Source organism: Balaenoptera physalus (genome assembly GCF_965194825.1).
Source record: "Balaenoptera physalus genome assembly, contig: HAP1_SCAFFOLD_2148, whole genome shotgun sequence".
In the NCBI taxonomy this organism is placed as follows: Eukaryota; Metazoa; Chordata; class Mammalia; order Artiodactyla; family Balaenopteridae; genus Balaenoptera; species Balaenoptera physalus.
The window spans coordinates 1637-73725 of record NW_028124658.1 but is presented as its reverse complement, the minus strand read 5'-3'; the positions used below and the strand labels follow the sequence as shown (position 1 = coordinate 73725).

Below are 72089 nucleotides of genomic sequence, written 5' to 3'. Positions count from 1 at the left end.
GTTTTCGATGATGAGTGCTTAATGAAAAGCCCGGCGGTCGCCAACCTTCTCAACCCTGCGGGAATACCCGGGGAGGAACGGAGACTTTGCCCAAGGAAACAGCATGCTGGCAATTGCTTGCAAGGTGTACATCCAGCAGAGGAGGTTATCTAGGGCGTACGTCAGCCGAGCGCCAGACTCAAGGTAAGGGGCAGTGTTTCTCTCCACCGGCACAGTCGCAGTCAGCAGTTTCAAAGAGGCCTTCCCGACTGAACTGCTGTAAATGCTCGTGTGCCTTTCAAGACTCTGAAAGGATGAGGATGCGAGCGTCTGCACCGTATTCCGAGGAAGGTCACTGTGGAGCAGAAGTGGCATCTGTGCCTGCTGAGCAACACCCAGCCACAAGGGTGTTTGGACTCTACTGTTTTGTGTGCAGGAGGCTGGGCAACAACGTTTTTCCTCCATTGGAGAGCTCGATTTGGAGGGCTTAGAGGATGCCTGAAGAACACGTTTATAACGGGGCTTCTGGCCAATGCAAGGGGGCCTCCTTTGGTAACCCTGAGCTGCTTTTGGAAAAACACCGTGCTTACACGAGTACTCGGAATTCATACTTGACCTCTTGCTCCCTGAAGCAGCACCTGGACTTCACCTCTCGAGGGAGAAATAGGCAGTCGTCCTCCGAAGACTGCTAGGCCTTTGCAAGATGTACCATGACCTAGGCGAAACGAAGGCATTCACTGGCTCGCGCAATTCACTTCAGGAGGAACACTGGCTTTCCAAAGTGCTTTCAGCGAAGGGGTACAGTATGTGACATGGGTCTCCTTTGGCTGCCCGGGAACGTCAGCTACGTGAGCTGTGTGGCAACCGTGAAAAGGGGGCTGGACGAGAAAAGCGAAATCTGTCCCGTTGGCAAGCCGGAGAGCTGCGTGCTCAGAGCTGCCTGAAAAGAAGTCCCGCTGCCCGTCTTGTACTCACCGTAGGAGTTCCCTGGGAGGCAAAGTGAGGAAGAGTGAGTTTTCTCGAAAGAACAAGGGGGTGTGTGCAGTTCCTCACTAGGAGCTCATCCCAAAGCCTTCTTGGCTAGTGGTTAGGAAACCTGCCCCCATGCCGCCAAAGGAAGGACCGCGTGTGCCGTGAAAAGTGTGGCAGTGCAGCTCTTTCTGAGAAGCCTCAGTGAAGGTACTGCTTTAACCCTGGTAGGCCTCTCAGGACTGCAGGCTCTCTCACGCCTGGACCCAGGCCAAGGAAGAACACGTTGTAGCCAAAGTGTCAACCGCGGCTTCTGAGTAACCTGCAGCCACATGGGTGGTTGGCCTCCACTCTGTGCATGCAGAGGGCAGGGCCACACACGGCTTGCTCCGGCGGAGAGCCAGACCTCCAACTCTGGAAAGCAGTCTTGGTAACAGAGTGGGGGACGGTGTCTCGTGCAATGCCTGTCAGACTCCCGGCTTAGCTCTTAGCTGCACTGAATCATATCCGGCGAGTAACATGGATTCTACGAACTCAAAGCTGACGACCCTTGACCTCCAGTAGAAATGTGACTTTACAACCAGCCTGAAATGATAGGCACCTTTCCCGAAGCACTGCTGGGAGATGGAAAATTCCAAAGTCGACAACGCCTGACCGAAGCGCTGTCGTGGCTAGCCACGTCACCTTGCGCAGAACCTCTGCTTACAAAAGGCTCCTCACAGGAGCGCCTGGTGTGTCGCATGGCTCTCTTGTAGCTGAGCAGAAGGTGCTGCTCCACAGGCTGGGTTTGCACGTAGAAACTGGATCCTGAGGGCTCAAGCATTATTGGCCCCTGTGGAAGAGGAGGCTTGGGGCCAGAAAACCGAAAGAAAGCAAGGGGGCGGCGGTGGGCGGACGCCTATCTTGGGCACCCTGCAGGAATTCCTCGGGAGGAAGAGTGAGTTTTCTCGAAAGAAACAGTGTGCCTGCCACTCCTTGCCAGGAGGTCATGCAGCAGACTACTTCAGCTAAGGCGAATGTCGGCTGAGCGGCATACTCAACGTAAGGGGCAGTGTTTCCATCAGCAAGCTTGGTGGTCACAAGTAGACCCGAGGCTTTCACCACTGAAGTGCTGTAATGCTGGTGTGCCTTTTACATAGCTGAGGACGCTCGCGACTGCACCATTTTCCGAGGAAAATCACTGTGTACCGAAAGTGTCATCTGTGCCTTCTGAGCAACCTCATGCCTCATGATGGTCTTTGGGCTCTACTGTTGGTATGCCGAAGGCCAGGCAGCAATGTGTTTCCTCCGTCGGAGAGCCAGATATCCACAGCTTAGAAGAATCCTCAGGAAGAGTTTTCTCCCTGGTCTGCTGTGCAATGCAAGGGGACCCCAGTTGGTAAAACCTGAGCTGCACTGGAACAAACACCGCCACGGCAAGGGTGCTCAGAATTCATAGCTGACGTCTTCCCCTCGCAAGCAGCACGTCGACTTCAGATCCAGCTGGAGACATGTGCTCTCAGCCTTTGGAGACTCTTAGGCCTTTGCAAGATCCACGGTGAGGTAGGCGACAAAAAGGCGTTCACTGGCTCACGCCATTCACCTCAGGAGGACTCCTGCTTGCCAAAGTGTTGTCATGGAAGGGCCCATGTGTGTGGCATGTGTCTATGCGGCCTGCTTGTGAACTTCAGGTACATGAGCTAGGTGTCAACCGTGAAAGTGGAGGGGGACGGGAATGGCACAATTTACCCCAGTGACAAACCGGACACCTGCGTCCTCAGAGCTGCCTGAGAAACAGTTCTGTTGCCCGTCTTCTAGTCACCCCTGGATTACCCTGAGAGGCAACCTGAGGCAGAGTGAATTTTCTTCAACGAACCGGAGTGGAGTGCGTGCAGTTCCTTGCTAGGTTCTCATCCCAAAGCCTTCTTGGCCAGTGGGAAGGAAACCTGCCCGCGTGGTGCAAGGAACGTCCGTGTTTTCGATGATGAGTGCTTAATGAAAAGCCCGGCGGTCGCCAACCTTCTCAACCCTGCGGGAATACCCGGGGAGGAACGGAGACTTTGCCCAAGGAAACAGCATGCTGGCAATTGCTTGCAAGGTGTACATCCAGCAGAGGAGGTTATCTAGGGCGTACGTCAGCCGAGCGCCAGACTCAAGGTAAGGGGCAGTGTTTCTCTCCACCGGCACAGTCGCAGTCAGCAGTTTCAAAGAGGCCTTCCCGACTGAACTGCTGTAAATGCTCGTGTGCCTTTCAAGACTCTGAAAGGATGAGGATGCGAGCGTCTGCACCGTATTCCGAGGAAGGTCACTGTGGAGCAGAAGTGGCATCTGTGCCTGCTGAGCAACACCCAGCCACAAGGGTGTTTGGACTCTACTGTTTTGTGTGCAGGAGGCTGGGCAACAACGTTTTTCCTCCATTGGAGAGCTCGATTTGGAGGGCTTAGAGGATGCCTGAAGAACACGTTTATAACGGGGCTTCTGGCCAATGCAAGGGGGCCTCCTTTGGTAACCCTGAGCTGCTTTTGGAAAAACACCGTGCTTACACGAGTACTCGGAATTCATACTTGACCTCTTGCTCCCTGAAGCAGCACCTGGACTTCACCTCTCGAGGGAGAAATAGGCAGTCGTCCTCCGAAGACTGCTAGGCCTTTGCAAGATGTACCATGACCTAGGCGAAACGAAGGCATTCACTGGCTCGCGCAATTCACTTCAGGAGGAACACTGGCTTTCCAAAGTGCTTTCAGCGAAGGGGTACAGTATGTGACATGGGTCTCCTTTGGCTGCCCGGGAACGTCAGCTACGTGAGCTGTGTGGCAACCGTGAAAAGGGGGCTGGACGAGAAAAGCGAAATCTGTCCCGTTGGCAAGCCGGAGAGCTGCGTGCTCAGAGCTGCCTGAAAAGAAGTCCCGCTGCCCGTCTTGTACTCACCGTAGGAGTTCCCTGGGAGGCAAAGTGAGGAAGAGTGAGTTTTCTCGAAAGAACAAGGGGGTGTGTGCAGTTCCTCACTAGGAGCTCATCCCAAAGCCTTCTTGGCTAGTGGTTAGGAAACCTGCCCCCATGCCGCCAAAGGAAGGACCGCGTGTGCCGTGAAAAGTGTGGCAGTGCAGCTCTTTCTGAGAAGCCTCAGTGAAGGTACTGCTTTAACCCTGGTAGGCCTCTCAGGACTGCAGGCTCTCTCACGCCTGGACCCAGGCCAAGGAAGAACACGTTGTAGCCAAAGTGTCAACCGCGGCTTCTGAGTAACCTGCAGCCACATGGGTGGTTGGCCTCCACTCTGTGCATGCAGAGGGCAGGGCCACACACGGCTTGCTCCGGCGGAGAGCCAGACCTCCAACTCTGGAAAGCAGTCTTGGTAACAGAGTGGGGGACGGTGTCTCGTGCAATGCCTGTCAGACTCCCGGCTTAGCTCTTAGCTGCACTGAATCATATCCGGCGAGTAACATGGATTCTACGAACTCAAAGCTGACGACCCTTGACCTCCAGTAGAAATGTGACTTTACAACCAGCCTGAAATGATAGGCACCTTTCCCGAAGCACTGCTGGGAGATGGAAAATTCCAAAGTCGACAACGCCTGACCGAAGCGCTGTCGTGGCTAGCCACGTCACCTTGCGCAGAACCTCTGCTTACAAAAGGCTCCTCACAGGAGCGCCTGGTGTGTCGCATGGCTCTCTTGTAGCTGAGCAGAAGGTGCTGCTCCACAGGCTGGGTTTGCACGTAGAAACTGGATCCTGAGGGCTCAAGCATTATTGGCCCCTGTGGAAGAGGAGGCTTGGGGCCAGAAAACCGAAAGAAAGCAAGGGGGCGGCGGTGGGCGGACGCCTATCTTGGGCACCCTGCAGGAATTCCTCGGGAGGAAGAGTGAGTTTTCTCGAAAGAAACAGTGTGCCTGCCACTCCTTGCCAGGAGGTCATGCAGCAGACTACTTCAGCTAAGGCGAATGTCGGCTGAGCGGCATACTCAACGTAAGGGGCAGTGTTTCCATCAGCAAGCTTGGTGGTCACAAGTAGACCCGAGGCTTTCACCACTGAAGTGCTGTAATGCTGGTGTGCCTTTTACATAGCTGAGGACGCTCGCGACTGCACCATTTTCCGAGGAAAATCACTGTGTACCGAAAGTGTCATCTGTGCCTTCTGAGCAACCTCATGCCTCATGATGGTCTTTGGGCTCTACTGTTGGTATGCCGAAGGCCAGGCAGCAATGTGTTTCCTCCGTCGGAGAGCCAGATATCCACAGCTTAGAAGAATCCTCAGGAAGAGTTTTCTCCCTGGTCTGCTGTGCAATGCAAGGGGACCCCAGTTGGTAAAACCTGAGCTGCACTGGAACAAACACCGCCACGGCAAGGGTGCTCAGAATTCATAGCTGACGTCTTCCCCTCGCAAGCAGCACGTCGACTTCAGATCCAGCTGGAGACATGTGCTCTCAGCCTTTGGAGACTCTTAGGCCTTTGCAAGATCCACGGTGAGGTAGGCGACAAAAAGGCGTTCACTGGCTCACGCCATTCACCTCAGGAGGACTCCTGCTTGCCAAAGTGTTGTCATGGAAGGGCCCATGTGTGTGGCATGTGTCTATGCGGCCTGCTTGTGAACTTCAGGTACATGAGCTAGGTGTCAACCGTGAAAGTGGAGGGGGACGGGAATGGCACAATTTACCCCAGTGACAAACCGGACACCTGCGTCCTCAGAGCTGCCTGAGAAACAGTTCTGTTGCCCGTCTTCTAGTCACCCCTGGATTACCCTGAGAGGCAACCTGAGGCAGAGTGAATTTTCTTCAACGAACCGGAGTGGAGTGCGTGCAGTTCCTTGCTAGGTTCTCATCCCAAAGCCTTCTTGGCCAGTGGGAAGGAAACCTGCCCGCGTGGTGCAAGGAACGTCCGTGTTTTCGATGATGAGTGCTTAATGAAAAGCCCGGCGGTCGCCAACCTTCTCAACCCTGCGGGAATACCCGGGGAGGAACGGAGACTTTGCCCAAGGAAACAGCATGCTGGCAATTGCTTGCAAGGTGTACATCCAGCAGAGGAGGTTATCTAGGGCGTACGTCAGCCGAGCGCCAGACTCAAGGTAAGGGGCAGTGTTTCTCTCCACCGGCACAGTCGCAGTCAGCAGTTTCAAAGAGGCCTTCCCGACTGAACTGCTGTAAATGCTCGTGTGCCTTTCAAGACTCTGAAAGGATGAGGATGCGAGCGTCTGCACCGTATTCCGAGGAAGGTCACTGTGGAGCAGAAGTGGCATCTGTGCCTGCTGAGCAACACCCAGCCACAAGGGTGTTTGGACTCTACTGTTTTGTGTGCAGGAGGCTGGGCAACAACGTTTTTCCTCCATTGGAGAGCTCGATTTGGAGGGCTTAGAGGATGCCTGAAGAACACGTTTATAACGGGGCTTCTGGCCAATGCAAGGGGGCCTCCTTTGGTAACCCTGAGCTGCTTTTGGAAAAACACCGTGCTTACACGAGTACTCGGAATTCATACTTGACCTCTTGCTCCCTGAAGCAGCACCTGGACTTCACCTCTCGAGGGAGAAATAGGCAGTCGTCCTCCGAAGACTGCTAGGCCTTTGCAAGATGTACCATGACCTAGGCGAAACGAAGGCATTCACTGGCTCGCGCAATTCACTTCAGGAGGAACACTGGCTTTCCAAAGTGCTTTCAGCGAAGGGGTACAGTATGTGACATGGGTCTCCTTTGGCTGCCCGGGAACGTCAGCTACGTGAGCTGTGTGGCAACCGTGAAAAGGGGGCTGGACGAGAAAAGCGAAATCTGTCCCGTTGGCAAGCCGGAGAGCTGCGTGCTCAGAGCTGCCTGAAAAGAAGTCCCGCTGCCCGTCTTGTACTCACCGTAGGAGTTCCCTGGGAGGCAAAGTGAGGAAGAGTGAGTTTTCTCGAAAGAACAAGGGGGTGTGTGCAGTTCCTCACTAGGAGCTCATCCCAAAGCCTTCTTGGCTAGTGGTTAGGAAACCTGCCCCCATGCCGCCAAAGGAAGGACCGCGTGTGCCGTGAAAAGTGTGGCAGTGCAGCTCTTTCTGAGAAGCCTCAGTGAAGGTACTGCTTTAACCCTGGTAGGCCTCTCAGGACTGCAGGCTCTCTCACGCCTGGACCCAGGCCAAGGAAGAACACGTTGTAGCCAAAGTGTCAACCGCGGCTTCTGAGTAACCTGCAGCCACATGGGTGGTTGGCCTCCACTCTGTGCATGCAGAGGGCAGGGCCACACACGGCTTGCTCCGGCGGAGAGCCAGACCTCCAACTCTGGAAAGCAGTCTTGGTAACAGAGTGGGGGACGGTGTCTCGTGCAATGCCTGTCAGACTCCCGGCTTAGCTCTTAGCTGCACTGAATCATATCCGGCGAGTAACATGGATTCTACGAACTCAAAGCTGACGACCCTTGACCTCCAGTAGAAATGTGACTTTACAACCAGCCTGAAATGATAGGCACCTTTCCCGAAGCACTGCTGGGAGATGGAAAATTCCAAAGTCGACAACGCCTGACCGAAGCGCTGTCGTGGCTAGCCACGTCACCTTGCGCAGAACCTCTGCTTACAAAAGGCTCCTCACAGGAGCGCCTGGTGTGTCGCATGGCTCTCTTGTAGCTGAGCAGAAGGTGCTGCTCCACAGGCTGGGTTTGCACGTAGAAACTGGATCCTGAGGGCTCAAGCATTATTGGCCCCTGTGGAAGAGGAGGCTTGGGGCCAGAAAACCGAAGGAAAGCAAGGGGGCGGCGGTGGGCGGACGCCTATCTTGGGCACCCTGCAGGAATTCCTCGGGAGGAAGAGTGAGTTTTCTCGAAAGAAACAGTGTGCCTGCCACTCCTTGCCAGGAGGTCATGCAGCAGACTACTTCAGCTAAGGCGAATGTCGGCTGAGCGGCATACTCAACGTAAGGGGCAGTGTTTCCATCAGCAAGCTTGGTGGTCACAAGTAGACCCGAGGCTTTCACCACTGAAGTGCTGTAATGCTGGTGTGCCTTTTACATAGCTGAGGACGCTCGCGACTGCACCATTTTCCGAGGAAAATCACTGTGTACCGAAAGTGTCATCTGTGCCTTCTGAGCAACCTCATGCCTCATGATGGTCTTTGGGCTCTACTGTTGGTATGCCGAAGGCCAGGCAGCAATGTGTTTCCTCCGTCGGAGAGCCAGATATCCACAGCTTAGAAGAATCCTCAGGAAGAGTTTTCTCCCTGGTCTGCTGTGCAATGCAAGGGGACCCCAGTTGGTAAAACCTGAGCTGCACTGGAACAAACACCGCCACGGCAAGGGTGCTCAGAATTCATAGCTGACGTCTTCCCCTCGCAAGCAGCACGTCGACTTCAGATCCAGCTGGAGACATGTGCTCTCAGCCTTTGGAGACTCTTAGGCCTTTGCAAGATCCACGGTGAGGTAGGCGACAAAAAGGCGTTCACTGGCTCACGCCATTCACCTCAGGAGGACTCCTGCTTGCCAAAGTGTTGTCATGGAAGGGCCCATGTGTGTGGCATGTGTCTATGCGGCCTGCTTGTGAACTTCAGGTACATGAGCTAGGTGTCAACCGTGAAAGTGGAGGGGGACGGGAATGGCACAATTTACCCCAGTGACAAACCGGACACCTGCGTCCTCAGAGCTGCCTGAGAAACAGTTCTGTTGCCCGTCTTCTAGTCACCCCTGGATTACCCTGAGAGGCAACCTGAGGCAGAGTGAATTTTCTTCAACGAACCGGAGTGGAGTGCGTGCAGTTCCTTGCTAGGTTCTCATCCCAAAGCCTTCTTGGCCAGTGGGAAGGAAACCTGCCCGCGTGGTGCAAGGAACGTCCGTGTTTTCGATGATGAGTGCTTAATGAAAAGCCCGGCGGTCGCCAACCTTCTCAACCCTGCGGGAATACCCGGGGAGGAACGGAGACTTTGCCCAAGGAAACAGCATGCTGGCAATTGCTTGCAAGGTGTACATCCAGCAGAGGAGGTTATCTAGGGCGTACGTCAGCCGAGCGCCAGACTCAAGGTAAGGGGCAGTGTTTCTCTCCACCGGCACAGTCGCAGTCAGCAGTTTCAAAGAGGCCTTCCCGACTGAACTGCTGTAAATGCTGGTGTGCCTTTCAAGACTCTGAAAGGATGAGGATGCGAGCGTCTGCACCGTATTCCGAGGAAGGTCACTGTGGAGCAGAAGTGGCATCTGTGCCTGCTGAGCAACACCCAGCCACAAGGGTGTTTGGACTCTACTGTTTTGTGTGCAGGAGGCTGGGCAACAACGTTTTTCCTCCATTGGAGAGCTCGATTTGGAGGGCTTAGAGGATGCCTGAAGAACACGTTTATAACGGGGCTTCTGGCCAATGCAAGGGGGCCTCCTTTGGTAACCCTGAGCTGCTTTTGGAAAAACACCGTGCTTACACGAGTTCTCGGAATTCATACTTGACCTCTTGCTCCCTGAAGCAGCACCTGGACTTCACCTCTCGAGGGAGAAATAGGCAGTCGTCCTCCGAAGACTGCTAGGCCTTTGCAAGATGTACCATGACCTAGGCGAAACGAAGGCATTCACTGGCTCGCGCAATTCACTTCAGGAGGAACACTGGCTTTCCAAAGTGCTTTCAGCGAAGGGGTACAGTATGTGACATGGGTCTCCTTTGGCTGCCCGGGAACGTCAGCTACGTGAGCTGTGTGGCAACCGTGAAAAGGGGGCTGGACGAGAAAAGCGAAATCTGTCCCGTTGGCAAGCCGGAGAGCTGCGTGCTCAGAGCTGCCTGAAAAGAAGTCCCGCTGCCCGTCTTGTACTCACCGTAGGAGTTCCCTGGGAGGCAAAGTGAGGAAGAGTGAGTTTTCTCGAAAGAACAAGGGGGTGTGTGCAGTTCCTCACTAGGAGCTCATCCCAAAGCCTTCTTGGCTAGTGGTTAGGAAACCTGCCCCCATGCCGCCAAAGGAAGGACCGCGTGTGCCGTGAAAAGTGTGGCAGTGCAGCTCTTTCTGAGAAGCCTCAGTGAAGGTACTGCTTTAACCCTGGTAGGCCTCTCAGGACTGCAGGCTCTCTCACGCCTGGACCCAGGCCAAGGAAGAACACGTTGTAGCCAAAGTGTCAACTGCGGCTTCTGAGTAACCTGCAGCCACATGGGTGGTTGGCCTCCACTCTGTGCATGCAGAGGGCAGGGCCACACACGGCTTGCTCCGGCGGAGAGCCAGACCTCCAACTCTGGAAAGCAGTCTTGGTAACAGAGTGGGGGACGGTGTCTCGTGCAATGCCTGTCAGACTCCCGGCTTAGCTCTTAGCTGCACTGAATCATATCCGGCGAGTAACATGGATTCTACGAACTCAAAGCTGACGACCCTTGACCTCCAGTAGAAATGTGACTTTACAACCAGCCTGAAATGATAGGCACCTTTCCCGAAGCACTGCTGGGAGATGGAAAATTCCAAAGTCGACAACGCCTGACCGAAGCGCTGTCGTGGCTAGCCACGTCACCTTGCGCAGAACCTCTGCTTACAAAAGGCTCCTCACAGGAGCGCCTGGTGTGTCGCATGGCTCTCTTGTAGCTGAGCAGAAGGTGCTGCTCCACAGGCTGGGTTTGCACGTAGAAACTGGATCCTGAGGGCTCAAGCATTATTGGCCCCTGTGGAAGAGGAGGCTTGGGGCCAGAAAACCGAAAGAAAGCAAGGGGGCGGCGGTGGGCGGACGCCTATCTTGGGCACCCTGCAGGAATTCCTCGGGAGGAAGAGTGAGTTTTCTCGAAAGAAACAGTGTGCCTGCCACTCCTTGCCAGGAGGTCATGCAGCAGACTACTTCAGCTAAGGCGAATGTCGGCTGAGCGGCATACTCAACGTAAGGGGCAGTGTTTCCATCAGCAAGCTTGGTGGTCACAAGTAGACCCGAGGCTTTCACCACTGAAGTGCTGTAATGCTGGTGTGCCTTTTACATAGCTGAGGACGCTCGCGACTGCACCATTTTCCGAGGAAAATCACTGTGTACCGAAAGTGTCATCTGTGCCTTCTGAGCAACCTCATGCCTCATGATGGTCTTTGGGCTCTACTGTTGGTATGCCGAAGGCCAGGCAGCAATGTGTTTCCTCCGTCGGAGAGCCAGATATCCACAGCTTAGAAGAATCCTCAGGAAGAGTTTTCTCCCTGGTCTGCTGTGCAATGCAAGGGGACCCCAGTTGGTAAAACCTGAGCTGCACTGGAACAAACACCGCCACGGCAAGGGTGCTCAGAATTCATAGCTGACGTCTTCCCCTCGCAAGCAGCACGTCGACTTCAGATCCAGCTGGAGACATGTGCTCTCAGCCTTTGGAGACTCTTAGGCCTTTGCAAGATCCACGGTGAGGTAGGCGACAAAAAGGCGTTCACTGGCTCACGCCATTCACCTCAGGAGGACTCCTGCTTGCCAAAGTGTTGTCATGGAAGGGCCCATGTGTGTGGCATGTGTCTATGCGGCCTGCTTGTGAACTTCAGGTACATGAGCTAGGTGTCAACCGTGAAAGTGGAGGGGGACGGGAATGGCACAATTTACCCCAGTGACAAACCGGACACCTGCGTCCTCAGAGCTGCCTGAGAAACAGTTCTGTTGCCCGTCTTCTAGTCACCCCTGGATTACCCTGAGAGGCAACCTGAGGCAGAGTGAATTTTCTTCAACGAACCGGAGTGGAGTGCGTGCAGTTCCTTGCTAGGTTCTCATCCCAAAGCCTTCTTGGCCAGTGGGAAGGAAACCTGCCCGCGTGGTGCAAGGAACGTCCGTGTTTTCGATGATGAGTGCTTAATGAAAAGCCCGGCGGTCACCAACCTTCTCAACCCTGCGGGAATACCCGGGGAGGAACGGAGACTTTGCCCAAGGAAACAGCATGCTGGCAATTGCTTGCAAGGTGTACATCCAGCAGAGGAGGTTATCTAGGGCGTACGTCAGCCGAGCGCCAGACTCAAGGTAAGGGGCAGTGTTTCTCTCCACCGGCACAGTCGCAGTCAGCAGTTTCAAAGAGGCCTTCCCGACTGAACTGCTGTAAATGCTCGTGTGCCTTTCAAGACTCTGAAAGGATGAGGATGCGAGCGTCTGCACCGTATTCCGAGGAAGGTCACTGTGGAGCAGAAGTGGCATCTGTGCCTGCTGAGCAACACCCAGCCACAAGGGTGTTTGGACTCTACTGTTTTGTGTGCAGGAGGCTGGGCAACAACGTTTTTCCTCCATTGGAGAGCTCGATTTGGAGGGCTTAGAGGATGCCTGAAGAACACGTTTATAACGGGGCTTCTGGCCAATGCAAGGGGGCCTCCTTTGGTAACCCTGAGCTGCTTTTGGAAAAACACCGTGCTTACACGAGTACTCGGAATTCATACTTGACCTCTTGCTCCCTGAAGCAGCACCTGGACTTCACCTCTCGAGGGAGAAATAGGCAGTCGTCCTCCGAAGACTGCTAGGCCTTTGCAAGATGTACCATGACCTAGGCGAAACGAAGGCATTCACTGGCTCGCGCAATTCACTTCAGGAGGAACACTGGCTTTCCAAAGTGCTTTCAGCGAAGGGGTACAGTATGTGACATGGGTCTCCTTTGGCTGCCCGGGAACGTCAGCTACGTGAGCTGTGTGGCAACCGTGAAAAGGGGGCTGGACGAGAAAAGCGAAATCTGTCCCGTTGGCAAGCCGGAGAGCTGCGTGCTCAGAGCTGCCTGAAAAGAAGTCCCGCTGCCCGTCTTGTACTCACCGTAGGAGTTCCCTGGGAGGCAAAGTGAGGAAGAGTGAGTTTTCTCGAAAGAACAAGGGGGTGTGTGCAGTTCCTCACTAGGAGCTCATCCCAAAGCCTTCTTGGCTAGTGGTTAGGAAACCTGCCCCCATGCCGCCAAAGGAAGGACCGCGTGTGCCGTGAAAAGTGTGGCAGTGCAGCTCTTTCTGAGAAGCCTCAGTGAAGGTACTGCTTTAACCCTGGTAGGCCTCTCAGGACTGCAGGCTCTCTCACGCCTGGACCCAGGCCAAGGAAGAACACGTTGTAGCCAAAGTGTCAACCGCGGCTTCTGAGTAACCTGCAGCCACATGGGTGGTTGGCCTCCACTCTGTGCATGCAGAGGGCAGGGCCACACACGGCTTGCTCCGGCGGAGAGCCAGACCTCCAACTCTGGAAAGCAGTCTTGGTAACAGAGTGGGGGACGGTGTCTCGTGCAATGCCTGTCAGACTCCCGGCTTAGCTCTTAGCTGCACTGAATCATATCCGGCGAGTAACATGGATTCTACGAACTCAAAGCTGACGACCCTTGACCTCCAGTAGAAATGTGACTTTACAACCAGCCTGAAATGATAGGCACCTTTCCCGAAGCACTGCTGGGAGATGGAAAATTCCAAAGTCGACAACGCCTGACCGAAGCGCTGTCGTGGCTAGCCACGTCACCTTGCGCAGAACCTCTGCTTACAAAAGGCTCCTCACAGGAGCGCCTGGTGTGTCGCATGGCTCTCTTGTAGCTGAGCAGAAGGTGCTGCTCCACAGGCTGGGTTTGCACGTAGAAACTGGATCCTGAGGGCTCAAGCATTATTGGCCCCTGTGGAAGAGGAGGCTTGGGGCCAGAAAACCGAAAGAAAGCAAGGGGGCGGCGGTGGGCGGACGCCTATCTTGGGCACCCTGCAGGAATTCCTCGGGAGGAAGAGTGAGTTTTCTCGAAAGAAACAGTGTGCCTGCCACTCCTTGCCAGGAGGTCATGCAGCAGACTACTTCAGCTAAGGCGAATGTCGGCTGAGCGGCATACTCAACGTAAGGGGCAGTGTTTCCATCAGCAAGCTTGGTGGTCACAAGTAGACCCGAGGCTTTCACCACTGAAGTGCTGTAATGCTGGTGTGCCTTTTACATAGCTGAGGACGCTCGCGACTGCACCATTTTCCGAGGAAAATCACTGTGTACCGAAAGTGTCATCTGTGCCTTCTGAGCAACCTCATGCCTCATGATGGTCTTTGGGCTCTACTGTTGGTATGCCGAAGGCCAGGCAGCAATGTGTTTCCTCCGTCGGAGAGCCAGATATCCACAGCTTAGAAGAATCCTCAGGAAGAGTTTTCTCCCTGGTCTGCTGTGCAATGCAAGGGGACCCCAGTTGGTAAAACCTGAGCTGCACTGGAACAAACACCGCCACGGCAAGGGTGCTCAGAATTCATAGCTGACGTCTTCCCCTCGCAAGCAGCACGTCGACTTCAGATCCAGCTGGAGACATGTGCTCTCAGCCTTTGGAGACTCTTAGGCCTTTGCAAGATCCACGGTGAGGTAGGCGACAAAAAGGCGTTCACTGGCTCACGCCATTCACCTCAGGAGGACTCCTGCTTGCCAAAGTGTTGTCATGGAAGGGCCCATGTGTGTGGCATGTGTCTATGCGGCCTGCTTGTGAACTTCAGGTACATGAGCTAGGTGTCAACCGTGAAAGTGGAGGGGGACGGGAATGGCACAATTTACCCCAGTGACAAACCGGACACCTGCGTCCTCAGAGCTGCCTGAGAAACAGTTCTGTTGCCCGTCTTCTAGTCACCCCTGGATTACCCTGAGAGGCAACCTGAGGCAGAGTGAATTTTCTTCAACGAACCGGAGTGGAGTGCGTGCAGTTCCTTGCTAGGTTCTCATCCCAAAGCCTTCTTGGCCAGTGGGAAGGAAACCTGCCCGCGTGGTGCAAGGAACGTCCGTGTTTTCGATGATGAGTGCTTAATGAAAAGCCCGGCGGTCGCCAACCTTCTCAACCCTGCGGGAATACCCGGGGAGGAACGGAGACTTTGCCCAAGGAAACAGCATGCTGGCAATTGCTTGCAAGGTGTACATCCAGCAGAGGAGGTTATCTAGGGCGTACGTCAGCCGAGCGCCAGACTCAAGGTAAGGGGCAGTGTTTCTCTCCACCGGCACAGTCGCAGTCAGCAGTTTCAAAGAGGCCTTCCCGACTGAACTGCTGTAAATGCTCGTGTGCCTTTCAAGACTCTGAAAGGATGAGGATGCGAGCGTCTGCACCGTATTCCGAGGAAGGTCACTGTGGAGCAGAAGTGGCATCTGTGCCTGCTGAGCAACACCCAGCCACAAGGGTGTTTGGACTCTACTGTTTTGTGTGCAGGAGGCTGGGCAACAACGTTTTTCCTCCATTGGAGAGCTCGATTTGGAGGGCTTAGAGGATGCCTGAAGAACACGTTTATAACGGGGCTTCTGGCCAATGCAAGGGGGCCTCCTTTGGTAACCCTGAGCTGCTTTTGGAAAAACACCGTGCTTACACGAGTACTCGGAATTCATACTTGACCTCTTGCTCCCTGAAGCAGCACCTGGACTTCACCTCTCGAGGGAGAAATAGGCAGTCGTCCTCCGAAGACTGCTAGGCCTTTGCAAGATGTACCATGACCTAGGCGAAACGAAGGCATTCACTGGCTCGCGCAATTCACTTCAGGAGGAACACTGGCTTTCCAAAGTGCTTTCAGCGAAGGGGTACAGTATGTGACATGGGTCTCCTTTGGCTGCCCGGGAACGTCAGCTACGTGAGCTGTGTGGCAACCGTGAAAAGGGGGCTGGACGAGAAAAGCGAAATCTGTCCCGTTGGCAAGCCGGAGAGCTGCGTGCTCAGAGCTGCCTGAAAAGAAGTCCCGCTGCCCGTCTTGTACTCACCGTAGGAGTTCCCTGGGAGGCAAAGTGAGGAAGAGTGAGTTTTCTCGAAAGAACAAGGGGGTGTGTGCAGTTCCTCACTAGGAGCTCATCCCAAAGCCTTCTTGGCTAGTGGTTAGGAAACCTGCCCCCATGCCGCCAAAGGAAGGACCGCGTGTGCCGTGAAAAGTGTGGCAGTGCAGCTCTTTCTGAGAAGCCTCAGTGAAGGTACTGCTTTAACCCTGGTAGGCCTCTCAGGACTGCAGGCTCTCTCACGCCTGGACCCAGGCCAAGGAAGAACACGTTGTAGCCAAAGTGTCAACCGCGGCTTCTGAGTAACCTGCAGCCACATGGGTGGTTGGCCTCCACTCTGTGCATGCAGAGGGCAGGGCCACACACGGCTTGCTCCGGCGGAGAGCCAGACCTCCAACTCTGGAAAGCAGTCTTGGTAACAGAGTGGGGGACGGTGTCTCGTGCAATGCCTGTCAGACTCCCGGCTTGGCTCTTAGCTGCACTGAATCATATCCGGCGAGTAACATGGATTCTACGAACTCAAAGCTGACGACCCTTGACCTCCAGTAGAAATGTGACTTTACAACCAGTCTGAAATGATAGGCACCTTTCCCGAAGCACTGCTGGGAGATGGAAAATTCCAAAGTCGACAACGCCTGACCGAAGCGCTGTCGTGGCTAGCCACGTCACCTTGCGCAGAACCTCTGCTTACAAAAGGCTCCTCACAAGAGCGCCTGGTGTGTCGCATGGCTCTCTTGTAGCTGAGCAGAAGGTGCTGCTCCACAGGCTGGGTTTGCACGTAGAAACTGGATCCTGAGGGCTCAAGCATTATTGGCCCCTGTGGAAGAGGAGGCTTGGGGCCAGAAAACCGAAGGAAAGCAAGGGGGCGGCGGTGGGCGGACGCCTATCTTGGGCACCCTGCAGGAATTCCTCGGGAGGAAGAGTGAGTTTTCTCGAAAGAAACAGTGTGCCTGCCACTCCTTGCCAGGAGGTCATGCTGCAGACTACTTCAGCTAAGGCGAATGTCGGCTGAGCGGCATACTCAACGTAAGGGGCAGTGTTTCCATCAGCAAACTTGGTGGTCACAAGTAGACCCGAGGCTTTCACCACTGAAGTGCTGTAATGCTGGTGTGCCTTTTACATAGCTGAGGACGCTCGCGACTGCACCATTTTCCGAGGAAAATCACTGTGTACCGAAAGTGTCATCTGTGCCTTCTGAGCAACCTCATGCCTCATGATGGTCTTTGGGCTCTACTGTTGGTATGCCGAAGGCCAGGCAGCAATGTGTTTCCTCCGTCGGAGAGCCAGATATCCACAGCTTAGAAGAATCCTCAGGAAGAGTTTTCTCCCTGGTCTGCTGTGCAATGCAAGGGGACCCCAGTTGGTAAAACCTGAGCTGCACTGGAACAAACACCGCCACGGCAAGGGTGCTCAGAATTCATAGCTGACGTCTTCCCCTCGCAAGCAGCACGTCGACTTCAGATCCAGCTGGAGACATGTGCTCTCAGCCTTTGGAGACTCTTAGGCCTTTGCAAGATCCACGGTGAGGTAGGCGACAAAAAGGCGTTCACTGGCTCACGCCATTCACCTCAGGAGGACTCCTGCTTGCCAAAGTGTTGTCATGGAAGGGCCCATGTGTGTGGCATGTGTCTATGCGGCCTGCTTGTGAACTTCAGGTACATGAGCTAGGTGTCAACCGTGAAAGTGGAGGGGGACGGGAATGGCACAATTTACCCCAGTGACAAACCGGACACCTGCGTCCTCAGAGCTGCCTGAGAAACAGTTCTGTTGCCCGTCTTCTATTCACCCCTGGATTACCCTGAGAGGCAACCTGAGACAGAATGAATTTTCTTCAACGAACCGGAGTGCGTGCAGTTCCTTGCTAGGTTCTCATCCCAAAGTCTTCTTGGCCAGTGGGAAGGAAACCTGCCCGCGTGGTGCAAGGAACGTCCGTGTTTTCGATGATGAGTGCTTAATGAAAAGCCCGGCGGTCGCCAACCTTCTCAACCCTGCGGGAATACCCGGGGAGGAACGGAGACTTTGCCCAAGGAAACAGCATGCTGGCAATTGCTTGCAAGGTGTACATCCAGCAGAGGAGGTTATCTAGGGCGTAAGTCAGCCGAGCGCCAGACTCAAGGTAAGGGGCAGTGTTTCTCTCCACCGGCACAGTCGCAGTCAGCAGTTTCAAAGAGGCCTTCCCGACTGAACTGCTGTAAATGCTGGTGTGCCTTTCAAGACTCTGAAAGGATGAGGATGCGAGCGTCTGCACCATATTCCGAGGAAGGTCACTGTGGAGCAGAAGTGGCATCTGTGCCTGCTGAGCAACACCCAGCCACAAGGTTGTTGGAACTCTACTATTTTGTATGCAGGAGGCTGGGCAACAACATTTTTCCTCCATTGGAGAGCTCGATTTGGAGGGCTTAGAGGATGCCTGAAGAACACGTTTATAACGGGGCTTCTGGCCAATGCAAGGGGGCTTCCTTTGGTAACCCTGAGCTGCTTTTGGAAAAACACCGGGCTTACACGAGTTCTCGGAATTCATACTAGACCTCCTGCTCCCTGAAGCAGCACCCGGACTTCACCTCTCGAGGGAGATATAGGCAGTCGTCCTCCGAAGACTGCTAGGCCTTTGCAAGATGTACCAAGACCAAGGCGAATCGAAGGCATTCACTGGCTCGCGCAATTCACTTCAGGAGGAACACTGGCTTTCCAAAGTGCTTTCAGCGAAGGGGTACAGTATGTGACATGGGTCTCCTTTGGCTGCCCGGGAACGTCAGCTACGTGAGCTGTGTGGCAACCGTGAAAAGGGGGCTGGACGAGAAAAGCGAAATCTGTCCCGTTGGCAAGCCGGAGAGCTGCGTGCTCAGAGCTGCCTGAAAAGAAGTCCCGCTGCCCGTCTTGTACTCACCGTAGGAGTTCCCTGGGAGGCAAAGTGAGGAAGAGTGAGTTTTCTCGAAAGAACAAGGGGGTGTGTGCAGTTCCTCACTAGGAGCTCATCCCAAAGCCTTCTTGGCTAGTGGTTAGGAAACCTGCCCCCATGCCGCCAAAGGAAGGACCGCGTGTGCCGTGAAAAGTGTGGCAGTGCAGCTCTTTCTGAGAAGCCTCAGTGAAGGTACTGCTTTAACCCTGGTAGGCCTCTCAGGACTGCAGGCTCTCTCACGCCTGGACCAAGGTCAAGGAAGAACACGTTGTAGCCAAAGTGTCAACTGTGGCTTCTGAGTAACCTGCAGCCACATGGGTGGTTGGCCTCCACTCTGTGCATGCAGAGGGCAGGGCCACACACGGCTTGCTCCGGCGGAGAGCCAGACCTCCAACTCTGGAAAGCAGTCTTGGTAACAGAGTGGGGGACGGTGTCTCGTACAATGCCGGTCAGACTCCCGCTTAGCTATTAGCTACACTGAATCATATCCGGTGAGTAACATGGATTGTACGAAGTCAAAGCTGACGACCCTTGACCTCCAGTAGAAATGTGACTTTACAACCAGCCTGAAATGATAGGCACCTTTCCCGAGGCACTGCTGGGAGATGGAAAATTCCAAAGTCGACAACGGCTGACTGAAGCGCTGTCTTGTCTAGGCACGTCACTTTGCGCAGAACCTCTGCTTACAAAAGGCTCCTCACAGGAGCGCCTGGTGTGTCGCATGGCTCTCTTGTAGCTGAGCAGAAGGTGCTGCTCCACAGGCTGGGTTTGCACGTAGAAACTGGATCCTGAGGGCTCAAGCATTATTGGCCCCTTTGGAAGAGGAGGCTTGGGGCCAGAAAACCGAAGGAAAAGCACGGGGGCGGGGGTGGGCGGGCGCCTATCTTGGGCACCCTGCAGGAATTCCTCGGGAGGAAGAGTGAGTTTTCTCGAAAGAAACAGTGTGCCTGCCACTCCTTGCCAGGAGGTCATGCAGCAGACTACTTCAGCTAAGGCGAATGTCGGCTGAGCGGCATACTCAACGTAAGGGGCAGTGTTTCCATCAGCAAACTTGGTGGTCACAAGTAGACCCGAGGCTTTCACCACTGAAGTGCTGTAATGCTGGTGTGCCTTTTACATAGCTGAGGTCGCTCTCCACTGCACCATTTTCCGAGCAAAATCACGGTGTACCAAAAGTGTCATCTGTGCCTTCTGAGCAACCTCATGCCTCATGATGGTCTTTGGGCTCTACTGTTGGTATGCCGAAGGCCAGGCAGCAATGTGTTTCCTCCGTCGGAGAGCCAGATATCCACAGCTTAGAAGAATCCTCAGGGAGAATTTTCTCCCTGGTCTGCTGTGCAATGCAAGGGGACCCCAGTTGGTAAAACCTGAATTGCACTGGAACAAACACTGCCACGGCAAGGGTTCTCAGAATTCATAGCTGACGTCTTCCCCTCGCAAGCAGCACGTCGACTTCAGATCCAGCTGGAGACATGTGCTCTCAGCCTTTGAAGACTGTTAGGCCTTTGCAAGATCCACGGTGAGGTAGGCGACACTAAGGCGTTCACTGGCTCACGCCATTCACCTCAGGAGGACTCCTGCTTACCAAAGTTTTGTTTTGGAAGGGCCCACGTTTGTGGCATGTGTCCATTTGGCCTGCTTGTGAATTTCAGGTACATGAGCTAGGTTTTAACCGTTAAAGTGGAGGGAGACGGGAATGGCACAATTTACCCCAGTGACAAACCGGAGAGCTGCGTCCTCAGAGCTGCCTGAGAAACAGTTCTGTTGCTCGTCTTCTATTCACCCCTGGATTACCCTGAGAGGCAACCTGAGGCAGAGTGAATTTTCTTCAACGAACCGGAGTGGAGTGCGTGCAGTTCCTTGCTAGGTTCTCATCCCAAAGCCTTCTTGGCCAGTGGGAAGGAAACCTGCCCGCGTGGTGCAAGGAACGTCCGTGTTTTCGATGATGAGTGTTTAATGAAAAGCCCGGCAGTCGTCAACTTTCTCAACCCTGCAGGAATACCCGGGGAGGAACGGAGAGTTTTCCCAAGGAAACAGAGTGCTGGCAATTGCTTGGTAGTAGTACAGAGGAGGTTATCTAGGGCGTAAGTCTGCGGAGCGCCAGACTCAAGGTAAGGTGCAGTTTTTTTTTCCACCAGCACAGTCGCCGGCAGCAGTTTCAAAGAGGCCTTCCTGACTGAACTGCTGTAAATGCTGGTGTGCCTTTCAAGACTCTGAAAGGATGAGGATGCGAGCGTCTGCACCGTATTCCGAGGAAGGTCACTGTGGAGCAGAAGTGGCATCTGTGCCTGCTGAGCAACATCCAGCCCCATGGTTCTTTGGACTCTACTGTTTTTTGTGCAGAAGCCTGGGGAACATAATCTTTCCTCCATCTGATAGCTAGATATCCAGAACTTAGAAGAATCCTCAGGTAGAGGTTTCTCCATTTATAAATTATATACCTGAAAAGACTTGTGTCTCTAACACGTATAGAATTCTAAAAACTCAGTACTTAGAAAAAATTGTAAAAATTAACAATATGGGTAAAAACATTTAACAAGTAATCCTTTCAAGGTTGTGTACCGATGCAAATAAGTACATGAAGTAGCTCAATGTAATGAAATATTATCTAAATGAAAATGAAAGCCCCAATGGATACAACCACACACCTATTGAATAGCTAAAAATAGAAAAGTCCAAGCACAACATGTATTGGTGAGGCAGTGTAGGAACTGGAAGTCTTTTGCACTGCTAGTGGGAAGGAAAATGGTACAGTCACTTCAGTCAACAGTTTAGCTGTTTCTTTATAAGTTGAACATACACCTACTGTATGATCCAGCCTTTCTGCACCTAGACATTTATGCAAGAAAAATGAAAGCATATGTTCATACAAAGACTTGTACGTGGATTATCATAGCATCTTTATTTTTAATAGACAGAATTGTAACAACCTCGAGCATCCATCAACAGGCGAATGAATCAACATATGTGGTATACTCATACAGTGAAACACTACTCAGCAAAGCAAAGTGAACTATTGATACCTAAAAAATATGAATTACTCTCAAAATAATTCCATTCTGTGAAAGAAGCCAGATAAAAAAGTCCTCACTGTGTGAATCCATTTATATAAATTTCTAGAAACCTGCAAACACATCTCTAACGATAGAAAGCATATCAGTGTTCACTTGGGGATGTGGAGGGGTGGAATGTGAGGGGAAAAAAGGGGCTTTATGAATGAGACATAAAAACACTTGCAAGTGATGGATATGTTCCCGTTCTTGATTGTGTTGACAGTTCCATGGGTATATGCATATTTCAGAACTTAAATTGTGTTCTTTAATTATGTGCAGTGTATTTTGTGTCCATTCTATTTAACAGAGCCATTACAAAAAGGCTAAGAACAGACGTTTGTCTCAACAAATAAATGTAGCAAAGAACAGAAAAGTCAAGTACAGTATGATCTCTGTCAGTTGAATTTTCCTATAGTTAATTTCCCTCAAAAAATATATCCCAGTTCTTAAAAGAGTTGGGACTCTTAATAAAAGGTGCAAAAACCCGGCAAAGCCATCAGCAGGGTGAGCTCCAGCTACTTTTCAATTGTGAGACACTAGGTGCACGGTTCAGATATGTTAAGATGTTTGTTCTTCCTCCCCAATATTTTAGAGAGGATAGTAAATACCTCCATTAAATGCCTGCAAGTGATGGCCAGAATGGAGTTTGGAGAATGATGGCTGTGATCTTTAATATGGTTGTGCCTTTGTACGGAGTCTCACTCAGAATTTCCAGAGTAATTTTGAAGTCAACCTTTTTTAGTTTTTGGATGATATATATGTCTAACTCACCTCAAGAATATATCCACGTAGACTTGAAGTTAGGGACCACCTGGTGTAAATGTGTGTGGTTATCTCCTGACCTAACCTTTTAGCTTCTTTTTGTTCCTTGATTGTAGTTAAGCTTCATCTTGCCTCAGGGCCTTTGTATTTGCTGTTCCCATGTTTTGGAAATATTATTTCCAGAAAAATTTTCTATAAATGATTCCTTTCTATTCTTTGGCACTCATCTCTTAAAGATATTTTTTCCTTGATTGTGCTACTAGCCTAACTTAGTCCCAATTTATCAGATTACCTTACTTCTTTCACAGAATAATAATCAAAACAAATATTATCTTTGGTGTCTCTTTGTATTTAGGTGAACTTCTTCCCAAAGAGCTCAAGCCCCACAGTGACAGAGGTTGTTACATTTCTTATCCCTTATTCTGTGTCTTAGAACTGTGTCTGGCATGTAGTAATCACTCAAGGCCTGTTGCCTGTGTAAAGAATGAGTAGATGAACAGATTTGGAGTTATTTGAGGTCCCTCTTAATGATGGCTGGTGTTGGTGATTCAATTAAAATTGTAGGTTTTAGAGTTGGAAGTGATCTTGCTGAGTCTCACAGCTATGGCAAAACTCTCCCTACTGTAGCATCCCTGACAGATGATCAAGTCTGAGCTTGAATAACTGTATATGAAAGACCCTAGCCAGGGCAACCTCCTAGCTTTCTTCAAGCAGATCACAACCTTCCATGGGAGTTTGCTCCCTATTATTCAGCCGTAATTAGGAGAAAACGGTTTGATTTACCCAGAATCATCTTCTCTCAGTCTCCTTGTTCTAGTTCCTAGAGAATAGACAGGACAGAGTTTCCTCTAAATTACATCCTTTGGGTTTGCATTCCTGCTTGTAACAAAAGAAGCACCGTGCTATGGCAAAATTCCCCTTGATTGTCTGCCACTTGTTGCTACATTCCTTGTTAGTGTTTAGAAATAATTTGTCTTAATGCTCCACATTATACTTGATGGAGTACAGAAATAAAAGAGATCTCGGGGTTATGTCAGAAGCAATCAGACACATATTTTAACTTACCCTTTTAATGTATTTAATGCTGCCACTGTGAGGAATTGAGCAGTATAGTCACCGCGTATTGTCATTGCTGAAAAAATGTATTTATGGTGAAATTTATGATAACTTTGAAAGTAGTAGCTGATGGGGGAATTGTCAGCTACATCTTACAGCTCTGAGCATTTCTCAAAAAGTTGTGATACGAAACACCTCTGCCTTTTCTTGTATTTCTGTTATGTGCAGCTACTTGACAAAAAGCATTCTTCATATTCCTGAAATAATGATTGGATTAATTGAGATTCTTTTGGGTCCTAAGGGACCAACATGTGTGCATAATAGTGTCGAATTACACAGAGCCTGGATGTTTGGCTCCAGACTGAAAGCCCCATGGAGTCGTTTTTTCACATCTGTTCACCAATGTGTATGAATGGGAGAAAACCAAAATTCTGGTTGTTCAATCAAGGGGAGCCACACTCCTTTTCCTTTTGCTGTGACAAACAAGTAAAGAGTTGTAAAATATCTGAAAAGAGCCTCTTAGGGTTTGGTAGAACGCTTAAGTGGGATGTAGAGAATATACAACAAAAAGAAAAGCAAGTGAGTACTGCTGGCAAACTTTTTCAAGGACAGCTAACAAAATAATAGTAGTAACAACAATAGTAAGATTGATTTTACAAGACTTAAGTGTGGCATAGATTCCTACGCACTCTACCTGTATTAACTCCATGCCACAGCTCTGTAAAATGGGTGAGGTTATTAAGCCCTTGTTCTTCAAAGAGGAAGTGAAACACAAAGTAGTGACACTCCTGAAGTCCCACCACTAATAAGTGGTGGAGCAGGGGAAAAAAGATCTAGGCAAATTAATTTCAGAGTTAGTGCTCTTAACCAGTAGGTTATGTCCCACAGGTAATATTTGCACATTTTGAAATCACTTTACAAATAATATTTTTACCCCTAAAGTACACAGGGAATACCCAGGGAAATTGGCATTATAATTATTTTTATTTCTTTGTCAAAAATCTGTTAACTTTTGGCAGTTCAGTATCCTTCCCCAACTTCTTAAAATATTAGCCTACAATCCAAAACAATAAAGGTTAGTGAAAATAAATGTCTTGTAAATCCAGTTCAAGAGAGCAACTAAAAACTAAGGCCCCCAAGGATGTAAAAGAGAAAGCAAAAGAAAAGAAGAGAGAAAAGCCCAAACCCTATGATTAAGCTCCACGTTGTTAGGTAAAGGGACATTTAATTAATGCTTCTTTAATACCTTGTGCACAGAGGCATGGCTCTACAGAAGCCAAGGAGTCTCCCTTTCATCACTGATTCATGGTATGCTTCTGGCAGGGTCACTTCCTTCTTTGAGCCTCAAAGATTTTCATCAAGACAGTGAGGGAATTGGAACAAGGTTAGCTCTCACAAGCCAGCTCTCATGTTCTCTCATGTTACCTGTGAGTCTAGGTAAGTGCCGAATGTCTTTAACTTGACAGATTATATATTTTCTTAACCATTTCTCTTCTCCTGATTTTTACATAATTTCTAATACATAGTACAATAGTAGAAAAGAAAAAATACCACACTGAAAAGTAACTGATACACTAACTTTCCATTCTCATTTCACTGCCAATTCAACCAAAAGCCTTCTGTAGAATTCTGATGCAGACCATGAAAACACACTGTAAGTGTTCCAAAGTCTTTTCCATATTTGGTAGTCCTGTGATTTCCATTGGAAGAACTATCTTGGACTGTCATCTGAAAATCTATCAAAAAGAAATTAAGTAATAGGAATTCATATCAATAGTATTGGAGAAAGAAATCCTTGAATTTATCTTACTGTGTGAACCTTCATCCATGTACAAAATCAACAAGAAAGGTTAAAAGTTAAAGGCAACATATTCCCATGAATAGAAGGGAGAACATAACACAAATAATATACAATGCTAACATTATGTACATACACATATATACAAGTGGTCTTGAAATATATTCCCAGATATTAATTGGATTAAAGTTTGGGGCAATAAAGCATTTTTTCTCATAGAGAACCTTATTCTTTAAGGCACATACAGACACACATATCTGCCCTGCTGGCCTCTCACAGTTTCAATTGATTCTAGTCACATCTCCAGTGCATTTCCCCATATATTTATTCTCGGATTAGTGATTTTTGAACAGGTGTTCATCTCTTTAGAAATACCTGTCCATGACTGCAGAGTACTCAGATTTCTTTTTGGCATTTGGTGGCATATTATGGGGAAAGTGACGAGTTGTATGACAGGAGAGGTACAAGGTGAACCTTAGAGTAAGTAAGACTTTATGCATAGTTCTTAATTCCAAAAGGAAAAGAGAAGGATAGCAGTGAAAGTCATTGGAATAAAGGACCTCTCAGATGAATCAGCATTAGGATAATTCATTGGTTACCGACTGTCCAGTCGTTTTAGGTTATAAAGTATTCCTGAGTGACTGCGTCACTTTATGAAAGGATTTACCTAACGATAGCTTTCTTTTGCTGGAATTAGTTTATATGGCAATAATATGCATAGAGAATGGCAATTGTGAATTCCTGTCTTCCCCAAATTGAAGACACTCATTAATGTACAAGTTTCCCCAAGACTGCAAATGATTTATCCATACTATACTAACTGAGACTGTGTCTTAGCATTCTTGTTTGTAAAGGAGATAACAAGGCTAACTTTGAGTAGAGTAATAGCAAGATACTTAGAAAATATTTTCAGGTTAAGTTTTGTAAGCAAAGTTCAGTGTTTACCCACCAAAAGCAAATCAGCTCATTTAGTATTGCAGGAAGTGCCTTCATACATTTTCATTACCACTAAAGGAATTTAAAACACCTGTTGGATATATTCTCTCTTAGAATGCCATTTGTACACTTGTTCCTAATAGGACCTGTTATTTTAAATGCAAACTCATATTAGAAGTCTCAGAATTGATACTCAGTATTTTTAGTGATCACATGGTTTAGGGTTCTCAGATTTGGGCTCAGATTTGCATTTCAAGCATTGCAATCTGGGCTTGTTAAATGATTTCCTGGCAACCAGGAAATATTGTTTATCTGAATCTAAAGTTCAATTAAAGAAATGTGATAGTGGTGATAGTGGTTGATGAAGCAGACTAGCATAGCAGCTAAGGCAATTATGGACAAGTTACATTTAACCACTCTCAGTGCCTCAGTGTCTTCCTCTGAAACTGAGTTTCTTCATCAATGGTGATAAATACTGGTACCAATCTGACAGAATTATTGTAAGAAATGAAGAAGGTCACAGATTTCCTAAAGGCTTAATGTTTGGCTTGTCGTTACTAAATGCTGGCAGTTATTAGTAATGCAATACCCCTCTATTATTTATTATATCAAAATAATCATGATAAGGGCCTATTATTTTAGTAGTTCTATTTTTTGGTCATATAGTTTAGACTAACTCATATTGTTTAAATATGAAACCAAGAAGAAAAACAGTTTTGTTTTGTCTTTTTCACCTGGTCAAGGAACCCAAATCACCTAATTCAGAAATGTTTCTAATTGGCATCTGCTTTGAATCTGTCCCAGCCAGAGAAAGTTTATTGTCTCAGAAAGTGACAGCCTTGTATTTGTGTAGCATAAAAAAGAAGATACATGCTAGATAAGATATAGACCCCTTATCATAGTCATGCCACATAGAGTGCAAAACTATTCCTGCTGGGTTCAAACATTGTGATCCAGAACCTGCCATTGCCTATTATCAGGAGCAGGAAAGCGTAAGAACCGTATGTGTTTGCCCTTAAGTTGGTCTACAACACAGATACTGTCAATCAGCCTCTGAGAGTACCCTCCCGATGACAACCTTCTGTGCTCTTTTGAGCATGCTCAGATGGAGTCTACCATCAGTGTGGTGGGAGTTCGCTTCAAGTGTGTCCACGTTGAAGGGTGAAATGAACAAATACTAACCAAATTTGTGGCTGTCCAAACTAGGAAAATAGTTAAAGAATCAGGACATGAATCAAGCAAATACTCATTTGGCATCAACCCAATAAAAAAGCTTCTTGGTGAGAAAAAAGTTGCCAAAGATGAAAGCCCAGAATAGTGCTACTTTAGCCTAACCACAGTGTCAAAGCAAATAACACACATACACACAAACGCAAAAGGAAGCCCTCTTCACACTAATGCCCCAAAGTCCTTTATGGGTCTTCAAATTGAGCAGATTAGGTAGGTTGATGGTCCTTTATGGACTGGGTCCACCTAACAAGACTGCTTACTAAAAGAATATCTCTGTTTTGTCATTTAATAGACATCCCAAACTTAATATACCTTTCAATCTGATACACACATAGTCACTCATGCTTTTCCTGTAGCCTTTCCAAAACAGAAGAGGGCAATTCCATTCTTCCTAGTGCTCAGTTACAAAATGTGAGTCATCTTTGACTTTTTTCTTTCTCTCTCCTTTCACATCCATTACAGAGGCGAAATGTGTCAGCCCTATCTTTGAGATAGAAGCAGAATTTGACAATTTCTCGATTTTTCCACTATTACCACTCAGGATTAAGATTTCCTTGTCTGTCATCTTAATTATTATCCCTCTGAAATCTGTCCTTAACACAGTGGCCAGAGAACCCTTTGAGCCTCCTAGTCGGAAGAATTATGTGACTTCACTGTCTTCCCCTTCATCATAGTTGAAGCTGAAGTTCTTTAAATGCTGTAAAGTTGCTACATGATTACCCTCCACCTTATATATTTGATCTCATCTCCTCCACCCCTACTCCTTGCTCACTCTTTTCCAGACACCTTATACTCTTTAGTCCTTGATGTTCAACAAGTATAGTAGGCAGACATTTTCACTTGCTCTTCCCTTTACCTGAATTGCTGTTCTCTTTACTATCTACAGTACTCATCCACTCACTTTTTAAGGTCTTTTCTCAAATATCACTGTCTCCATTATGAGGCTTTGCTTGGATTCCCTGTAATAACCTGCAGCCCCACTAATACACCCTACCTCCTTAGAAGCCTCCCTTCTTCTGTAGAATCAGTTGAATGAATGAATGGGGTGAGCTATGTCTAATTTCCAAAAAAATAAACATCAGCCATAAACACTTGTTGAGAGACAGGTTCAGGGTATAAAGAATAAAAGAAGTGTAAATTCAGGCCTTACCATTCACCATCCATTCCTTCAGGGTTCTGCTATGGTGTAATTTTGAATAAAAAGCAAAATTTGATAAGACTAATTAATAGCTTAAAGTCGTTAGACTGCCAAACCTTTTATAGCAGAAATGTGATAAAAAATTGTGTCAGAGAGTCTCAACAAAATGTTAGCAAATTGAAGCCTAAAAAGTATAAAAACAATTATATTGCATGACCAAATGGGATTTGTGTCATGTATGTAAGGCTGGTTCAACATTTGAAAATTAATTAATATAATCCATCCAAGACAAAAAAGGTAAAAAACATATAAATAAATGCAGAAGAAGCATTTGACAAAATCCAGCATGTACTCATGAGAAAAACTCTCGGTAAACTAGAAATAGGAACTTTCTTAACTTGATAAGTACAATCTACAAAAAAACCAACAGGTAACATCATACTTACTGGAGAGAAACTCAATGCTTTCCCACTAAGATTAAGCACAAGGCAAGTATGTCCTCCTTTATTATAACTTTTCAGTATTGTGCTGCAAGTCCTTGCTAATGCAATAAGGCAAGAAGAGAAAAGAAAACGTGGACAGATTGAGAAGGAAGACGTAAAGCTGTCTTTGTTCACAGGTGACATGATCATCTATGTAGAAAATCTTAAAGAGTTGACACAAAACTCCTGTAACTAATAAGTGATTATAGCAAGGTTGCAGGATACAAGGTTAATATACAAAAGGCAATTGCTTTCCTATATACCAATAATGAGCAAGTGGAATAGGTTTTAAAAAACCCCACACTATTTACAATAGCACTGCCAAAAATGTAATACTTCAGTATAAATCTAATAAAATAAGTACAACCTCTATAGGAGGAAAACTACAAAACCGTGATGAATGAAGTCAATGAATAACTAAATAAATGGAGAGATATTGCATGTTCATGAATAGGAAGACTCGGTATTATCAAAATGTCAGTTCTTTCCAACTTAATCTATAGAAATTCAGTGCGATCCCAATCAAAATCTCAGCAAGTTATTTTATGGTTATTGGCAAACTGATTCTAAAGTCCATATAAAGAGGCAAGAGACCCAGAATAGCTATCACCTCATTGAAGAAGGACAAAGTTGAAGGGATGACACTACCCAGCTTAAGGACTTATTATGAAGGTGCAGTAATCAAGACAGGGTGGTATTGGTGAAAGAACAAATAGATCAATGGAACAGAATAAAGAGCCCCAAAATAGACCCACATAAATACAGTCAACTGATCTTTGGTAAAAGAACAAAGGCAATACAATGGAGCAAAGATAGTCTTTTCATCAAATAGTGCTGAAACAACTGGGTGTCCATAGTTTAAAAAAAAATCTAGACACAGACTTTATATCCTTCATAAAACTTAAGTCAAAATGAACCACAGACCTAAATGTAAAACACAAAACTGTAAAACTCCCAGAAGATAACATAAGAGAAAACCTAGATGACCTTGGGTATGGCAATGACTTTTAAAATATAACACCAAAGGCACAATCCATGAAAGAAAGAATTGATAAGCTAGACTTCATTAAAATAGAAAATTTCTGCTCTGTGAAAATCACTAAGATAATGAAAAGACAAGCCATGGAGCAGGAGAAAACATTTGTAAAAGACGCATCTTGTTAGGGTAAAGTGGCAACTTGCAAGCTTCTTACATGTGCAACTGGTGTAATTTATTTTGGTATGTACTGTGAGGTACAGACTTTAGTTTCCAATGGGTGTGTAGTTTTCTAGGCATCAGTTTTAAAGATTATAACTTGACTTTATCACAATCAAACTTCCCAGACATACTTAGAACTATTTGTGGATATTCTTTTCTGTTTAATTTGTATATGTGTTCATTCATGTAGTAATGCTACAATGTTTGAATTGTAGTGGCTTTATACGTAAGTTATATAGCTGCCTGCTAATTAACAGATACTCAACTTCTAATAAAATTTATGACTTGTACCTGAATGCCTCCAGATTATGTTCTTCATTCAGACTCTTTACTATTCACTCAATATAATATCAGAGCTGATATACATTAAAAACTGAACTAAGGTGGCTAACATTTTTTAGTTTTCATCTATATTCCTAGATTTAAAATATGAGAAAGTAATAGAATGCAACATTTTTAAAAACCTCTAATGACTCACATTTTCTATCTCTAAAACAGAATACCTTGTGGAATATCTTTGCATCATTTACACAGTTTCATTAATTCTGGCTGCTGAAGTTAATTTAAATTCACTCTGGTAAAATGAGAGCTCAGTATAAGCTTTTAGGACACTCAGTGAGATTTACAAATAGTCATCTGCTAGGTGGTAAACAGTAAACAGTCTTGTTTATTGCAAATAATCTTAGCCAATAAATGTTATTTATGCTCCATTTAAGAATAAAGATGTTGGCTAGGCGCTGGGCAAGATGGCGGAAGAGTAAGACGTGGAGATCACCTTCCTTCCAACAGATACATTAGAAATACATCTACACGTGGAGCTGCTCCTACAGAACACCCACTGAACGCTCGCAGAAGACGTCAGACCTCCCAAAAGGCAAGAAACTCCCCACGTACTTGGGTAGAGCAAAAGAAAAAAGAAATAACAGAGACAAAAGAATAAGGACGGGATCTGCACCAGTGGGAGGGAGCTGTGAAGGAGGAAAGGTTTCCACACACTAGGAAGCCCCTTTGTGGGCAGAGACTGCGGGTGTCAGAGGGGGGAAGCTTCGGAGCCACAGAGGACAGCGCAGCCACAGGGGTGCGGAGGGCAAAGCGGAGAGATTCCTTCACAGAGGCTTGGAGCCAAGCAGCACTCACCAGCCCGAGAGGCTTGTCTGCTCACACGGCGGGGTGGGCGGGGGCTGGGAGCTGAGGCTCCGGCTTCTGTTGGATTGCAGGGAGAGGACTGGGATTGGCAGCATGAACACAGCCTGAAGGGGTTAGTGTGCCACAGCTAGCTGGGAGAGAGTCCGGGAAAAGGTTTGCAGCTGTCGAAGAGGCAAGAGACTTTTTCTTGCCTCTTTGTTTCACGGTGCACAAGGAGAGGGGATTCAGAGCGCCACCTAAACGAGCTCCAGAGACGGGCGCTAGACGCGGCTATCAGCACGGACCCCAGAGACGGGCATGAGATGCTAAGGCTGCTGCTGCCACCACCAAGAAGCTTGTGTGTGAGCACAGGTCACTATCCACACCGCCCCTCCTGGGAGGCTGTGCAGCCCACCACGGCCAGGCTCCCGTGATCTGGGGGCAACTTCCCTGGGAGAATGCACAGTGCAACTCAGGCTGCTGCAACGTCATGCTGGCCTCTGCCACCACAGGCTCACCCTGCATCCATACCCCTCCCTCCCTCCCCCCCGCCTGAGTGAGTGAGAGCCCCCAAAGCAGCTGCTTGTTTAACCCCATCCTGTGTGAGCGAAGAACAGACGCCCTCAGGCGACCTACACAGAGAGGCGGGTCCAAATACAAAGCTGAACCCTGGGAGCTGTACAACAAAGAAGAGAAAGGGAAATTTCCCCCAGCAGCCTCATAAGCAGCGGATTAAAGCTCCACAAACAAATTGATGTACCTGCATCTGTTGATACCTGAATAGACAACGAATCATCCCAAATTCAGGAGGTGGACTTTGGCAGCAGGATATATTAATTTTTCCCCTTTCCCTTTTTTTGTGAGTGTATATGTGTATGCTTCTGGGTGAAATTTTGTGTGTATAGCTTTGCTTTCACCATTTGTCCTAGGATTCGGTCCGTCTTTTCTTTTTTTTTTTTTTTTACTTAAAAAATTTTTTTTTCTTAATAAATTTTTTCTGAATAATATTTTCCTTCTTTTTTATTTTAAAAAATTAAAAAGTTTTTTTCTTAATAACTTTTTTCTTATGTTTCATTTAAAAATTTTCTCTTAATAAATTTTTTCTTAATAATTTTTTTCTTATTTTTATTATAAAAAATTAATAAATTTATTTTTAAGAATTAAAAAAATTTCTTCATAAATTTTTTCTTAATTTTAAAAAATTTTGCATTATAATAGCTTTATTTTATTTTATTTTATTTTATTTTATCCTCTTTCTTTCTTTCTTTCTTTCTTTCTTTTCTCCCATTTATTCTGAGCCGTGTGGATGAAAGGCTCTTGGTGCTCCAGCCAGGCACCAGGGCTGTGCCTTTGAGGTGGGAGAGCCAACTTTAGGACACTGGTCCACAAGAGACTTCCCAGCACCACATAATACAAAACGGCGAAAATCTCTCAGAGATCTCCATCTCGACATCAAGACCCAGCTCCACTCAACGACCAGCAAGCTACAGTGCTGGACACCCTATGCCAAACAACTAGCAAGACAGGAACACAGCCCCATCCATTAGCAGAGAGGCTGCCTAAAATCATAATAAGGCCACAGACACCCCCAAAACACACCACCAGACGTGGAACGTGCCTACCAGAAAGACAAGATCCAGCCTCATCCACCAGAACACAGGCATTAGTCCCCTCCGCCAGGAAGCCTACAAACCCACAGAACCAACCTTAGCCACTGGGGACAGATACCAAAAACAACGGGAGCTACGAACCTGCAGCCTGTGAAAAGGAGACCCCAAACACAGTAAAATAAGCAAAATGAGAAGACAGAAAAACACACAGCACATGAAGGAGCAGGGTCAAAACACGCCAGAAGTAACAAATGAACAGAAAAATAGGCAGTCTACCTGAGAAAGAATTCAGAATAATGATAGTAAACAAGATCCAAAATCTTGGAAATAGAATAGACAAAATGCAAGAAACATTTAACAAGGACGTAGAAGAACTAAAGAGGAACCAAGCAATGATGAAAAACACAATAAATGAAATTAAAAATACTCTAGAAGGGATCAATAGCAGAATAACTGAGGCAGAAGAACGGGTAAGTGACCTGGAAGATAAAATAGTGGAAATAACTACTGCAGAGCAGAATAAAGAAAAAAGAATGAAAAGAACTGAGGACAGTCTCGGAGACCTCTGGGACAACATTAAATGCACCAACATTCGAATTATAGGGGTCCCAGAAGAAGAAGAGAAAAAGAAAGGGACTGAGAAAATATTTGAAGAGATTATAGTTGAAAACTTCCCTAATATGGGAAAGGAAATAGTTAATCAAGTCCTGGAAGCACAGAGAGTCCCACACAGGATAAATCCAAGGAGAAACACGCCAAGACACATATTAATCAAACTATCAAAAATTAAATATAAAGAAAACATATTAAAAGCAGCAAGGGAAAAACAACAAATAACACACAAGGGAATCCCCATAAGGTTAACAGCTGATCTTTCGGCAGAAACTCTGCAAGCCAGAAGGGAGTGGCAGGATATACTTAAAGTGATGAAGGAGGAAAAACCTACAACCAAGATTACTCTACCCTGCAAGGATCTCATTTAGATTTGATGGAGAAATTAAAACCTTTACAGACAAGCAAAAGCTGAGAGAGTCCAGCACCACCAAACCAGCTTTACAACAAATGCTAAAGGAACTTCTCTAGGCAAGAAGCACAAGAGAAGGAAAATACCTACAATAACAAACCCAAAACATTTAAGAAAATAGGAATAGGAACATACATATCGATAATTACCTTGAATGTAAATGGATTAAATGTTCCCACCAAAAGACACAGACTGGCTGAATGGATACAAAAACAAGACCCATATATATGCTGTCTACAAGAGACACACTTCATACTTAGGGACACATACAGACTGAAAGTGAGGGGATGGAAAAAGACATTCCATGCAAATGGAAATCAAAAGAAAGCTGGAGTAGCAATTCTCACATCAGACAAAATAGACTTTAAAATAAAGACTATAAGAGACAAAGAAGGACACTATATAATGATCAAGGGATCTATCCAAGAAGAAGGTATAGCAATTGTAAATATTTATGCACCCAACATAGGAGCACCTCAATACATAAGGCAAATACTAACAACAATAAACAGGACATCGACAGCAACACAATCATAGTACGGGACTTTAACACCCCACTTTCACCAATGGACAGATCATCCAAAATGAAAATAACTAAGGAAACACAAGCTTTAAATAATACATTAAACAAAATGGACTTAATTGATATTTATAGGACATTCCACCCAAAAACAACAGAAAATACATTTTTCTCAAGTGCTCATGGAACATTCTCCAGGATAGATCATATCTTGGGTCACAAGTCAAGCCTTGGTAAATTTAAGAAAATTGAAATCATATTAAGTGTCTTTTCTGACAACAACGCTATGATACTAGATATCAATTACAGAAAAAGATCTGTAAAAAATACAAACACATGGAAGCTACACAATACAGTACTTAATAACGAAGTGATCACTGAAGAAATCAAAGGGGAAATCAAAAAATACCTAGAAACAAATGACAATGGAGACATGATGACCCAAAACCTATGGGATGCTGCAAAAGCAGTTCTAAGAGGGAAGTTTATAGCAATACAAGCTTACATCAAGAAACAGGAAACATCTCGAATAAACAACCTAACCTTGCCCCTAAAGCAATTAGAGAAAGAAGAACAAAAAAACTCCAAAGCTAGCAGAAGGAAAGAAATCATAAAGATCAGATCAGAAATAAATGAAAAAGAAATGAACGAAACAATAGCAAAAATCAATGAAACTAAAAGCTGGTTCTTTGAGAAGATAAACAAAATTGATAAACCATTAGCTAGACTCATCAAGAGAAAAGGGAGACGACTCAATAGAATTAGAAATGAAAAAGGAGAAGTAACCACTGACACTGCAGAAATACAAACGATCGGAGAGATTACTACGAGCAACTCTATGCCAATAAAATGGACAACCTGGAAGAAATGGACAGATTCTTAGAAACGCACAACATGCCGAGATGAACCAGGAAGAAATAGAAAATACGAACAGACCAATCACAAGCACTGAAATTGAAACTGTGATTAAAAATCTTCCAACAAACAAAAGCCAAGGACCAGAGGGCTTCACAGGCGAATTGTATCAAACATTTAGATAAGAGCTAACACCTATCCTTCTCAAACTCTTCCAAAATATTGCAGAGGCAGAACACTCCCCAACTCCTTTTACGAGGCCACCACCACCCTGATACCAAAACCAGACAAAGATGTCAAAAAGAAAGAAAACTACGGCCAGTATCACTGATGAACACAGATGCAAAAATCCTCAACAAAATATTAGCAAACAGAATCCAACAGCACATTAAAAGGATCATACACATGATCAAGTGGGTTTTATTCCAGGAGTGCAAGGATTCTTCAATATACGCAAATCAATCAATGTGATACACCATATTAACAAATTGAAGGAGAAAAATCATATGATCATCTCAGCAGATGCAGAGAAAGCTTTCGACAAAATTCAACACCCATTTATGATAAAAGCCCTGCAGAAAGTAGGCATAGAGGGAACTTTCCTCAACATAATAAAGGCCATATATGACAAACCGACAGCCAATATCGTCCTCAATGGTGAAAAACTGAAACCATTTCCACTAAGATCAGGAACAAGACAAGTTTGCCCACTCTCACCACTATTATTCAACACAGTTTTGGAAGTGTTAGCCCCAGCAATCAGAGAAGACAAAGAAATAAAAGGAATCCAAATTGGAAAAGAAGAAGTAAAGCTGTCGCTGTTTGCAGATGATATGATACTATATATAGAGAATCCTAAAGATGCTACCAGAAAACTACTAGAGCTAATCAATGAATTTGGTAAAGTAGCAGGATACAAAATTAATGCACAGAAATCTCTGGCATTCCTATACACTAATGATGAAAAATCTGAAAGTGAAATTAAGAAAACACTCCCGTTTACCATTGCAACAAACAGAATAAAATGTCTAGGAATAAACCTACCAAAGGAGACAAAAGACCTGTATGCAGAAAATTATAAGACACTGATGAAAAAAATTAAAGATGATACAAATAGATGGAGAGATATACCATGTTCTTGGATTAGAAGAATCAACATTGTGAAAATGACTCTACTACCCAAAGCAATCTACATATTCAATGCAATCCCTATCAAACTACCACTGGCATTTTTCACAGAACTAGAACAAAAAATTTCACAATTTGTATGGAAACACAAAAGACCCCGAATAGCCAAAGCAATCTTGTGAACTAAAAATGGAGCTGGAGGAATCAGGCTCCCTGACTTCAGACTATATTACAAAGCTACAGTAATCAAGACAGTTTGGTACTGGCACAAAAACAGAAACATAGATCAATGGAACAGGATAGACAGCCCAGAGATAAACCCACGCACATATCATCACCTTAATTTTGATAAAGGAGGCAGGCAAAAAACAGTGGAGAAAAGACAGCCTCTTCAATAAGTGGTGCTGGGAAAATTGGACAGGTACATGTAAAAGTATAAAATTAGAACACTCCCTAACACCATACACAGAAATAAACTCAAAATGGATTAAAGACCTAAATGTAAGACCAGACAGTATCAAACTCTTAGAGGAAAACATAGGCAGAACACTCTATGACATAAATCACAGCAAGATCCTTTTTGACCCAACTCCTAGAGAAATGGAAATAAAAACAAAAATAAACAAATGGGACCTAATTAAACTTAAAAGCTTTAGCACAGCAAAGGAAACCATAAACAAGACCAAAAGACAACCCTCAGAATGGGATAAAATATTTGCAAATGAAGCAACTGACAAAGGATTAATCTCCAAGATTTACAAGCAGCTCATGCAGCTCAATAACAAAAAAACAAACAACCCAATCAAAAAATGGGCAGAAGACCTAAATAGACATTTCTCCTAAGAAGATATACAGATTGCCAACAGACACATGATAGAATGCTCAACATCATTAATCATTAGAGAAATGCAAATCAAAACTACAATGAGATATCATCTCACACTGTTCAGAATGGCCATCAGCAAAAAATCTAGAAACAATAAATCCTGGAGAGGGTGTGGAGAAAAGGGAATACTCTTGCACTGTTGTTGGGAATGTAAATTGATACAGCCACTATGGAGAACAGTATGGAGGTTCCTTAAAAAACTAAAAATAGAATTACCATATGACCCAGCAATCCCACTACTGGGCATATACCTTGAGAAAACCATAATTCAAAAAGAGTCATGTACCAAAATGGTCATTGCAGCTCTATTTACAATAGCCAGGACATGGAAGCAACCTAAGTGTCCATATTCAGATGAATGGATAAAGAAGATGTGGCACATATATACAATGGAATATTACTCAGCCATAAAAAGAAATGAAATGGAGGTATTTGTAGTGAGATGGATGGAGTTAGAGTCTGTCATACAGAGTGAAGTAAGTCAGAAAGAGAAAAACAAATACAGTATGCTAACACCTTTATATGGAATCTAAGGGAAAAAAAAAAGGTCGTGAAGAACCTAGTGGCAAGATGGGAATGAAGACACAGACCTACTAGAGAATGGACTTGAGGATATGGGGAGGGGGAGGGGTAAGGTGTGACAGGGTGAGAGAGTGTCATGGACATATATACACTACCAAATGTAAACTAGATAGCTAGTGGGAAGCAGCTGCATAGCACAGGGAGATCAGCTCGGTGATTTGTGACCACCTAGAAGGGTGGGATAGGGAGGGTGGGAGGGAGGGAGATGCAAGAAGGAAGAGATATGGGAACATATGTATATGTATAACTGATTCACTTTGTTATAAAGCAGAAACTAACACACCATTGTAAAGCAATTATACTCCAATAAAGATGTTAAAAAAAAAAAGAACAGTGCTAGATTATCTCATATTCTATATCAGTCAAGGCTCACCATTTTACATATGTGAAAAGCGAAGCTAAAAGTGTTTTAGTAGGGCTTCCCTGGTGGCGCAGTGGTTGAGAGTCTGCTTGCCAGTGCAGGGGACACGGGTTTGAGCCCTGGTCCGGGAAGATCCCACATGCCACGGAGCAACTAAGACCATGAGCCACAACTACTGAGCCTGCGCCTAGAGCCCGTGAACCACAACTACTGAAGCCCACACACCTAGACCCCGTGCTCAGCAGCAAAGAGAAGCCACCACAATGAGACGCCCGTGCACGGTAACAAACAGTAGCCCCCGCTCACCGCAACTAGAGAAAGCCCGCGCATAGCAAGGAAGACCCAACGCAGCCAAAAATAAATAAATAAATCTATTAAAAAAAAAAAGATGTTAATCTGAGATCACAAAACGATCGTTTTGTTAAAGCTAAAAGCAATTTTGCTTTGATTAGTTGCAAATGCAAATATTACCTAACTTCTTTCTCCTTCTTTGATAGTTGTATAGAAATAAAACTAACATAAGAATGTAAGCCAAACGCACTACAAATGAAACTGCACTAGAGGCCCAGTATCTTCAGTGATTTCTAGATGATTTCTATGCTCAAACCTTCATTCTATCCACTCTTCCTAAACAGAATTATTTTTGTTTTCTTTTGTTTTTTGGTTTTGAGTAACTTTTATTACACAGGGATTCATATTCTTTATAGAGAAATCAAGTAATCAAATAATCCAAAAATATATTAAAAAGCAGCCATAATTCCACCTCTCAGATATATTATCACTGTATCTATTTTATAGTATAGCTTTCATATATATATTTTTAACATCTTCATTGGAGTATAATTGCTTTACAATGTTGTGTTAGTCTCTGCTGTATAACAATGTATCAGCTATACGTATATATATGTCCCCATATCCCCTCCTTTTTGCATCTCCCTCCCACCCTCCCTATCCCACCCCTCTAAGTGGTCACAAAGCCCCAAGCTGATCTCCCTGTGCTATTTGGCTGCTTCCCACTAGCTATCTAGTTTACATTTGGTACTGTATATATGTCCATGCCACTCTCTCACTTCGTCCCAGCTTCCCCTTCTCTCTCCCCATGTCCCTAAACAGAATTTTAAGAAGATAACCAAGATACAATCAGAAAATGATTTAGACTTAGGTCCCAAATTTACAGTTTCAATGATTTAGGAAAATTTCTTGACAGCTATACTGAGCCTCAGTTTTCACATTTGTAAAAGGGTGAGGATTAAAAAAACTGATACTTCTGAAAATGCCTGTCATTCTGATTGGATATTTTTTAAATGTTAAATGAAATTTAAATGTATAAATTATAAAAAGAAGATGACAAAAAGGCCTATTATCATTTTATTACCCAGATGAACCCTGGTGGTCCACTGATAGGAGAAGGGGCTTCTCTAAGTAGTTTTCTTCATCCTGATTTCTGGACACTCCCTTCTTTAATCTGCTTTTGGAGGCAGTGGGTGACATTTTGGCAAGTTTTATTCAATTTCTTTATGCCTTGATTTTAGGAATGAAGAATAGTAGCTGTGCTGAGCTCTGCCAGGTCAGATAGAATTTTGGAGTATTCTTTATCTCTCTTGTAGACAGCCACTGTCATTTGGTAAGCCATAAGCCTTCCTTTGCTTTGACTGTGGTTAGTGTGTTTGCTGGATTTCTAAAGTATATTTTTAGTGTTTACTTGTTTAGATTGAAAAGATTGGGCTATATTTTCAAAAGTGTATCCCTTCATTTTGGAAGGCCTTTTAAGTTGTGATATTGCATGCAAGAGAGCTAACGGACTTCTGGACTCCATATTTTCATTTTTACCTTTTTTTTTTTTTCTTCAGACTTTGAACCAACAATGGCTAAGAATGAAAGAACTCAGACCCAAATATTTTTTCCCTTGTAAAGCACAGAGAATATGGGAAAAAATGAATTGTTTTGCTCTCTTCCTCCTCCTTGTTGGTCAGTTACCTTAGTCGTCCACCTCACTTTGTATTTCTAGCCTGGCTTCAGAAAGACCTGAATTTGATGAACTACACACTGTTGGAGTAGTAGATTGCTAGAAGGAACCAAGATCCAGACAACCTTAATTGGCGGCTTCATGGAATTATATTCAAGAAGGATGATCCAGCCAATTTCCTCACTTCCATTGTGAAAGGAGTTCCCCATTCCTAAGAAAATGGACCTATATCCGACTGACACAGAAGATGGAGATTTATCCCAGTGCATTTATACATGTATATATATTAAAATTATGTATATATATGTATATATATTTATATATATATAAAATGCCTAATGGAAATATCTCAGATGGTATACTTTGTGTTTTTTCTTTAATTTTACTTATAAAATTGTGACCGTTTTTTAACTCAAAAGAGGAGAACCTTAAAAATTAATTAAAAAGACATTCTCACTAGTCTAAGGTTCAGAGTGACTTGGCAGAGAAAATTGCTGAATGGTTAGATAACAGTGCTGGTATGCTTGGCTATTGTAACACTTTACATTTGAGTTTCTCTTCCTTGAAATTATAAGAACTATATGACTCAAGAGAAAGATTGATAATTAGGAATATTCTGCTTGCTTTTTATATAGCCGATTGAAAACATTTTGATTAATTATTTGGAGGTCATAGGAAGGAACCTTCGTGATCTAACTTTTGAACAAGCAGTGTTGCAACACAAAGCTATGGCTTCAAATTAAAAAGGAAATTTGAAATGACCTATTTCTTTTGGCATCTCAATCCAGATATCTGTCAGTAAAATGAGTCACTTTTCAGTCAAATGGGTGGTCAGCAATATAATTTTTTATTGGGAAGCTGAAAGACACCATTGCCAAACAGAGCATCTGCAGTGTTAACATCTATATTTGAGCATCTTTTGTTTTCCCAAGGGGTGCAGATGAGAAGAAGGAAGGCAGAGAAATGCAGTTGAATAAAGCTTTTCAAGACGGATAGAACAGAGAGCATTCCCAGAGGCAGGTCAAGTTCAACCCAAGAACAACTCTCTCAGTGCTTTCACAACTAGTTAAAATACAAGACCAGTAGTAACTCAGCTCTCAAATCAGTGCTGAAATCAAGCAGAAGATTGTTAACATTGATATGGTTAACATACATCAAATAGGATTACTGAATTTTCTGAATCCAAAAGTTCTCCACAGTGTTGACATTTCCTTACTGAACTGCCAGGATTGTTTGGTTTCAAAGGCTGTTGGGCTCAAGACGCATTTTGTTTTAAATAAAAAGTTCAGCTTTCAGTCTAATATGATTGAAACCCAGCTTGAGTGTGTTTTATAATGCACTGAACTGGAAAGACTATGGGCATTGAATTATTCAAAACATGGTAGGTGAAGGAGTGATATGTGGAGAGGAGGTGATCAAAGAAATCAGTGAGACTTGATATGTCTTGTTATCTCATTTTATTTACCTTTTAAAATCTTCCAAATATCAGAGGAAAGAAATCAATATCAATTTTCACCTGTCACGTTCCACACTTCAATTATTAATGAATGTCAAATTTGACCACAGTTTTCTGTACCACCTGCTCTGCAATAATATTTCTGAGCCTTTATTAAAAATGTAAAATTGTCATTGAATTTCCAAATATGATTCTGCAGTGGCTAATTCAGCTTGTTTTATTAATAAGCAAGTTCTAATGAGTAATACTAATTTAATACGCCTGCATGTAAGGTTAAAGTGTAAATTATTCCTGCCGAAGGTGCTGAGATATGACTGCAATGTGGTGGTAGGGCACTCACCTTCCTGAACGAACCCAGCGAGCACACAGTTCTTGGGAGAAACCAGTACTTCATATAGCAGCAAATCTGATATTATTTTGCATGTCTCCTGTAGCAGTGGAATGCACGCACACACACACACACACACACACACATGCACAAACATGATCATGGGTGAAAAAACACAATGCGCACCTTAGATGCTTACATTAATTTCTGAATATAGTTCTCCAGAAAGAAAAAGCTTTACTGATGATTTGTATTTTTATAGTTTATTATTTTATCCATACTAAAACACTTCATGAAATCACTTACTGTTTTGTTGTCCATGGAATCCTTTCAATTTTGAGATGCTAAATATAAATCGAAATAATTATTATAGTCCTTGGCCATGAAAGAGTAAGTTACAGAGAACCCGGTGACAGGAGGTCAGAGCTTCCACGCAATTATTCTCTGCTCCAGAGGCCATTAGAATATCACTGTGTAACCACTTAAAGATACAATGCTGCTATTGAGAAACTAGCTCTCTTTTATTTCTACTAAAGGGAGAGAATAGTAGGGGACCTTGGCTGTGTGAGTGTATGAGACTTTCTCTGTTATGTACAATAAGCCAAAAACTATACATGAAATAGCCTCGGGCCTTTTGTCTTTTGTACCCAGCTCTTTCCTGTATTGCTCCTGATCAATTTCACTTAAATCAACAAGAGTTGCTTGAACATTTTGACAGTTATGTTCCCCATACCCTGAAGCATTTTTAAAGGGTTACTGAGATAAAGCTATTTCAAAAAATACTTCCTCCAAATTTTTTCAGGGTGGCATCAATGAAAGTAACTTAGAGGAAAGAAACTAGACCTTGAGTTCCTGGCCTATGACGCTAAGGCCAGGCAAGCATAAACCTTCATAGCAAAACCTTAGTTTGCTCCCAGTTGAGACTTTGGTTTCCATGGTCTTATATAAAAAGTATATGGAGACTTTAATTCCCTATAAGCACTTTCCAAAGAGTAAATACAGTTCATCATTCATAAGAGATGATGAAAATTACAATTTTTTTGAATAGGTGGAATATATATTATATGTAATATATATATTTATCTTTAATATATATATGTAAAATACATAAAGTTACTATTCAGAGTCCTAAAACATGGATTTTTCTTACTTACCAAGAATGAACAGTAACTTGATCTCTAAACACAATAAAGCACCTGGTCATAGCAGAATCATAACAGATATTTGATATCAGAATGAATTCACTATTCAGGTGTAAAGAGGGAATACCTTCAGTTCTCCTCTTTCTTGTACCCCATTATTGCATTCTGGACAGAGGGGATTTTCTTGATTTTAATCTAAAGGAGAAATGTTCACTTTTGTTAAGATGGAAATTGACAACCTCAGTAGGCAGAGGCACTGTTTTTATTTGGCTGAATTCATGTTTCTAGAGATAATTCAAGGTGTAATAGGGTTTTCTCTGCCACTCCAAAATCTGAAAATGATAAGCATCTCACCCGAGTTTCAGGACGGCCCATTACCTATTCTCTGGAGGGGATATTCAAAATACCATGCTTCATCAGTGTCTTCTTTGATTTATTAATCAATGGACAACTACAGAGTTAAGACAGTGTCTTATCCTTATTTCAAAAAAATAAAAACAAAAAAACCCCACAAACACATAAAAACTGTTAATGATGAAAAATTATTATGCCAGGCCTTGGTATGGCCTGACTTGGAAATTTAGTTTCAGAGGCTTTTGTGAACATACCAAGGAAAGAGGACCTAGGTGTATCTTGTTCCCACAGGCCGCCAATAAATATTTGCTTAATGGAGAAAAATTAATATATAGTACAGGAGAGAACTTGACAGATGCTTAACATTATTGAGTGATAGCAATGCCCAAACTCATCTGTGATCAAACATATGAAAGTATCTTCCTAAGGATAAACTGATTACAAATAAGAAGTGAAAATTCAATTATGGAGATACTTTCAGTTTCAGCTCTGATACGCAAAAAGCTTGAAAGTTGTCACTGTATCTTGTCCTTAAAGATAATGCTGTACAAAATGATAATCAATGACTTTTCTCAGATGTGATTAATAAAACATGTAACTATGAAAGAATTTTAAAACTGTAATTATGTATGTGTATATATGTGTCTCTGAAAAATCTGTGTCAAAGAAAACTGAGGCTATCAGTATAAACTCATTTAACTTCTATCTCCTCTTACCTTTATTTCCTCACAAACTTACCAGTATCCATCTAACTCGAAGGATACAAATGATTTTTATATACTGTGCAAGGTTTTTTTCTTATTCCTATGTCCATGTTTCCCCAGTTCTCTAAATTATTATCTACATCTTCAGTATCTCTTTTATCGGTTCCTTCATTTCAACATATAAAATATGTCTTTCTCAATCTAAAAAATTCTTTTTTGCTCATTATTTTCTCTTTTCATCCAAACTCCTTCAGAGCAGCCTATTCCCACTGTCTTCAATAGCCCCACCTGGCCCCCACAGGCAGCCCTACACCCTCAATTTATCGCCATCTGGCTTTCTTGTCCACCACTTCACTGAACTGCTCTAAGGTCACTGGGGACCTAACTGCTCAAATCCAATGGATACTTACATTCTCTGAAGGATGACACTGTCATCTACTTCCTCCTTCTTGAAACTCTATCACCTCTCTCCTTCTCAGAATTCTTTCTCTGCTTATTACTTAAACGTTGTCAGTACTCACAATTCTCTGAAATCTCATCCATTTTCATGATTTTAATGACTGCTAAGTGCTGATGACATTCAAATTTTTATCTTTCCATGTCTTCACGTGCAGTTCCAGTTATCTACCAGTTTGTCTCCTGAATTCTACAGGTGCTTTAAAATTCAACATGTCCAGAACTAAAGTCTTTTCCCCAATTCAGTTCTTTATCCCCTATTTCCAAACTCAGTGATACCACCACCTAAACTTAGTCACACAGATGCGGGTTCAGCCTCTGTCTCCTACTTCTTCCTTACTTCCCAAGATCAAGTCTTGCTTGTAATTTCCTAAATAAAATTAGAACTTCTTTCCTCCCTTCATCTATACCTTATTTCAGATTCCTTTCTTCTTGTTATTACCTGGTCTAGAAGTTACCAAATTGCTGTTTGGTGGAACCAGTTGTTAGACACTTCTATTAAAAAAGGACTCTAGAGTCAAATAGCTTTGAGGATGGCTGTGTACCATACGCCTGCTGTGACGATCCAGAATGAACATTAGCCTACAGCAGCCCCGAGAAGCTGTACAGTAAAGAAACCTGATTACCTTTACTTAAGCTCGGTTTCCCCTTCTGCCAGCCTACAAACCTTTCAGTAGGGACAGGAGAGGATGTGGCAGCGTGAAAGTCCCACTCGAAAATAAAAAACACTGCTCCTCAGAAGAGTGGGGCATAATTGTCTCCAGGCTTCTTCAAATTCCTCATCCATACTGACGTCAGTGGTCTAAAATGCCACCTGAACTTGTCCTTTCCATTCTTAGCTATTTTCTGAGGAAAACAGCTCCACGCACATGGATGGCTAAGACCCGCTCTCCTCCTCCTCGCTGCCTCCTTTAGGGGCGCTTGCCACTGCCTGGTGACACTGCACTGATGCTCCAGAGCCTGTGCCTGTGGCTCCATAACACACCCCTCGCACACTCACGGCTCTGGACTTCTGCTGTCCTCTCTGCCTTGAGTGTCCTTGCCCTTCACTGGCTGACTCACCTTTTTCACGAGTCCTTTAAGACTTAGCTTAGGGACTGCCTCTTTTGATAACTTTTCTTTGCCTCACAGCTCCCCCTCTTCTTCCACAAACACTGACGAAACGCCCTGAATATGCCCATCACAGCATGTCACGTGCAGGATGAGACATCTGCTGTGCGTCTTCCCCTCTCACTCCACTGCTAAAGGGCCAATGCTACATCTTGCTCATTGTTTCGCTCCTCTAACACTCAATTCATGTTTAACGAACTAACTAGTACTCTAGCAGTCCTCTTAGTAACAATCAGGCAGGACCTTTTAGAAGAAATCTGACACTCTAGCTTTTTTCTGATCTCACCTTTCAGTCTGATTGAACTAAAGACTTATCTGTGCATGTTTTACCAGGGAGACATAATTTAATCCAGAGATGTGTCATCACATACTCTTACATACTCTGCCATTTAAAAATTCTGCTCAGATGGGGGAAGGAGACAGGTGTGCTTTCTGACAGCCCCACTGTTGTGCACTTCTACTGCTCACTGGCTTCTCTCTTGGTGCCTTCCTTAAACCCTTCTTCTCTTAACAAGGAAACAGGATAACAAAGTAATTAAGAGACTGGGTTCTGCCTATCTGTGAAACAGAAACATAACCAAGGACATAGAGAATAGACTGGTGGTTGCCAAGGGGGAGGGGGTAGGAGAAGGTTGGATTGGGAGTTTAGGATTAGCAGATGCAAATTGGTGTATATACAGGATGGATAAACAAAAAGGTCCTACATGGGACTTCCCTGGTCGTGCAGTGGTTAAGAATATGCCTGCCAATGCAGGGGACACGGGTTCGAGCCCTGGTCTGGGAAGATCCCACATGCCGCAGAGCAACTAAGCCCGTGTGCCACAACTACAGAAGTCTATGCACCTAGAGCCCATGCTCCACAACAAGAGAAGCCACCACAATGAGAAGCCCGCACACCGCAAAGAAGAGTAGCCTCTGCTCACCGCAACTAGAGAAAGCCCGCATGTAGCAACAAAGACCCAACGCAGCCAAAAATAAAAAAATAAATAAATACATTTATTTTTTAAAAAGTGGATGTATTTTTAAAAACCCAAAAAGGTCCTACTGTATAGCGCAGGGAACTATATTCAATATCCTGTGATAAACTGTAATGGAAAAGAATATGAAAAAGAATGTATATAAATGTACAACTGATTCACTTTCCTGTACAGCAGTAATTAACACAACACTGTAATTCTATTATACGTCACTAGAAAATAAAATTTAAAAAAACTGCCATAAAAATCATCACATAAAGGGGACTTCCCTGGTGGTCCAGTGGTTAAGACTTCACCTTCCAATGGAGGGGGTGAGGGTTTGATCCCTGGTTGGGCAGCTAAGATCCCACATGCCTTGTGGCCAAAAAACCAAAACATAAAACAGAAGCAATACTGTAACAAATTCGATAAAGACTTTAAAAATAGTCGACATAAAAAAAAACTTTAAAAAAAAATCACAAAATCAGAAACAAATGAAACATAATAAAATCCATACATTAAAAAAAAGAGCATGGGTTCTGGTCACATCACAGGTTACCACTTACTTATAGCTGTGTAATTTTGGGTAACTCACATAATGTCTCCTCATACTCCTCATCTATAAATGGGGATGGTAATAGTTCCCTACCTCATAGTGTTGCTGTAATCCATAAACACGGTTAAGTGCCTTGGTAAATGTTTGATGCTCTCTGGTTATTGTGAATTAAAATATGTCCATGGCTCCTGTCCATATGATTTATAATAGTTTGACATTTAACCAAATGGTAAAACTATTCCATTTATTATTCCCATCCCTTTTTACCCCTTACACTGTTTTGTTGTTTCTGTTTTCTCCCACCACAGAGTGTTAGGCAGGAGAGCAAAGGCTTTATTTTGTTCACTGCTGAAAGCAATAGCACCCAGAAAAGTATGGTACATATGAAGCCCTCAGTAAACACTAGCTGAATGAATGGTGCAAAGTGTCACAAGGAAAAATACACCAAAACTTTCAATTTAATAAAAAGTATAGATAAATCTTTCTCTGATGGCTTCCAGTCAAGTATTTTAAAACACCATATGCTATAATAAAAACATAAGTAATTTATTAAAATTTGAAGGCAAAAACATAATTTTAAAAGATTTTAAAAGATTTAAACCTATGTTAGGCGTGATGGAGTATGGATGATTTCTGGAAATTCACAATCAGATCCAAGAGTATCACTTTCAGAATGTTCTAGTAGATTGAGTTTACTTTTAGTTGTCTTTGATGAAACAGTCACTATTCTACTCTCTTTCTTAACAGAAATGTGTTTTTTCGAAGACTCACTTCTAATTGGTTCATTAAGCAAAGAATTATTTTGCCCACTTCCTTTGATTTTCTGCTTTACAGGTGAGTCAGAGCAGGAATGCAGGTCCTTCCCAGGTTGTTTCTTAGCAGAGTATTTTTTGATATATTATCCTTTGGTCATTTTCTCTGAAGAAGACCTGCTATTTCTAGATTATTCCTCTTCTTTTCTTTGACTCCCAGTTCCAGAAATGACGTCTTCTGAAGGAAAACATGTTTTAGCAATGAAATCTTCAAAAGACTCCTGCCGCTGCTCTGTGACTGGGACCCCCAGGTTGTCTTTGGAAGTTTCTAAGGCCTCCTGAGTAGAGACTGGGACATGGAAGGAGTTGAGAGGCAAAGGAATCCCAGCATCACCTGTAATTTTCTGAAACTGGAGGGAAAGACAAAAGACAAGACAAAAATTCAGTGATGAACAAAGCCAACCATTAAAAAGTAGAGTTAAAAACGTCAATGTTACTCTGTGATCTTATTATTAACACAGTCAATTGATTATTCAGAAGATTTCAGAGCCAGTTTTTTTCTAATTCTATCTTGCCAAGTGATTCTCAACTTAATCTAGCTATATCCAAGGCTATGTCCGCTACATTTTCAGACTTTGGTGATTGGGGTAATTATTACCCATTTCCTTTCCCTCACTAAAAATGAAACCCTACTCTGTAAGAAAATTAATTTCTTTTCTATCCTCCAGGCACATGTAAACAGTATATAGTTTGTGACCAGACTGTGTTCTCAAGCTGTCAGTTCCCAAGACCAGCCTGAGATTGGCTGAGGTGGGCGAAGGGTGCTCCAAGTAAGGCTAGAGGGAAAGCTGATATGTTTCCCCTCCCATTCCCATGACCAGGTGAGTCACTATAATATCTTACGTATTAGCTATGTCAAGATTACTTATTTTAAAAATTCTATCAGTACGTGTACCTTCATTAGTGTTCCCTCATTGTAAGCTGACTGCATACAAATAGAAACCTAGATAAAATATGAATAGAATAGACATTTATACAATTTAAAATTTGGAATAGTTTCTGTAATGTTTTCTTTCCTCATTAAGGAGAGTTTGCTTTAACTCATAAATTTTCTAAAGAACTTCCAGTTTTCTTATGTACAACAATACAGTATCATGAAATGGGCCCACATTTACTAATCTCAGATTTGGAGAGGACTCCACAGTCTTCTAGCTCCCGAGCATGTGAACTATTAGAGACCGACCATTATTATTTTCTCTCTGACTTGGTCATTTCCTTTTTGCTAATCACTCTTAGAATCATTAAGTGCTGTCCTGTCCACTTACTTGGAGATTTTGCATTTATACTGGGGCACTCTGCTTTGATTCTGATTTTTCTTCTTCATGTGCCTTCTTTTCTTCTTTAGGTGGACTACTAACAGTAGAATTCATCTGGGGACGACCTAGTAAATGAAAATCTGACTGATCTATACCAGCCATTGTGGCCAGCTGCCCAAGCCTGGACCAGAGGAGGAAAGGAGAAAAGACAAAGGTTATTATAATCACGTAAGAGCAGTTTAGATTTCCCCAGACCTACAATCATGAAATACTTCTAAAATCTTAAAAGCCAACATCCTACTCCAGACTACAAGCCTCTCTCTCCCCCAAATTCTCAGCCCTTTCCAGATTCATCCTCTAGGATACATCCCACTGTCTCACTAGCAGCTTCAACATGTACCACGCACCCCGTCCACTGCCTGTCACACCTCCACTCCCAAACTTCTTTACCACCTTTCCTCCAGTTTCCAAGAAAGTGTTTGTTCCTTCCTTCCCAACACCAATTCTTTCACTGACAAAACACTACTCCATCAACTATCAATCTCCACTTCCCTCTTTCAGCAAAATTGCTCCCAGTTGAGGACCACTGACCAATATCTTCCCTGTAGATTAATAATAATTTTTATGTCTAAGACAAAAATAACTTTAATTCAAACTTATCAAACAAGCAAAATAAATGAAAGATAGGAAAATTCTTATCCATTCCCAAATATTTTCAATGAAAACTGCCTTCAATTTAGTCTTACAAAAAACTATACCTACTAATTACTCTGTCTACAGGTTACTCTTTTATAATGGGCTCCCCACTCTACCAAAGCAGGCTCCCCTATTAGCATTTCTTAAAAAATTTAATTCCTCATTTTAAAACGTCAACTATATTACCTACAGTTACACTAAATTTGGCTAAATATGGCCACGTAAGTGATGAAAATCGCTCCAGTTCCGCAGCAAACTGCCATTATAGTCGCAAAGAGAAGAACACCATGAAGAGAAATGAACTAACCCAGCATCTTTAAGGAGATCCAAGAAAGCATGGAACTTCTGAAAAGAATTCTCAGTGCTGCCCAAAACACCTTCATCATCCAGGATCATGCTTGTCAATGAGTGGGCATGAAGGCCTTCAGACAAAGAGAATTTTATATTTCTTAACTGGGTATTTTCATGTTCTAGCTATAAAAGAAGACTGAAAATGTCTGACATGATTTTTTCTCATTGTCATCAAAAGTAGTCTTGTCTAGTTTCAAGGAACAAAACTAAAACACTCAAAATGTAATTAATCTGTAATTAACCTAACTCGCCACCAGTAAAGACAGAGACCATATCACATAATAACCAAAACCCCCAGGCACCCAACAAAGTTTCCTATGTAACACTTAGGTGGTACATAAATAAACCAAAGTTATCGTTTTATTAATGATCTTTCACAAAAGATCCCATTTCTAACTGGTTAAATTCATAATGGAGCCTCATTCCACATTAGAAAATTACCTGCTTTAAGTTTCCCTTAAATTAGAAAGTGAATTATAGAATCTGATTTGAACAAAACATATTACAACTCTGCTGAATGTTAAGAATTAACTTTAGTGAGCAAACTATCTAATGCTTACGTTTAAAAGTCCTAAATCATACCCAACCCAATTTATTAAATGTACGATCACCAATATTTTCTTTGGCTTCTTGAAAATATTCACTCCCTTGCACTCTTCCCCTTCCGCTCATCACCTATGCACTTAAAACCCCCTATAAGCTCAACTCTAGTATTTCTCAGAAAGGCTGTTATGTTCATGATGCCCCTTTTGCCTTATATAAGCAGGTGCTCAACACTTACTGAATGAGTGTCCGCCAATCCAATGGATGCACTTTGAAAAATTCCTCCCTACGTTCAACCTATGATAAAGTATATTTAGATGGAACTTTTTAGATTATGCCCTGCTTTCATGCACATTACCTAATGTAATTCTTATAGTATATATTTTTATCTTGCATTGCATTCGTACAAGTTTTCCAATATCTTAAATTTATTTAAATGATTCACTTTCCTAATTCATGGCCAGGAGAGTCTCATCATGTCTTTTATGCTACTGTATATACAGTATATGCACAAAAAGTGCTTTCTTGAATCAAAGAATCATGAACAGAAAATAAGCTAGTGATATATGAAAGCACACACATACACACACACACACACACACACACACACACACACTAAACGAGATTTTCACATTTTTAAAAACATGCTTTCTGGAATATAGATCATATGATCACTAAATACCGGTAAATGCAAAAGTCCATATGATACAACCAATTTGCAACATACTACAGTTTTAAAGTTTACAAACTATGTGTGTATGGCTTAAAATCAAATCAAAATAAAACGAAAACACTCTCAAAAGTATAAGAAATTGTTTGCCTCATTGACTCATTTATCAGCCTTAAGTCTTATTACTCTTTCCTCCTTTAACTGCTTTAGGCACTCCTCCAGTTTTTCCTAAACAAACAGAGTAAATATTATAACTAATTCGTAGTGTAATATCCAAAAGCCTTTCCAGCTATAGGACTCATCAGGATTTAGGGGGCAGAGCCAGAAGTGAACTCAGGTTTTAGTCTGCTACTGGTAATATCATACCATGCTAGTGAAATGAATTATCAAAATCTATCAAATTATCATAGTAAAGATTTATTTAAATTCCACTTTTTCCAACATAAATTTGTGGCAGCCCACCATAAACGGCATATGCGTATAACATAGCAAGTCAGAAATAAATAGTTAAGACCAAGAAAGAAAACTTCTATTTTTATTTGTGGGTCTCTATAGTAGGAAGTCCTATTAATGAACATGCTTAATATACCTGAATTGCATAATTGCAGATTCAAAAGCATTTTTTAAAAAAGTAATCACTTTTAAAGCAATTTACAGTCAAGCACTGTTCCTGGAGTTCCCTGGGCATTAAATAATCTAATCATCAAAACCCTAAGAGGGGGACTTCCCTGGTTGTGCAGTGGTTGAGAATCCGCCTGCCAGTGCAGGAGACACGGGTTCGAGCCCTGGTCCGGGAAGATCCCACGTGCCGCGGAGCAACCAAGCCTGTGCACCACGACCACTGAGCCTATGCTCTAGAGCCCCCGTGTCACAACTACTGAAGCCTGCGTGCCTAGAGCCCGTGCTCCGCAACAAGATAAACCACCGCAATGAGAAGCCCGCACACCACCACGAAGAGTAGCCCCTGCTCGACGCAACTAGCGAAAGCCCGTGAGCAGTATCAAACACCCAGCGCAGCCAAAAATAAATAAATAAAATAATTTATTTTTAAAAAAAAACCTACGAGGAAAGAACAATCACTAACTCCATGTTATTTTACAGATGAGGGAAACGGAGGCAGAACAGTAGAGTAAGTAGAGCAGCACAGCCGAGGTGACACCACTAAGTAGCAGAGCCACACTGTGGACTCAGGAAGCTGGGTGCCATTCCTGTTCACGGAGGTGGTAGTCTTCCCACTCACCAAGGTCAATCAAATAAAATGAACACTGATAAACTCTCTTAGGAGTTTTAGGAACTAAGACACTTCGGTCCTTGAAGTGGGGACACTGCTTGCAATAGGCTGAATTCTAACAGAGCCCCTAAGACTCCTACTTACTGAAGTACACAAACCTTCCACTTAAACAATCAAACCCTAAATCTGGGTGCTGTAGTGAAGGGATTTTGCAGACGGAATTAAGATTCAAAATCAGTTGATTTTTTAAGATAGGGAGATTATTCTAGGTGGATGTGACCTACTCGGGCACCCCATGAAAAGGACTTGAGCTCTTCCTGAATTGAAGTACAAAAGGGACAAGAGGGAGACTCTCCATTACTGGCTCTGTAGAAGTCCAATGGTGCGGCAGGGAAGGCAAGCGAGAGGCCTCTAGGAGCTGAGACCGTCCGCCGACTGACAGCCAGCAAGGAAATGGGGACCTCTGTCCTGCAACTGCAGAATCTGAATTATGCCAACAAGTCGAAGAAGCTTGGAGGCATTCTTTCCCAGAGCCTCTGGATGCTAACACAGCCAGACTGACATCTTGATTTCAGCTCTGTGACCCACACAAACTATGGTGAACATCCAACATTTGGGGCTCAATGTTTACACTTAAATTTCACGTGCTTTAACACTCTCAGGAGGGAACCCACATGTTCCCGTGTGTATCTGAGCAGGAAATCCAGTCACGCTGTGCCTGGACTTCTGACCTGCAGAACTGTGAGCTAGTCAAATAGGTATTGTTTTCAGTCAGTGAGAGTGTAGTAAAAGAATTAATATTCTACTCAACCTCCAGGTTCGTGGACAAAATAAATGATTGTCATTGTTTGGGCCACTGTTTCAGGGTGGTTTCTTATGCAGCGATAAACAGTCAGAATACCTGTACTTATGAAAACAGTAAGGTATATTTATACATTTTAACTGCTTTGAACAATCACTTAAAGAATGAGGAACTCTATTATATGCCATCATTGGGAGAGGAACTGGTATCACTTTCTGGAGAGTAGCTTTTTGTACCTAACAACAATCCTACATCAGGAGTTTACCCTAGGAAAATTAAAGATGTGGGCAAAGATTTATCTACCAACATGATGTCATAAGATTGTTTATAACCAAACCCTAGAATTACCTGGAATTGTTATCATTTGCAAACAAAACCCGTCAGAAGACAAACCTGCTGTTTACAAGGGATGTTTCTGTTGTGCCTCCGGTAGGGCTCCTTGGGGAACTTCCGGGATTTGATTTTTTAACGAATTCTCGGTCTTTGAGGGGAGGCTGGGATTGGGAAGAAGCAAATAGACTTTTTTTTTAACATCTTTATTGGGGTATAATTGCTTTACAATGGTGTGTTAGTTTCTGCTGTATAACAAAGTGGATCAGCTATACATTTACATATATCCCCATATCTCCTCCCTCTTGCGTCTGCCTCCCACCCTCCCTACCCCACCCCTCTAGGTGGTCACAAAGCCCCGAGCTGATCTCCCTGTGCTATGCGGCTGCTTCCCACTAGCTATCTACTTTACATTTGGCAGTGTATATCTGTCCACGCCACTGTCTCACCTCGTCCCAGCTTCCCCTTCCCCCTCGCCATGTCCTCAAAGCCAATCTCTATGTCTGCGTCTTTACTCCTGTCCTGCCCCTAGGTTGTTCAGAACCTTTTTTTTTTTAGATTCCATATATATGTATTAGTATGTTCCCTCACGGCCACCAGATTGCCGCCTGGGAGGCCAGACTGACTCGCCCCGCAAGGCTGTTTGCTGGAACCCTCGCCAGCTTACCTGGGCTCTCCTGCAGCTGCTGTGCTCCCGCCAGCACCTCATCGTACAGGAGAAAAGGCGGACAGAGACTAAGCCGGAGTCTCTCCCCGCAGTAAGGGATGAATTAAATGGGCTGGGAGACACGCCACCGTCTTCTCAAGAACTTTCACTGTGCTTCCTCATGATTTAACACTCAATTTACAGCTTATGTTTTTTTAAAATCCACATTGTTAGGCATTTATATGGTGGTCCATTGTTTTGTCTTGTCTGTTTGGGGTTTTTTTTTTAGTTTTACTCTTAGGGTGTGCGGATAACATTGATGTCTTTGTAGGAATATGTATATATGCTTATATGCATACATGCAACTCTATATAGGAGTTGAGTTGGCCTATCTTCTTTTTATACCAAAATGTTGATTTCCACCCGGTGTCTCAAGAACCCTGTGGTTCTACTGTCCTGGGTAAGTAGGAGCCCCACTGCAGGGGAGTCTCATGATCACCGCCCTCACCAACCCCCAAAAGCAGCAGGGGCACCGCTTAACACAGCAGCTCAGTATGTGAAACAGGTCTTTTTTAAGTTTTTCTGTCTAAAAAAGAGTTTGGGAAACCACTGTTCTAAAATGAAGTCATAGAGACATTTAGCCGTGGTCTCTGGCAACAGGCATTCCCTCTCAGATCTGTTCTCCCTGTCTGCTAAATACAGAATCACAAAATTGCAAACAGTCAATGGCACTGTTTTTCCTCCTTCCCTCAGAAGTTCTCCAACACTTTGAGGAAGTCTGCATGTGTTTATGAGCAAGAAACCCAGAGAGGAAAGGAGGAGTGATGATCTGCCAATCACTGAAGCCAGGCTGCCCTCCCCTACTGTCTCCACCAACCCCCATATCAGGCCAACTAGCTCTGAGCTGGGTCAGAGCACCCCTGACCTCCACATGCAAAGGCAGCAGATCTGTGCAGAGGGAGGGAGCCAGCCAGCTGGGGGGAAATCCGGAACCGGGGAACCTCCCAAGTTTTCTGGTGAGATTGAGTCCAGTCAGCTCAAGCATCGAGAGGGCACACCATGCTCTTTCCAAGCCTTCCAGGCCTGCCTGCTCTGTGCTGTCTTCTCCTAGACTTTAAGCAGTGCTTCCTCCCAAGGCCTCCCAAGCCAGGGTGAACCCGACCACCAGGATCCAGGTACTTCTTGCCTCATCTGGAACACTGGCCTCCTGAGCTCTGCTTCACCCTCCCCCACTCCGTCTTCCCACAAACCCAGTAGTGCCTCCAATGCCCATCTGTGTGGCCTTTCCCGTTTACAAGTCGTGTATGCATCTGACCAGGTCTTCCCCGTCAAGCTGTGGTGTCATTACTCTGGGGAGCCTTCCCTGACCTTCCTCCCCTCCCCACACCACCCGTGCCAAGTGAGCATAACTCACACCCTCTTCCGCACTCACAGCCCCTTGTTACTTGCTTGTAGCTTTCACACTAGGAAGTCATGTATTCGCATGTCTGTCTGTCACCGTCAACAAACTCAAGATCTAGTTGCAGGCAGGTTCCAGTTCTACTCATTCCTAACTCTGTTGCCTCAGCCAGTGCTTCTCCAATGTTAAGGATCCTCCAAACCATGAGTCTTAGGGATCTTGCTTAAAAAGTAGACTGATTCAGCAGGTCTGGGGTGGGGCCTGAGAGTCTGCGTTTCTAACAGTCTCCCTGGGATGCCGATGCTGCCTGTCAGTGGACCACGCTCCCAGTAGCCAGGCCCTAAATGACCTTCAAACCCAAACCCAGCCTCTATGTCATATTGCCAGTGCTTAGTACACAATACAAGGTTTGAATGACTACCTCTGCCGACCAGTTGTTAAATGACTAAGTCTACCTACCAATTCTCTTGTCTAATAAGCCCACGGTAAGACCTCAGTCACTTAGGCTGCTTGTCACTAGAAACAATTCAGGTGCACAGACAAATGGATCATTAGCCCTTACTCATGTGAAGGCTCCGCTGGCTCACCTCTAGAGGAAGCTGAGTCCTCCCTCCTCGCTCCCCGAAATCCGTCAGCCTTGTCACTCCCAACAGGTCCAGCACACTTCGTTTTCTTTGTAGCACTACTACTGCACTCAATTTTAAAAACCGTTCTATCCACGTATCTCTTCCCTTGCTCGTTGCCCATCTTCACACTGGAGGGCAAGGTCCATGAAGGCATGTCTGTCTCTCACTCCATCACCTCATCAGTGCAGAACACAACGCCTTGCATTTAGGCATCAGAAGCGCTGCCCGAACCACTGGGGCTCTTCTTCCTGTTATCAACACTGAATGACTCCAAGAGCCAAAAAGGCAGAGACCCCCATGGAAAACACCCTGTTTTCACCCTGGAGCAGAGGCAGGGGTTTATCTGGAGAGCACTCTGTCATTTTTTTAACCTCAGTTGGTTTTTTAAATGTTGGAGTCCTCTGGAAATGCTGATCTGCATGAAAAGCAAACAAGTATCCTTCTTTTGTAATGATCTTCAATGTGCTTCAATCTTCTAAGAAAAGCTGTTGAACAAAGAGCTCACCCATGAAGCCTGGCTGGAGGGGAATAAAGCTGGAACATGATCTCACTAAGACAGCTTTGAAATTTAGAACAATACTTAACACTGCAGCTGAGGAGATTTGCATTTTCTGCCACTAAGAACTGGGTCTGGGTAAGAACACTGAAGGTTTTACTATTTTCCTTAAAAATTCAGCTACACAAATAACAGAAATTGTTTAGTTGGAGAAAATTGAGAAACAGGGTAGGACGGACAAATATAGGCCTGTCCACCCTCCACTCTGAATTTCTAGCACTCTATTTTGTTCAGAAGTATTTTAGGAGTAACTGACAGGTACTCAATTCATACCACCTTAAGCTGAAACATAGAAGGAATTGATTGGCTCATGTAATTGTCAAGTTCACAGAAAGATCTAGCATCAGGCTTAACTGGACCCAGGATCTCTACAAAGGTCAGGTGTTAAAAGATCTGTAATTTTTAAATGCTTCAGCACAGACATATGAAATCATGTCTATGTTGGTTAAGCTTCAACTCTAGGGACAATCTGTAGCCATTATACAAAACAAGGGAAACATTATACAAAACAAGGGAACCTACAAGAGACAACTCCACACAGTTCTATTATCCAAATCTCTATCAACACAGAGGCTTTGCCAATTAACAGTGAGAGTAAGAAGATAGTGTCTAATTAATTAACATGATGAATTTTAGGATTAAGTTCTTAACGGTCAAGTTAAAGATATTCAAGGTATGTGGACTGGCAAATCTTTGAGACGTCCCTCCCCTTGCAAGAATAATGTTTGCTTATCACTTCTGCAAGACCTATGGCTTTTACCCCTGGCGATCCCCTCCCAGTGCTTCATCCCTAACCGGGCATGTGCCAAGCCACGGGCTTGGAAGATTTCTAGTTATTTATGCTGATCTTCACAGAAAAGAATCTTGCCTCTGGGATACCATCATCTCTGCCTCAAGCGAACCTTCCACGCAAAGACCTTTATGTGGCCACTCTGCAGACACAGGATGGACTCCCACCCAAAACTAGGTTCAGAGGTCAAGACTGAAAAAAAGGAGACTGGTCCGGGTTCTTACTGTGATTAGGAGGTGGGGATGGGGAGAGAGTTTGCACAAGGAAAGGGGTGTGTGGTTTGAATCCCACCCCCTCACCAAAGGAAGGAGCACCCATGCTTTCTGACCTGCTTACCCACACGTGGGACAGGAGGGGAAGGGGAAGGAAAGAGGCTTACAAGTTGGCAGCAAACATCAAAAAAGGAACTCAGACTCTTTACTGCAGACCTAAAACAATAAGGATTTTTAAATTCGTAAAGCTAATAGAATAAATCAAACTACGTGGCTCCTGCTCACACTTAAATGTACTTATTAGCTGTCTGTATATGTGACAGAATTTGTGTGAGACCGGCTTTCCTTATCATCAGGAAGCAAGGTTAGAGAGCAGTCAACCCTACCCACCTTAAACATTCTGATGGTTAACATTACCAGTCAAAAACCGCCTCAGGGTTTCACATGACCCACTTGTTTCAGGTAGGGTTACAAGACCCCTGCTTTCCTTTATGTCACACCCACGCTCAGGCAGATTCTCTGCAAGTGCTGACAAAGGTTAGCACACTGTCCCACAGTGACCCCAGCCAAGGGACAGGCCTCTGTTCTAACCAATCCAGATGTGGCTTGGGTCACATACTTGAACTGGATCCAAGCTTCTGATGGACCAGGCCTGGTTCCCCTGCCCTGGCCTGAGGATCAGCTTTTATATGGCCTCTGAGCAAGGAACAGAGGGGCAAACGATAGCTGTCCACCTCACACCCTTCCCCAGTAGCAGAGAAGACAGGGTCCTCGCCAGCTACCATCTTTCTTTCCCAAACGGCAAATGCAAGATGGTGTGCCCAGCAGTGCAACATTATTCAGCCATAAAAGGGAATGAAGTACTGATACATACTTTTAACACAGATAAACCTTGAAACATTTGGCTAATCAAAAGAAGCCAGGCATCAGAAGACCACACGTGATTCCATTTATATGATGTGTCCAGAATAGGCAAATCCAGAGTCAGGAAATAGATTGGCGGTTGCCAGGCAGTAAGATGCAGGGGGATGGGGAGTGACTATAATGGGTACAGTATTGCTTTTGGGGGTGATGAAAATGTTCTGGAATCAGAGTGATGGCTGTATTTATGAATATCCTTATATCAACCTTATGAATATCCTGAAACCACCAAATAGTATACTTTAAAAGGTGAGTTTTATGCTTTGAGAATTGTACCTCAACCAATAAATAAATTAATTAAAAATTTATATATATATATATATATATATATATATATATATATATATATATATATATATATATATATATATAACAGGCAGCAAATGTGACCTTACAGATAAAATTACTCCTGGCAGAGAAGAGTTTGTGCTGTGCGGTTTGGATCCCCTCTCTCTCAGCCTCTAATGTGACCCAAGGAGGCTTTAACTATCCAGTGGTAGTCTATCCATATTCTTGCTTCTCCCCCTAAGGCTTCCTTCCTTCAAATCACAATTTCCCAAGCTGGCCTTCTGCTGATCACCTTGAAGTTTGAAAACACTGCATGGATTAAACAAAGTCAAATAACTTCCTTCTGCAGTACTTCTGGGGGTCTTGCCATGCTAATGAGCACTGTGGACCACTGAGAAGAAAATGGCACTCCTCACACTGGACTACCAAACAATTTGGTTCCCCTCCACCAACCCTGGAAGAAACATCTTCTGGAACGAATTCCATGGAAAGTGGTTTGAAAAAACACTGTTCTCCAGAACTAACTGGTTCTTCTTTTCTTTGGATGCGGCAAGATCTGTACATAACAGATCTCATTAAAACTTTTTCTTTTTTAATCTGCTCCAGGGTTTGGTTCCTGGCTTTGCCTGTATTTTGGCTGTGTGACCTTAAACAACTGTCTCAGTCTCTAAGATTGTTTTCCATCCATCAGAAGGAGATAGTACCTACCTCTCAAGGTTGTTAGAGGAATCCAATAAGAACAAACGTAAAATGCCTAGCACAGTATTGGTACACAGCTGGTGCATAATAAATGTGTGTCTTCTTTCTTTACCAAATATATTGACATTAAACCCTTCCGGGAGAAGCAGGCATATCTCTCTCTAACCCCCACGACGCTGGCACATGCTGTGGACTTTAAGTATTTGCTAAATGCATGGATGAATGAATCATCAATGCCCTGCTAGACCCCCATCCCTGAGCCACACAAATCCAGGGTAGATGACCCATGACAATGGGACCGTCATAAAATGGGAAGAGTTCTGGCACTTACAACTCGATATCTAGAAGAATAATTTTCACCAAACCCCCCTAATAGATATTTAAAGTGCAAGGCAAGGAGATGTAAATGTTCCTAATCTTTGCTTAAGGACACTGATGACATGATGTTGCTTTTCTAGTGTAGGCAGACGGATGATCCTAACTCAGAAAGCATTAAAGCAGAGAGAAAAATCAGTACACACAGAAAACCCAGCACTTGGACCTTGGAACCAGGCCACAGGGGTTTGAATCAGAGTCTGGTCAAGTGTGACCTTGACCTCCTCACGTCTCCGTTCCCCGTCTCAGCACCTACTTGTAGGGCTGCGGTGAGGATTCGAGTTAACAAGTGAGATGTGCTCAGAGCAATGCTGAGATCATAGTAAGCAAGCAACAGATATGGACTGCTATTATATTCATGGTAATTGACACTTATTAATGCCTCATCATAAACCCTTTGCAGCCCTGTTCCAAAAGCCTTTTCTCATCTAACTGTCCTCTAATCTCGCAGGTGAAACAGAAGAGACTCAACCATGCAGAAGGAGTTACTGAAGAAACTTTATTCACAGAACAAGTGTGAAAATGTCTTTTTATTGGTATGAAAAGGGATTTTTTAAGGCTGTAATACCAGCTCTTTGTTCCTTAAAGGGAAGCAGTTACTATAATGATGTACTTGGAGCCACACAGCAGCTAGTTAACACCTTCCCTCTTCATTGGGGAACCATGAAATCCATTATGTTCCCTCAGGAGGGCAGTTTTCAATGAGAAATTGCTACATTTGTAAAGAACATATTGACCATGATGAAAAGATTTTATTCACATCTACACGATGATGACAAAATTGGACATGACTAAAAGGTTTGGGCAGCCCAATTCTCAGGAACAAAAACTAGAAACAAATGTTATGATAACCATAAAAATGCCTTGATGTATCACAGGACACCAATCTAAGCCTTTAATTCACATTCCAGTGCAGATGGCCTCAAAGGTGTATTGGATCAGCGTTTTTCTTTGTTTTTTTTTTTTTTTTTTTTTTAACAGAACAGCTCTTTTCTCAAAATTTTACATGGAACCCAAATATGTAAACAAAAAAATATATTGCTGGGCCAGTCTAGGTTGAAAATCATAGGATGGCAGTTCTACCCAACAGTGGTCCCTGAGCTTCTCAAAGAATTTTCCAGGCACCATGAGATATAATGAGCCCCCCTCATGAACTCTGATACTAAATTGGAGAAGATCAGGAAAAATGAAGGAGGGGGTATGGCAATAGAAGAGACTGTGCAATTATCCCCCAAAGACTGATCACACTCTAAAGGGACTTCACAATTACTGGATCCTACCAAGTTCTAAACCACATTAGACTTAATAGCGTTAATTTTTTTTTCCTTCAACCTGGTAAGTGGGGCTCTTGAGGAATATCAGACCAACTCTAAGCCAATTTAAGAAACATTTTCTCTATAGATTTCAGTAGTAGTTTCAGTAAATTTACAACCTGTGTGCTAAGGATATTCTCATTCTAGACCTGGCTTTCTCAGCCTCAGCACTATCTGCACTTGGTGATGGATAATTTGGGGAGGTCGGGGTAGGAACTGTCCTCTTCATTCTAAGATGTGTACCTAGATGCCAGTAACAAGCCCCAAGTTATAACAACCTACAACACTTCCATACGTTACCCAGTGTCCCTTGGGGGACACTACCCCCCCACCCCATAAGGATTCTGTTCTGGACTTACCCCTTCTAGACCATTACTCACAGTGGCAGGCAGGAGAAATTTAAAACAAATATAATCAGGGGACTCCCTGCTTTGAAGTCCTTCCTTTCTTTCCTTCAGCCACGTGGTAAACACTTGTGAGCACCTGCTGTGCGCACGAACTTGCGCTGCTCCACGTGGCCTCCAGAGGGCGCCCTTCCCAACCCAAGCCTCCTCCACTGGCACTTCCACCCGCAGCCCTCCACCACCCGGCCATCACGTAAACCTGGAGATCTGTTCATACTCCTGCGACTCTGTACTTGCTGTCCCCTGTGTCTGAAATTCCCTTTCTCAACACATCCACCTCGTTGGGAGTCTTTTTTTTTTTAATCATTGAGCAAAGCTCCATCTACCGACGTTCGGGGAATAAAGTTAGGAACCCTACAAGATCCCTGCTCTGCCAAGACTTAGCCACTAAATACAATCAAACACCTCTCTGAACCTATTGCAGTTGAGGGCTGATCATTTACCTCTTCCTAGAGACTGAAACTCCTTGAGGAGTTCCTATATGCTCAGCAACCACTGCAACTGTTAGAAGAGTAACTTTAGTAGGATAATAGTTTCCTGTAGTTAATCAAAAATTTGAGGGTCACTCCAACGGTGTTAAATGCCACTAGAGAGGATAAAAAGCAGAGAAACAATCCACAAAGGAATATTCCCTAGGAAAAGACACTACGACTTTTTATAATTCATTGTAAGGACAGCAAAACAGCAACAGATGTTTGATGGGAAAAATGGGTAATCGACCAATTTCAGTTCTACTGATTTCAAGATTGCTGGAGAAAGAGAACCCTGGCTGAAGCTAATTTTGAGCCCTCTTTTCAAAAGCTTTGCACCAGCCAAAAGCTGTTTATTAGGCTAAATCTCCGCTGGCTTCTCTAAATTTGTGTCCAGACAAATTGAAAACATCACACCATCCAGTGGTCACTGTGAGTCAGCTTTTCACAGGCTGATGGATTTTTATAATGTTCCAGGCAATTTCAAGTTGTCAGTAAGAACTAATTCTGTCTTATTATTGCCTTCACTCTTGCCAGCTCCGTGACCACTTATTGGTTTCTTTTTTTTTCTTCTTCATGTTCATTTTCTCCTGCTAACTCTAAAGCCTTGTTTTCCCTCTCTAGCCCCATTCAAAGGTCTGAAGCTCTAATCATAGAGAGCCCCCAAGCACAGTTACAGGTGAAAGCATCAGCCCTTCTCAGGGGCTCCAAAGTTGAACCCTAAAGCCCCATACCCCATGAAACCTCCGGCCAAACCTATTACGGCCTGCAAAACTGTATTACTTCATCAGTCCAACAATTCTGTAGCTGAAGACCTCTCTCAATTTGATATTAAACCAACTTGTCATTCTGTATTCGTGGTGTTACACACACTCAACTTATATAGCTGGGGAATAGAAACTGGCTCTGGCACGGCTCTCTGTGTATCATCATACAATCTAAAATAGGCATCATTTGTGAACTTCTTTACTCAGAATCCATATGGTGGGTGAAGCCTCAAAGTCATGCGATCTCAACCAGCACATTTCATAGTAGCCAAATTATTAAATATAGTCCTAGGAGGGCTTACAGACTCAGAATCAAATTCTTGCCATTAAGCAGAAACATAGGCAATTACTTCCTTTGTATCACACATACTTCTTAGGCAGTGGAAACTGCTGTTAAGACCTGTACTCAAAATAAACACTAGCTGCATAGCATGCCAAGTATTAGAAATAAAATGCTCTATGCCTTTTCCCTAGTTGATGAGATCTATGTTTTAACAGGAAAGTACAAGTCTCTAACAACCTTATATACATATCTTACTCACATGATTACCGAGAACCAAACCTTCTTTAGCCAGAACCAGTAAGATGAATAAAATACGCTTATGCCCTTGAGGAACTCAAAATCAACTGAGGCTCTTAAAACTGAGGCAGTGCCATAAAAGCAGCATAGACTCTAGGAGTCCATAGATGAGAAAACCATGGATCCTCCCAGGTGTGAGTGTCAGGGAGAGTCCCAAAGAGAAGATGAGAAAAGAGCTGTGCCCTGCACAGGGAGAGCCCTGAAAGGTACCGAGAGGAGGGACACGCAGGAAGAGGTAAGGCTGCACAACACTTTCTAGAGTGGTCCAGACACAGCCAACAGTGCGGGAGTATCAGTAGGCCTCAGGAAGAGGCAGGGTGGACACAGATGGGGCTGTTGCAGACTAGGAAACAGTCTTGATTATCCTGAAGATGTCAGAAATTTAATAGGAAGATGATGTATCTGTTTTAGAAACTGGCCAAGATGGCCTTAATCCCCTCCAGCTGACTGGACTTGAGACAGGATTCTCCCTGACTCTAAGCCCCTGACTTCCCTTTTCTTAAAGTATTTTCTTTAGAAAACATGTAAATACTCTCTGCCCCCTTTAAAAAGTACATACATCTTTTTAAGAGCCTCTTGGTTTTCAGCCCAGGACTGTCCTTCTCCAGGTCCTGGGAAACTTCTCTTGAAATACAGTCCAAGGGGGCAGCACCTTCATCACCCAGTTTCTATGAAAGGGTAGGAGCCTAACCTCAGTGAACACCTTGCTCCAAGTTGTAAAACTCCCTCTCCTATCACTGAGATATGAGAAGTTTACTTTTGTTTGGGGTAAAACCAATTAGCAAACATGGATGGCCTAGAGCTCCCTCTCACTACAGCCCTTAAAAACCCTACCACCTGGAGGAGAGAAGATGGCGGAAGAGTAAGACGTGGAGATCACCTTCCTTCCCACAGATACAGTAGAAACACATCTACACGTGGAACTGCTCCTACAGAACACCCACTGAACGCTGGCAGAAGACGTCAGACCTCCCAAAAGGCAAGAAAACCCCCACATACTTGGGTAGGGCAAAAGAAAAAAGAAATAACAGAGACAAAAGAATAGGGACGGGACCTTCACCAGTGGGAGGGAGCCATGAAGGAGGAAAGATTTCCACGCACTAGGAAGCCCCTTCGCGGGCAGAGACTGTGGGTGGCAGAGGGGGGAAGCTTCGGAGCCACGGAGGAGAGCGCAGCCACAGGGGCGCGGAGGGAAAAGCGGAGAGATTCCCGCACGGACGATCAGTGCCGAGCAGCACTCACCAGCCCAAGAGGCTTGTCTGCTCACCCGCCAGGGCGTGCGGGGCTGGGAGCTGAGGCTCGGGCTTCGGTCCAGATCGCAGGGAGAGGACTGGGGTTGGCGGTGTGAACACAGCCTGAAGGGGTTAGTGCACCACAGCTAGCTGGGAGGGAGACCGGGAAAAAGTCTGCAGCTGCCAAAGAGGCAAGAGACTTTTTCTTCCCTCTTTGTTTCCTGGTGCGCGAGGAGAGGGGATTCAGAGCGCCGCCTAAACGAACTCCAGAGACGGGCGCGAGCCGCAGCTATCAGCGCGGTCCCCACAGCAACAGGGGCGCAGAGGAAAAAACGGAGAGACTCCCGCACAGAGGCTCGGCACCGAGCAGCGCTCACCAGCCCGAGAGGCTTGTCTGCTCACCCGCCGGGGCGGGCGGGGCTGGGAGCTGAGGCTCAGCTTCAGTCGGATCGCAGGGAGAGGACTGGGGTTGGCGGCGTGAACACAGCCTGAAGGGGTTAGCGCATCACAGCTGGCTGGGAGGGAGACCGGGAAAAAGTCTGCAGCTGCCGAACAGGCAAGAGACTTTTTCTTGCCTCTTTGTTTCACGGCGTGCAAGGAGAGGGGATTCAGAGCGCTGCCTAAATAAACTCGAGACAGGTGTGAGCCGCGGCGATCAGCGCGGACCCCAGAGACGGGTGTGAGACGCTGGGGCTGCTGCTGCCACCTCCAAAAAGCCTGTGTGTGAGCACAGGTCACTCTCCACACCGCCCCTCCCAGGATCCTGTGCAGCCCGCCACTGCCAGGGTCCCGGGATCCAGGGACAACTTCCCCGGGAGAACGCACAGCGCACCTCAGGCTGCTGCAACGTCACGCTGGCCTCTGCCGCCACAGGCTCACCCCGCCTCCTCTGTACCCCTCCCTCCCCGCGGCCTGGGTGAGCCGGAGCCCCCGAAGCAGCTGCTCCTTTAACCGCGTCCTGTCTGGGTGGGGAACGGACGCCCTCAGACGACCTACATGCAGAGGCGGGTCCAAATCCAAAGCTGAACCCCAGGAGCTGTGCGAACAGGGAAGAGAAGGGGAAATCTCTCCCAGCAGCCTCAGAAGCAGCGGATTAAAACTCCACAAACAACTTGATGTGCCTGCATCTGTTGAATACCTGAATAGACAACGAATCATCCCAAATTCAGGAGGTGGACTTTGGGAGCAGGATATATTAATTTTTCCCCTTTTCCTTTTTTTGTGGGTGTATATGTATATGCTTCTGGGTGAGATTTTGTCTGTATAGCTTTGCTTTATAATAGTTTTATTTTACTTCACTATATTATAGCCTCTTTCTTTCTTTCTTTCTTTCTTTCTTTCTTTCTTTCTTTCTTTCTTTCTTTCTTTCTTTCTATTTTTTCTCCCTTTTACTCTGAGCCATGTGGACGAAAGGCTCTTGGTGCTCCAGCCAGGCATCAGGGCCGTGCCTCTGAGGTGGGAGAGCCAACTTCAGGACACTGGTCCACAAGAGACCTCCCAGCTCCATGTAATACCAAACGGCAAAAATCTCTCAGAGATCTCCATCTCAACATCAAGACCCAGCTTCACTCAACGACCAGCAAGCTACAGTGCTGGACACCTTATGCCAAACAACTAGCAAGACAGGAACACAGCCCCATCCATTAGCAGAGAGGCTGCCTAAAATCATAATAAGGCCACAGACACCCCAAAATACACCACCAGACGTGGACGTGCCCACCAGAAAGACAAGATCCAGCCTCATCCACCAGAACACAGGCACTAGTTCCCTCCACCAGGAAGCCTACACAACCCACTGAACCAACCTTAGCCACTGGGGACAGATACCAAAACAACGGGAACTACGAACCTGCAGCCTGTGAAAAGGAGACCCCAAACACAGTAAGATAAGCAAAATGAGATGACAGAAAAACACACAGCAGATGAAGGAGCGGGGTCAAAACACACCAGACTTAACAAATGAAGAGGAAATAGATAGTCTACCTGAAAAAGAATTCAGAATAATGATAGTAAGGATGATCCAAAATCTTGGAAATAGAATAGACAAAATGCAAGAAACATTTAACAAGGACGTAGAAGAACTAAAGAGGAACCAAGCAATGATGAAAAACACAATAAATGAAATTAAAAATACTCTAGATGGGATAAATAGCAGAATAACTGAAGCAGAAGAAAGGATAACTGACCTGGAAGATAAAATGGTGGAAATAACTACTGCAGAGCAGGATAAAGAAAAAAGAATGAAAAGAACTGAGGACAGTCTCAGAGAACTCTGGGACAACATTAAATGCACCAACATTCAAATTATAGGGGTCCCAGAAGAAGAAGAGAAAAAGAAAGGGACTGAGAAAATATTTGAAGAGATTATAGTTGAAAACTTCCCTAATATGGGAAAGGAAATAGTTAATCAAGTCCTGGAAGCACAGAGAGTCCCATACAGGATAAACCCAAGGAGAAACATGCCAAGACACATATTAATCAAACTGTCAAAAATTAAATATAAGGAAAACATATTAAAAGCAGCAAGGGAAAAACAACAAATAACACAAAAGGGAAACCCCATAAGGTTAACATCTGATCTTTCAGCAGAAACTCTGCAAGCCAGAAGGGAGTGGCAGGATATACTTAAAGTGATGAAGGAGAAAAACCTGCAACCAAGATTACTCTACTCAGCAAGGATCACATTCAGATTCGATGGAGAAATTAAAACCTTTACAGACAAGCAAAAGCTGAGAGAGTTCAGCACCACCAAACCAGCTTTACAACAAATGCTAAAGGAACTTCTCTAGGCAAGAAACAGAAGAGAAGGAAAACACCTACAATAACAAACCCAAAACATTTAAGAAAATGGGAATAGGAACATACATATCGATAATTACCTTGAATGTAAATGGATTAAATGCTCCCACCAAAAGACACAGGCTGGCTGAATGGATACAAAAACAAGACCCATATATATGCTGTCTACAAGAGACCCACTTCAGACCTAGAGACACATATAGACTGAAAGTGAGGGGATGGAAAAAGATATTCCATGCAAATGGAAATCAAAAGAAAGCTGGAGTAGCAATTCTCATATCAGACAAAATAGACTTTAAAATAAAGACTATTACAAGAGACAAAGAAGGACACTATATAATGATCAAGGGATCGATCCAAGAGGAAGGTATAACAATTGTAAATATTTATGCACCCAACATAGGAGCAATACATAAGGCAAATACTAACAGCCATAAAAAGGAAATCGACAGCAACACAATCATAGTAGGGGACTTTAACACCCCACTTTCACCAATGGACAGATCATCCAAAATGAAAATAAATAAGGAAACACAAGCTTTAAATGATACATTAAACAAGATGGACTTAATTGATATTTATAGGACATTCCACCCAAAAACAACAGAATACACATTTTTCTCAAGTGCTCATGGAACATTCGCCAGGATAGATCATATCTTGGGTCACAAATCAAGCCTTGGTAAATTTAAGAAAATTGAAATCGTATCAAGTATCTTTTCCGACCACAACGCTATGAGACTAGATATCAATTACAGGAAAAGATCTGTAAAAAATACAAACACATAGAGGCTACACAATACACTACTTAATAACGAAGTGATCACTGAAGAAATCAAAAAATACCTAGAAACAAATGACAATGGAGATACGACGACCCAAAACCTATGGGACGCAGCTAAAGCAGTGCTAAGAGGGAAGTTTATAGCAATACAAGCCTACCTCAAGAAACAGGAAACATCTCGAATAAACAACCTAACTTTGCACCTAAAGCAATTAGAGAAAGAAGAACAAAAAAACCCCAAAGCCAGCAGAAGGAAAGAAATTATAAAGATCAGGTCAGAAATAAATGAAAAAGAAATGAAGGAAACAATAGCAAAAATCAATGAAACTAAAAGCTGGTCCTTTGAGAAGATAAACAAAATTGATAAACCATTAGCCAGACTCATCAAGGGAAAAAGGGAGAAGACTCAAATCAATAGAATTAGAAATGAAAAAGGAGAAGTAACCACTGACACTGCAGAAATACAAACGATCATGAGAGATTACTACAAGCAACTCTATGCCAATAAAATGGACAACCTGGAAGAAATGGACAGATTCTTAGAAATGCACAAACTGCTGAGACTGAACCAGGAAGAAATAGAAAATATAAACAGACCAAACACAAGCACTGAAATTGAAACTGTGATTAAAAACCTTCCAACAAACAAAAGCCCAGGACCAGATGGTTTCACAGGTGAATTCTATCAAACATTTAGAGAAGACCTAACACCTATCCTTCTCAAACTCTTCCAAAATATTGCAGAGGGAGGAACACTCCCAAACTCATTCTACAAGGCCACCATCACCCTGATACCAAAACCAGACCAAGATGTCACAAAGAAAGAAAACTACAGGCCAATATCACTGATGAACATAGATGCAAAAATCCTCAATAAAATACTAGCAAACAGAATCCAACAGCACATTAAAAGGATCATACACCATGATCAAGTGGGGTTTATCCCAGGAATGCAAGGATTCTTCAATATACGCAAATCAATCAATGTGATACACCATATTAACAAATTGAAGGAGAAAAATCATATGATCATCTCAGTAGATGCAGAGAAAGCTTTCGACAAAATTCAACACCCATTTATGATAAAAGCCCTGCAGAAAGTAGGCATAGAGGGAACTTTCCTCAAAATAATAAGGCCATATATGACAAACCCACAGCCAACAATGTCCTCAATGGTGAAAAACTGAAACCATTTCCACTAAGATCAGGAACAAGACAAGGTTGTCCACTCTCACCACTATTATTCAACACAGTTTTGGAAGTGTTAGCCACAGCAATCAGAGAAGACAAAGAAATAAAAGGAATCCAAATCGGAAAAGAAGAAGTAAAGCTGTCACTATTTGCAGATGACATGATACTATACATAGAGAATCCTAAAGATGCTATCAGAAAACTACTAGAGCTAATCAATGAATTTGGTAAAGTAGCAGGATACAAAATTAATGCACAGAAATCTCTTGCATTTCTATACACTAATGACGAAAAATCTGAAAGTGAAATTAAGAAAACACTCCCGTTTACCATTGCAACAAAAAGAATAAAATGTCTAGGAATAAACCTACCTAAGGAGACAAAAGACCTGTATGCAGAAAATTATAAGACACTGATGAAAGAAATTAAAGATGATACAAATAGATGAAGAGATATACCATGTTCCTGGATTGGAAGAATCAACATTGTGAAAATGACTCTACTACCCAAAGCAATCTACAGATTCAATGCAATCCCTATCAAACTACCACTGGCATTTTTCACAGAACTAGAACAAAAAATTTCACAATTTGTATGGAAACACAAAAGACCCCGCATAGCCAAAGCAATCTTCAGAACGAAAAATGGAGCTGGGGGAATCAGGCTCCTTGACTTCAGACTATATTACAAAGCTACAGTAATCAAGACAGTTTGGTACTGGCACAAAAACAGAAATATAGATCAATGGAACAGGATAGAAAGCCCAGAGATAAACCCACGCACATATGGTCACCTTATCTTTGATAAAGGAGGCAAGCATATACAGTGGAGAAAAGACATCCTCTTCAGTAAGTGGTGCTGGGAAAATTGGACAGATACATGTAAAAGTATGAAATTAGAACACTCCCTGACACCATGCACAAAAATAAACTCAAAATGGATTAAATACCTAAGTGTAAGACCAGACACTATCAAACTCTTAGAGGAAAACATAGGCAGAACACTCTATGACATACATCACAGCAAGATTCTTTTTGACCCAGCTCCCAGAGAAATGGAAATAAGAACACAAATAAATAAATGGGACCTAATGAAACTTAAAAGCTTTTGCACAGCAAAGGAAACCATAAACAAGACCAAAAGACAACCCTCAGAATGGGAGAAAATATTTGCAAATGAAGCAACTGACAAAGGATTAATCTCCAAGATTTACAAGCAGCTCATGCAGCTCAATAACAAAAAACCGAACAACCCAATCCAAAAATGGGCAGAAGACCTAAATAGACATTTCTCCTAAGAAGATATACAGATTGCCAACAGACACATGAAAGAATGCTCAACATCATTAATCATTAGAGAAATGCAAATCAAAACTACAATGAGATATCATCTCACACCAATCAGAATGGCCATCATCAAAAAATCTAGAAACAATAAATGCTGGAGAGGGTGTGGAGGAAAGGGAACACTCTTGCACTGTTGGTGGGAATGTAAATTGATACAGCCACTATGGAGAACAGTATGGAGATTCCTTAAAAAACTACAAATAGAACTACCATACGACCCAGCAATCCCACTACTGGGCATATACCCTGAGAAAACCATAGTTCATAAAGAGTCATGTACCAAAATGTTCATTGCAGCTCTATTTACAATAGCCAGGACATGGAAGCAACCTAAATATCCATCGACAGATGAATGGATAAAGAAGATGTGGCACATATATACAATGGAATATTACTCAGCCATAAAAAGAAATGAAATGGAGGTATTTGTAATGAGGTGGATGGAGTTAGAGTCTGTCATACAGAGTGAAGTAAGTCAGAAAGAGAAAAACAAATACAGTATGCTAACACATATATACGGAATCTAAGGAAAAAAAAAAAAGGCCATGAAGAACCTAGTGGCAAGACGGGAATAAAGACACAGACCTACTACAGAATGGACTTGAGGATATGGGGAGGGGGTTGGGTGAGATGTGACAGGGTAAGAGAGTGTCATGGACATATATACACTACCAAATGTAAAATAGATAGCTAATGGGAAGCAGCCACATAGCACAGGGAGATCAGCTCGGTGCTTTGTGACCACCTAGAGGGGTGGGATGGGGAGGGTGGGAGGGAGGGAGATGCAAGAGGGAAGAGATATGGGAACATATTGTATGTGTATAACTGATTCACTTTGTTATAAAGCAGAAGCTAACACAC

At 44.0% G+C, this 72089-nt stretch overlaps 3 long non-coding RNA genes across 3 annotated transcripts; 2 read left to right on the top strand and 1 right to left on the bottom strand.

The window, feature by feature from the left end:
- Positions 1-7641: 7641 nt before the first annotated feature.
- On the top strand, positions 7642-10169 carry LOC309654171. Its single transcript, XR_014259958.1, has 2 exons — positions 7642-7709; positions 9715-10169. It is a non-coding gene; the product is annotated as an uncharacterized lncRNA (long non-coding RNA).
- Positions 10170-47661: 37492 nt separating this feature from the next.
- Positions 47662-50341, bottom strand: LOC309654169. The gene is made up of 3 exons (XR_014259956.1): positions 50211-50341; positions 49217-49388; positions 47662-48301 (listed from the first exon to the last, which is right to left on the bottom strand). It is a non-coding gene; the product is annotated as an uncharacterized lncRNA (long non-coding RNA).
- LOC309654170 lies at positions 48276-49384 on the top strand. The gene is made up of 3 exons (XR_014259957.1): positions 48276-48363; positions 48620-48772; positions 49297-49384. It is a non-coding gene; the product is annotated as an uncharacterized lncRNA (long non-coding RNA).
- Positions 50342-72089: the final 21748 nt, after the last annotated feature.